A 72,089-nucleotide genomic window follows, 5' to 3' on the forward strand; every position below is an offset into this window, starting at 1 on the left:
TCATCTACTTGCCTAGCCTCCACTATAACCCATATGACTCTCCGTTTAAACTCAAAGTTCTTCTAGATAAAATCGAACCTGTAAGATTTTGGTCTCTTAAACTGACTTTTATCACTAAACTATTTTGGTGGGTGCGATCATGCTTTTAGTTACGGTTCGTAATACATGTGTGGTTAGAACCAAACAATTTTTACTTTAGTAAAAGGAGAACACGACTTTAACCCCCAAGAATCCTGCAGCAGCGCGTGTACGTTGACACGTGGCATGCGGGTCAGAATGGCTCAAGGTTTTTTTTTTTAAGAACGCTGGGTTCCGCTACTCCTATGGAGTGCGACTAATCCTCGCGGGTTAAGTACATAGCCCGCAAACATACTTAACCAATTAACCAGGCGCAGAACTTGTCGCTTGACGGACTTGAACCCAGGACCTCATGGAGGCCTGGGGGATATCCACGGGCTCAAGGTTAGATGGTTTCAACATTGGTTTGCGTGTCAGGCATCTTTTTAAAAATAAAATATTATTTTTAAAAGATTTTGATAGTACTTAACCATTTTTAAAATTAATTATGTAAAAATAATTAAATATTATTCAAATTTTAATAATATGGGGATTTTCTATAATAAAATAATGATTTGATTTTTTATGAAATCTGATTTAAATTAATTAAAAATAATTAATTTAAGAAAATATTATTTATTTAAAGACAGAGTCATCAATTGATTTTAGAAAAAATCAATAAAAATGTGTATGTGTACAAACGTATTTTGCACCAGAGTTTCGTTTAGTTCGAACTTTGATAATACTCGGGAAAGGGTTTTTGCGCTATGTCCTTTGTACTCGTTTTAAAAATGGTCTCTACTAATAAAATTGGTTTTTTGAAAAACGGTTATAGTTTGAGTTTTAATTGATTATTCTTCTAGTCCTAGTCATATTTCTAGATTTTAACGTTATTTAAAATATTGAAACAACAATATTTAAATGTTGGTACATGTTGTGAATGATACTTAGGGTGAAAATACCTAAAGAATATCAGTCATTTTTAAAGGCATCAGGGTTTAGAAATTTACACCAAACGAGCCTTCGTTGAAATATTTTGTGGAAATATCCCAAAAATATTTAAAATGCATTTTCTAATTTTTCGAGTTTTTTAGAAACTGATTTGGAGTTCCAAATTTACAAAAATAATTTTGGATTTTAAAAATGAAACTAAATAGGCCTTAGGATCAGAGTCCAAAGGTTGGGATTCGTTTTGTCGGTCGCGGTCCGGAGACCCTAGGTCTGGGCTCGAGAGCTCTCGGTCTGAGTATCGGAGTCTCTCAGTCGTGGTTCTAAGGATTCTCGGTCCTTAACAGATCTTACCGGTCTAGGTGTAAAACCTATCAGTCCTAGACTAGTCTAGATTTAAGTTCCTCGGACGAGGTGTATAAACATCTCGGTTTGGAGCTAGCTATGTGATAAGTCCCTCAATCTTGGGCTCGGGAGCTCTTGGTCCAAAGTATGGAATACTCGGTCCCGAGGTTAGACCTATCGGTCTTGGGTCTTTGATAGGATCGGCGGCACCAATAGAGACAGGGGTCTAGCTATTGATGACAACTTCGTACAAAAACAGTTTGATAGATATCCTGTTAGGGATTTAAATTACTTTTTATTCTTCACAAACCCTTGCAAACTCTTGAACGATTAAAGTGCGAAAACATTAGCTCAGGTTTGAAGTTAAGAATCAATGAAGGTGAAGATGGCAGAATGTAAATGACACAGCAGTTTGTTTATGGATGTTCGGAGCAAAACTCTCCTACGTCACCCCTTCTTCCAACCACCAGAAGGATTCACTATACTTTTCTTTTAATCAAATACAGTTGCAAGGCTATCTCACTATTGAACAGAACATACTCTGTTCAACTTACAGTATATTGAAGAATATCACCCAGCTAGACAATACTTTGATTATATCTCTCTCTTGATGTACACACAATAAAACAAGAAATCATTTCGTGAGATTGTAAGTTCATTAGCAAGTTTCTGTATCAAGTATCTGGTTGTTCTTCCGTTGTCCTTGAGGATCCTTAAATAAAGAGCAGGTACCAACAGTCGAATCTTCTGTAATGACATGTGGCGAATACCCATTTGAGAGCCTCCATAGTACACAGGTACAGCAGAAACTGAGTACCATGAACATGGCCGTACCAATCTGGTAGTGCGCAGAATATTCTTCTAGGATTTTCCTATAAGAAACAAGTAGTGGGAAGAATATTTGCTTATGTGGCATTAATTCATTGGATGTAACTAGTTGTCGTACTGATCCACACTGAATAGTGGAGAAGGAGTAGCGTACAGCTAGTTGATCGTGGGTAGACGGATGTTAGCTTCAAGCAACTAGTTAAGCATAGCATTAGACGTGCTCAAATTAAACTGACAAGTCTAATGAAGTTAGACGCCCTCGTCTAGTAGCAGGATCCATTTGACCACTAGGTCTAATAGAGTTAGACTACACGTCTAACTTCGAGTCCCTTTAGACTAATCTGAAGGAGTTAGACTGCACGTCTAACTTTCATCGGTTAGACTGCACGACTAACTACGCATGTTAGACTGCATGTCTAACTATGAGTCCCTTCAGACTAATTTGAAGGAGTTAGACTACACGTCTAATTTTCATCTATTAGACTGCACGTCTAACTACGCCTGTCAGACTGCACGTCTAACTACGCCTATTAGACTGCATGTCTAACTACGCCTGTTAGACTGCACGTCTAACTACGCATCTATTAGACTGCACGTCTAACTACGCCTGTTAGACTGCACGTCTAGCTACGCTTGTTAGACTATCCGTCTAACTACGCATCTATTAGATTGCACGTCTAACTACGTCTTTGTTAGACTGCCCGTCTAACTATGCATCTGTCGAATAAAGAGCAGGTACCGACAGTCGAATCTTCTGTAATGACATGTGGCGAATATCCATTTGAGATCCTCCATAGTACACAGGTACAGCAGAAACTGAGTACCATGAACATGGCCGTACCAATCTGGTAGTGCGCAGAATAATCTTCTAGTATTTTCCTACAAGAAACAAGTAGTGGGAAGAATATTTGCTTACGTGGCATTAAGTCATTGGATGTAATTGGCAGTCATATTAATCTGCACGGAATAGTGGAGCAGGAGTACCGTACAACTAGTTGATCGTGGGTAGACGGATGCTAGCTTCAAGCAACTACTTAAGCATAGCATTAGACGTGCTCCAATTAGACTGATAAGTCTAATGAAGTTAGACACCCCCGTCTAATAATAGGATCCATTAGACTACCAAGTCTAATGGAGTTAGACTACATGTCTAACTACGAGTCCCTTCAGACTAATCTGAAGGAGTTAGACTGCCCGTCTAACTTTCATATATTAGACTGCACGTCTAACTACGCTTGTTAAACTACACGTCTAACTACGAGTCCCTTCAGACTAATCTGAAGGAGTTAGATTGCACGTCTAACTTTCATCTGTTAGACTACACGTCTAACTACGCCTGTTAGACTGCACGTCTAACTACGCTTGTTAGACTGTACGTCTAACTACGTCTCTGTTAGACTGCACGTCTAACTACGCCTGTTAGACTACACGTCTAACTACGCCTGTTAGACTACACGTCTAGCTACGCTTGTTAGACTACACGTCTAACTACGCATCTATTAGACTGCACGTCTAACTATGTCTCTATTAGACTGCCCATCTAACTACGCATCTGTTAGACTGCACGTCTAACTACGCATCTGTTAGACTATACGTCTAACTACGTATCTATTAGATTGTCTGTCTAACTACGTATTTGTTAGATTGCACGTCTAACTACGTATCTGTTAGACTGCACGTCTAACTACGTATCTGTTAGACTACACGTCTAACTAAATGCATCTAATAGCCAGTATGTCTAATGAACCTCATTCAGACTAAGTCTAATTTAGCACGTTTTTGATACACATGCACAAAAACAATTAGACGGCTTAGTTTCCTTCTTATTCAAATTTTACACAATCTCATCATCAAAATTTAGTTAGTCAAAATAATTTGACCCTTAGTCAAAATAATTTGACCCAACAATTTCCCCCTTTTTGATGATGATGTTAAAACTTTGCGCAAGTAAATAGATTAATATCCATCCAATTTAAAGAAAGAGTAAAACTTGTTCACCAACTATAGAAATGAGTCCAAAAGCCAACATTTAGTTCCAAAAACTAACATTTAGAAACTAAGTTTAAAAACCAAGTTCACAAACCAACAAAATATAGTTTAGAAGAAGAGTTATTATTGATCTTCCCTTTTCACATCGATTGGATAGTTGAATCCTTCACTGCTGAATTCTTCACCATTCAGAAGGTTTCGAAAAGGAGGGAGAGAACGGCCACCACAATCACTTCCACCACTTCCACCACCACGATCACCGTTGCAACCTCCACCTCTTTTGGTTGGCCTGTAATTACCATCACCGGTTTGTTTTCTCTTTGATCTGGTGCCGGTTGAGGCAGCACTGCCTCCTCTGCTATTACTGCCACCTCTAGAACTTCCTTTCCCCATTTTTAACATTATCATCGCCTTGGAAAATGAGGTTCTTTTATTTATTAACAATTGCTTCAGCATCTTCAATTGCCTGAATTTGCCTTGCAAAAGAATCAGCTTGTTCCAATCGCTCAGCATCAACTCTGCTCATATGACCTTGTATCTCGACCATTTGATTTTAAATCAAACTCATTCCATCCATGACTTCTTGATGAAGTTCAATGGCGTTTTCCCTTTTGCAGTCGAGCAAATCGGTCTGCCGTTTGAAGAAGTTCTTTTCAAATTTAGAGTGTGTCTTGTTGAGGGTATTGATTTCGTATGTGTTCCTCTTCAAAGCTTGCTCCATTTCATTATGAGTTTTAAGACGAGAGGCAAATTCCTTCTATTTGATTTATGAGTCTTCATAATCTTCACCATGTTGGATTGCATTTCAGCCATATTCTTCTAAAGGGTGCCCATCATTGCTGTCATTGACTTCATAAGCTTTGCACCACCATCAGATGTTCCTTCATTTGATGAAATCTCTTGAGTTTGCTGGAGCGGTCCAAATGGGACTGAAATGAATGTGAACCTGCAGGCACTGCTCTAGTTCATCCTTCTCTAAATCACTTTTAAACTTTCCTTCCTCATCATCACCTAGAATATCTTCACATACCTTGTGAATCTTATTAGACGAACCGTCTGAATGATGAGGAAGGTAAGCAACATCATCATGAATATTCATAGTCGTAATCAACGGAGTTGATTGAGGAGAGTCTTCAGAACTTTCAGAAGACGTATCATTGTTATCTTGTTCCCCCTGAGATGAAGAACTCTTCTCTAATTCCTTGTCTTTTGAGGGTTCCCCTCAGATCGTGCTTCATTAGGCTGATTGGCTTCAGCCTCCTTCTCTGGAGATTCCTCTAATTCGAGAACAGGGGATTCCAGTACTTCTTCTTATTGGGTTACATGAGTTTGAATGAGTTTTATATAGGTTTCTTCTTCTTCAACAAAAGGATCGGGTTGGACTGGTTCTACAATCTTTTCAACTCTGGGTTGAGCCATTAGACGATTTTCTTCAACAGAAAAACTACCCAGTTCTATAAGAAGAGCAGCCACTTGCTCATCTTATAGAGGAGAAAAAACACAATCATCGGATAGTTGCATAGGTTCATCTTCATTTGACGAGCTTTCGAAAGGATTCACCCTGGAACAATCTACTTCATGGACGTACTTAAGAACGATAGAAATGTAGTCCTACATAATCTCATCGAGTCTTTTCAGAGCCTTCATCTCTGCATCAGCATTCTTTTCAAGGGGATTGAAGTTTTCTCTTCTGGCTTGGAGGATCGAAAAGAGAGCCCGACCTCTCAAATTTGCTTCAACAAACTCTTTTCTCTTTAGAGCTTCATAAACTTCCGACGTCTTAGCCTATTTCAGGACTCTCTTTTCAACGTTGACCAGCTTCAACCATTGATTGTTTATTCCATTTCCCTTGGTGTTCTCATCATACCTAATGGACATTCTATTCAAGACCCAAGTATCAAAGATATCGATCTTCTCAACGGCCCTTACTTTGGCTTGATCCATCATTAGGTTGACGATGCGTGTTGCTTCAGAGACCTCCTCATTTGAATTGGTTGCAATATCCTTGCCTTTTCCAATAACCTCAACAGGCTTTGGAGTGGGCCTTGGTTCCCCAAATGTTATTCCAGCAGCCTTTCTAGTTGCTCGCATGACCTCGTGAGCAGAAAGAGGTCTGTCAAAAAGCCCAGGCATGGCTTTAGACTGAACAATCTTCCTAGTCACTACGGACTCTATTTGAATTGGTTTGGAAACAGGGGCTCTTTAACTAGCAGAGAAAGAGCTTTTTCAGATGTAGTACCAGTAGCAAGGGTAAGAATGGCACCTTGCTCTAGTTCGAGATAAACTGTGGCTTCAGCAGCTACTAAATCGGGTCGACGGACAAGAGAAGGAATCATGTCAAGATTTTCAATGTTTGGACCAACTGGCTCAACAGTTGACCCGGCAGCAAGTTCCTCAACAGGAATAGAGACAGACAAATTTTATTCCAACACAGGAATATTAAACTTAGGCACTTCGGCCTAAGATTGAGTTGGGGTTACCTTAGACGATGCTTTCAAAGACGTAGATGCCCTAGGCGCCTTTGACTTTTCTTCTCTTGAAGCGAAGGACTTAGTGGGTTTTCTTAACTGGCTCGCGACTGGAGATATGGGAGACATTGGGATAGAAGCAAGTGCGGAGGTACCTTGCTTAACTTTCAAATCAACAATTCCAGATTCCTTCTTCGAAAAACTTTTCTAACTAGTAGAACTAGCCTCAAATTCATTCACTGTTCTTGTTTTTTGGCTCCTGTCGATAGAATAGAAGCCGCTGGTTGTTTAGAGCGAGTAACAGATCTTCCACCCGTCTGTTGGCTTGATGCTCCAGATATGGACTCCTTGGTTTTCTTCATTCGAACAAGAGTGTTGGAAACAATAAAGACGTTGAACACCCGGGAAGAGTTGATCGGCTCATAATCCCCCATAGGAACTCCTAAGTGTTCCAACATTCGGCTAAGTTGAGCAGCAAAGCTCACACTTTCTCTATTCTTCGGGTCAATCGTCGCGCATAGATTCAGGAACAACGTTGAGGCCCAGTTAACCTAAATCCCTTTGGAAATGGCCGTCATATAGTCAAAACGGTCTTGGCTATAAAGATGAAATGATCCCTCCTTCCCTTGAAAAGCTTTAGCAATCACATTATTCAACAAAATAAATGGGGTTTAAGAACCTTCTTACTCCCGTTTAACTTGATTTATGAACCATCGACTGAAGAAACAGTCTTCATTTCCGCCGTGATTTCTGATGGAAGATTTAGGTTGAACGTGTGGCCCTCTAATGGAAGTTCGAAGAACTCCGCATAGGACGCTTCGTTGAATGAGATTTCTGTATTGTTTACCGTTGTTGTGATAGAATCGCCAACCATGGTAGCCGATTTAATGAACTCTCGGACTTCCTTCTCGTAAAATATGAACGGCCCGTCGAGATACTTCTCGAGACCAGAGTATTCTAGAGATCTGAACATATCAACCACATCTTCCTGATCGAAAGTATAGACGGAGGGAAAATCCACCTACAAAGTACAATGTCCAAGGGTGATTCTCTTGTTGCCCATTTTATATAGAAGACGAACAGTCACAAGATGAACAAGGGTTTCTTAGAGAGAAAATCGAAGAAATCTAGGATTCTTAAGAGATTTGAGAGAGAAAAAGCTTTTTCAATCTCATGCAGAATGTCTTTATATAGATTTCTAAGAGTGAGATGGATTAACCGTCACTTTTCCTAGGAATAGGACCCATTAATTAATATTAGACGTCCTTTCCAAACAGTCATCATTAATTTTGGGAGTATATTAGTCATTTTCTCTTAACTTGAAAGACACGTGTCTTCATATTATTAAGAGATGCTATATTTATGTTTGAGCGGGAAAATTAGTATCACAGCACGTGGGACAACTGTCCTTGATCAGTCTAATACATACGTAGTTAGACGTTTTTCTTACTCCAATCTATGAGATCTAAGCATCTATTAGACGCATGGGTCTATTAGATGCAGGCATCTAATAACGTATCTTATAAACGTCTAAACGTCTATTAGACGTAGACGTCTAATTACGCATGAACAACACTGTTAGGATCTAGGTCGCGGCTGGGGAACCGGGGTCTGGCCGGTCAGCGCGTCTCACTCAAAGGTGGTGATTAATCCGGTTAGAGATTAACACCGGGGTTTCAATATTACACAAACTGTCACAAACCCTTGAACCGAGTTCAAGCGCGGAAGTGGTTTGTTTCAGGTTGAAGCAGCACACACACGAGATAGGCAGAACCAGATTTGAATAAGATAGGTTTGGAGTTTGCTGGGTCGGTTTTGCAACTCAGTAAGTCGGTTTAGATAGTGTTGAATCGGTTATAGCGGTATAAATAGGTTAGTATAGATCGGTTAGAATGTAGAACCGGCAAAAAGTAAATAACAAGACAGGTTTTATGGATGTTCGGAGATGAAACTCCTACGTCACCCCTTCCTCTCGAAACCGAGAGAAGGATATTCACTAAGGAATACACAAACACAATCCGATCGAGACTTATTTCCTGCTCGATAACACCCGTACAATTTTAACCGAAATTGTAAATACACTTCAAATAAGCGCTTAAGCTCTCTAGAGATGGAACACAATTTTGACTTAGGCTGTAGAAAACTCTTAGAACTTGTAACCGCATTTATTCCTCTTCAGCTCCTTCTTTTATAGGTGAAATGTGCCAACGGTCACATTTCATTTCCTTGAATCTGATTGGTTGAGCAGAGGTTCAGTGATTCAGACCTGGCAGTCTAGTCTTTCAGTGTGTAGGTCAAACCGGCTAGGTTTGTCTTTTGCTTAATATGGCAACTGTCGGTTGGACAGTTGCCTGTACCTGGAAGATTGCCTTTCTGATTTATCCTGGAGTGGAAAGATCTTGTAGGACTATCTTCTACAGCCTGCAGACTGTCCTCAGACTTGTATGAATATGGCAATACTAAGTCTGTTCCTTCGATATCATCCTCAACAGATACTCGAAGTATCTATTTCTACTGGTCGGTTGTTGTTTATGTTAACCGGATGACTTCCGGTTTTTCCATAGCTTCTAATTGACCGACTGTTCAATGATTCTGGCCTTCTGATTTGACCGATCTTGTCTTTCTTGTTCGGTCAGGTTTTTGGTCGGTTTGATTGCTTGACCGGTTGAGTTTCTTAACCGGTTGAGTTCTTTGACCGGTTGAGTTTCTTAACTTGTTGAGTTCTTTACCTGTTCCTGCACAAGGGATTTGTTTTTGTTAAGTTTTATTTAACCGATCTAATTTTATCTAACAAACACGTATTAAACGTGTGTTTGGTTAGACGTGAGCATCCAATTTCTCTTGTCTTATAAACGTCTAAACGTCTATTAGACGTCAGCGTCTAACCGCGCAGGTCATTAACCAAGACACGTAGACTTAGATGCATAGAGTGTAAGTAAAAATATGTTTAAGTACATGCTTTTTCTTTTAGACAACCTCGTTTAATAGACCGATTAAAACATTTTGTCTGTGTGTATCTTTATTTTCATAATAAATTTCCCTCTGATTTTGTGTATGTACAAAATGAATGACTAAATGTTTTGAGATCCTTAAGACCAAAAATATATTTTTTTTAAAAGCATAAAAGACTTAGTCCTCTGGAATGGAAAAGGCCATTTTTGATCTTCTAAAGTGTATACTCAGAAGAGTATACTCCATTCTTCCTTCCTACAGCTTTCTTGTATCACCTACACAAGAAAATATTTACAAACTTTGGTACCCACATTCAATTGGGTCCTCGATCAATCAGTCCCTTAGGAATCCATATTTGAGTAATTTTGATGGATTTCTCATTTTGTGTTGTAATTAATGCGTATGATTTTGACTTAGAAGACGTTTTCCTGCTATCCACTGATCCATTAGCTTTTGAAGATGATTTTCTTTTAAAACTCTTTGACTTTGAGTCAGGTTTTAGATTGTCAGACTTGTTGGCTGCATCTAACTTATTTTTCAGCCAGCTTACAATCGGCGGAATATAAGTTATTTTATTCTTCAAATCTACCTCTTCATGAGTTGGATAAGATTCAATGTCAGTTAAACTCCCTTTGACAAAACTTATTGGCTTAAGCTTGTCAGTTACTGAGTTTGACTTTTTGGGGGACTGGTTTGGGTCATTGTTATCAAATCCTAAACCGGATTTAGATCCAGCAAGCTTCAATAGACTGCTCTGATATTTGACATCTTCTCCAGATCTTGTCCACGCACTAACAATGTAGTTTAACCTTTTGTTTTCAAAAGAAAGAGTTTGAATCTGTTCTTTGAGCATCTCATTCTCAAATAAGATCTCTACTATTTTTCCAAAAGCATTTGATTCTTGAGTTTGAGACAAAACAAGTTGAGATAATTTAGATGAATATTTTATTTTATTTAGGGATTCTGCTAGCTTTCTGTACTCTATGACCATGTCATCTAGTGCAGCTATCAGTTGTTCCCTTGAAAAAATTTCAGAAGAGAAGTTAAATACCTCAGTTTCCTGAGTTTCTTCTTCGTCTTTTCTTTCCATGAAGCAAACAACCTCGTCTTCATCATTGTCGATGGATGAGAAGTAAGAGTCACTATAGTTTCGTCTGTTCTTCCCGTCCCCTGCCATAAGAGCCTTTAGCTCCTTTTCATCTTCCTTTTTCTTCTCATCACGCTTCGGCTTCCGACATTCCGATTGGTAATGACCTAGAATGCCACAGTTATAACATTTAACATTAGCTTTGGATTTCTTATTATCATTAGAATTTGAAGAGCTTGAGTTAGAGTTTCTCTTCTTTGTGAAGTCGCCAAACTTCTTCAAGAAGAGAGAAATAGCATCATTGCTGAGTTGTTGGGCGGCTGTCTGCACATCAGGAGCGGCAGGTGACTCTTCAGTAGTCATCAACGCTTTGGCAATGATAATAGATGTGGATTGATCTTCTTCAATCCTTGAGTTCAACTCGAACTCATATGCCTGAGATCAGCAAACAAATCAAAGAGCGATATCTTATTAAGGTCTTTGGATTCCCTCAGAGCCATTGTCTTTATGTCTCATTCCCTCGGAAGAGCATACATGACCATGATAGCAAGCTCCCTGTTGCTATAGGTCTTACCAAGAATAGATAGAGTGGAGACAATCTGGCTGAACCTTGTGTCGAACTCATTCATCGTTTCTCCGGGACGCATTTTGAAACTGTCGAACTGTTGAATGGCAACCATAATATTGTTCTCTTTTGTTTTCTCATTGCCCTCACGCAGTTGGGTAAGTCTGTCCCAGATCTCCTTGGCAGTATCACACTCGATGATGTAGTTGAACATACTGTCATCATGAGATCTGTACAAAACGTCTAATGCCATGTTGTTGAGGTTGTTCTTCCTTTTGTCTTCATTAGTCCATTCGGATTTCTCCTTATCAATCTTGATGGGACCATCTGTGATAACGCTCCACATGTCGTCATGAAGAGAAGAAAGATGAGCACGAACTCTCTTCTTCCACACGATATAGTTTTCTCTTGAGAATGTGGGGATTGCGGTAGCACTGGCATCTTTGGTTATGGTCAACATTCTTGCTGAAAGCTTGAGAATAGAAACAGAGCTCTCATACCAATTGATAGGATCGACGACACCAATAGAGACAGAGGTCTAGCTATTGATGACAACTTCGTACAAAAACAGTTTGATGGAAATTCTGTTAGGGATTTAAATCACTTTTTATTCTTCACAAACCCTTGCAAACTCTTGAACGATTAAAGTGCGGAAATATTTTCTCAGGTTTGAAGCTAAGAACCAATGAAGGAGAAGATGATAGAATGTAAATAACACAGTAGTTTGTTTATGGATGTTCAGAGCAAAACTCTCCTACGTCACCCCTTCTTCCAACCACCGGAAGGATTCACTATACTTTTCTTTGAATCAAATACAGTTGCAAAGCTAGCTCACTGTTGAACAGAACATACTCTATTCAACTTACAGTATATTAAAGAATATCACCCAGCTAGACAATACTTTGATTATATCTCTCTCTTGATGTACACACAGTAAAACAAGAAATCAATTCGTGAGATTGTAATTTCATTAGCAAGTTTCTGTATCAAGTATCTAGTTGTTCTTCCGTTGTCCTTGAGGATCCTTAAATAAAGAGCAGGTACCAACAGTCGAATCTTCTGTAATGACATGTGGAGAATACCCATTTGAGAGCCTCCATAGTACACAGGTACAGCAGAAACTGAGTACCATGAACATGGTCGTACCAATCTGGTAGTGCGCAGAATATTCTTCTAGGATTTTCCTACAAGAAACAAGTAGTGGGAAGAATATTTGCTTACGTGGCATTAATTCATTGGATGTAACTAGTTGTCGTACTGATCCACACGGAATAGTGGAGCAGGAGTACCGTACAGCTAGTTGATCGTGGGTAGACGGATGTTAGCTTCAAGCAACTACTTAAGCATAGCATTAGACGTGCTCCAATTAAACTGACAAGTCTAATGAAGTTAGACGCCCTCGTCTAGTAGCAGGATCCATTTAACCACCAGGTCTAATGGAGTTAGACTACACGTCTAACTTCGAGTCCCTTTAGACTAATCTGAAGGAGTTAGACTGCACGTCTAACTTTCATCAGTTAGACTGCACGTCTAACTACGCATGTTAGACTGCATGTCTAACTATGAGTCCCTTCAGACTAATCTGAAAGAGTTAGACTACACGTCTAATTTTCATCTATTAGACTACACGTCTAACTATGCATGTTAGACTGCACGTCTAACTACGCCTATTAGACTGCATGTCTAACTACGCCTGTTAGACTTTACGTCTAACTACGTCTCTGTTAGACTGCACGTCTAACTACGCATCTGTTAGACTACACGTCTAACTACGCTTGTTAAACTCCACGTCTAACTACGCCTGTTAGACTATCCATCTAACTACGCATCTGTTAGACTGCCCGTCTAACTACGCATCTGTTAGACTGCACGTCTAACTACGTCTCTATTAGACTACCCGTCTAACTACGCATCTATTAGACCACACGTCTAACTACGCATCTATTAAACTGCACGTCTAACTACCTATATGTTAGACTGCCCGTCTAACTACGTATCTATTAGACTGCACGTCTAACTACGTATCTGTTAGACTACACGTCTAACTACGTATCTGTTATACTGCACGTCTAACTAAATGCGTCTAATAGTCAGTAAGTATAATGAACCTCATTCAGACTAAGTCTAATTTAGCACGATTTTGATACACCTGCACAAAAACAATTAGACGGCTTAGTTTCCTTCTTATTCAAGTTTTACACAATCTCATCATCAAAATTTCGTTAGTCAAAATGATTTGACCCTTAGTCAAAATAATTTGACCCAACAGTCTTGGGATACTCGATCCCAGACTCAAGCCTCTCGGTCCTAAGTCTTGGGATTCTTGGTCCTAGGTTTAGATTTATCGATTGTGGGTCTTAAGAGTCTCGGTCCCAGGTCAGACCTATTGGTCCTAGGTCCAATCTTTATCGGTCCTAGGTCGGATTTTAAGGCTATTTTAAAGTGTGAGGAGCTATCCAATAGTTTCTTTATATACTACATATACTTGATTGGTACCAAAACAAGAGCACTGGTTGTTCATTTTGCCAAATCAAAAACTCAAAATTTTCATTTATTTTTTAAATTTTTTATTTTGATCAAACATGATCCGGATGGATCAAACCTGATTTAAATAGTTTCCCAACATTTTTACAATTGGGAAATTTTATGGGTTGTGATTTGATCGAATTAACCCAAGAATAGCAAACCCATTTTTTTATTTTTGAAATTGAAATTTGGGTTTTTGTTGTTATTTAGATCAATTTTTCAATTATATCATATTCAGATAATTTATAAAACGTGGATATTAACCCTAAGTTCTTGGGTTCGAGCCCGTTAGGCGGCAAGTTCTGCGCCTAGTTAAATGGTTAAGTGTGTTTGCGGGCTACATACTTAATCTGTTGTCCTATTTTTAATTTTCCCAAAAAAATCATCTAGGGATGAATTCTCAACCATAAAACATCATAAACAACAAGCTTATGCAATTTGAAATATAAATATTTCAAATTGTAAATATGATTTAGAGTTTGATTGGAACCATACCAAGGATTGGAAAACACTCCTTGATCCTTAGGGAAGCTTTCTAGATGCTCTCCAAGCTTTAAGGCCTTAAATAGAAAATTTAAAAAATCCGAAACTTTGAAGCTTTGAAGCTTTCATGGAGGATTTTGATTTTCTTCGATTTAAGGGTTGTGTGTAGGTTCTTTCACTTAAGAATGACTTGAGGGGGTATTTATACTCATCTTAAGCCGGTTTGGGAAGCCAAGTGGGATGAATCAGTCAAAAGTCATTAATGATTTTTTAGTGTTCTTGGTTTGTAGTCGCCGGAGTAGGCCGTGACGAGGCCTAAGGTTATAGGAAGAATGATCACCATTGTAGGGTGATCATTCTAGATTTTGAATCAGCTCATTTGGTAGACCAATGGCTGAGATGCAAAAAGCCAAAATCATCACGGGTTCTTCATGCTTATCTAGACGGCGTCGTGATGAAGAAGGTGATCGGAACCAAAAACGACGTTGTTTTGATGGCTTATTGGCATTCCGTCTACGTTCCATCTAGCGTCGTTGGCATTTGGGCGTTTTCAATGGGGTTGACGTCTCGTTAGTTGATTCAGTTCTCATCGGCGCACACTTCCTTCCGTTGCAACGGGCTACGCGGAGCGCTCTAGCGCGTTGGATGAAAACTGGGCGTTCATCCAATGGATTCAATTCCTACTTTAGCCATTTTATCTGTTTTCGGCTACACTCAATTACATATATTTATTTTTATTTAAAACCTTAAGGGTTTATTTGAAATTGGTTTTTCTTTCACTCTTTATGTTTTAATTTTGATATTTTGTAATACACAAAATATTAAAATAAATATGGCAAATATTTTAACAATTTATTTTATTTTTTATTTTTTGTATATTTTTAGGATTTAAATAAATAATTCTTTTAGATGAAATAGATACAACAATTCATCAAAATTATTTATTTGTGTCCTTTAATTTTTCTAAAATTATTTTAAGACATTATGGTATCGTTTGGTACATAGAACTAATTATATGTGTACAAGGTGTAAGTAGGTATAAGTTATATGAGGGTATTAAAATGTATAAATTATATAGGTTATATGTGTTTGGTTGAATGTATAAAAGAGGTATAAATTGTATATATATTTTATAATTTTGTGTTTGGTTTGTGATATAAGAAAAGTAATAGAAAGATAAAAGATTATTTTATCCTTATATTTATAAAAATTATTTTAATATTTATCTTATTTAGTTTTTATTTTTAATTATATTTAAATTAATAAAATAATATTTAACTTAGTAAAAGTAATATATATTTATTGTATAAATATTTAAAAAATAATAATGTTATTCATAATTTTTCAAAATTTCATGGGGATGTATATGTAATTTATGACCTCAATGACAAATCTAGCCCAGAATTTATAAATGGTATGACTAACCATTCTATAAAACTTTTAAAATTGAGATAAGTATATTGTTTATACGTAGAATGCAACTTAGTGGAAATTTCCATTAAAATGATAGGATGCAGTAGTCTCACCTAATGAAAGGTGAAACAAAAGACAATCTTTTGTTATTATACTTGAACTTGTTTTAATGTGCTTCGACTGCTCCAATTTATTACCAAAAAACATTTCTCTTTTGTAATACTAGATCTATCTTCTTCATATGCAATCAAGCAACAAGTTAACTATCACAAATTTTCCATCACCTTTAGTGTATGCAGCCATGAGTGATACGGTATTTCACTAGACTTCATTTCTATAAGAACGTTTCTTCAGAACCTCCTGAACCAATTCTTGTAACTTATCCTCCTTCTACTTCTACTTCCCTCTAAATTTCATTTTTATCAATCTCTCCATTCGGTTATGACCCTCTATCCACATATTCTCAAAAGACTTCAACTACCACAAATCCTCAAAGAACTGTCGCAACACTTTGGACATTAGTTTCACCGACACTGAAAGAGATGTTTTCATGTCCCAGTAATTCTTCAGAGACTGTTCTTCTATAATTTTTAACAAATATTTCAGCAATTTAAATATCACCATATCATAACACATTCACCATACCTTCCTTTAGACGAATCTCATCTGCTCCAATCAAACTCATCTGTAACATTAATATAACATTGTTTCTAACTTCTTCTCTTTGATCCAAACATATTTTCTTCATCCCTACACCATTCTCAGCCACATCTCCCATATTCTTAAACCTTCTTCATCATCAGAAGCACCGCATCATTTTGCTAGACAGAATATTAAGCCTCCCATAAGAACTAACGATCTAACCAGAATTGCATTTGTTTTCACCAGTTGCATAACTTTCTGGATTATTTGTTCATAATACGCATTTGTTACCCGAGCATCGAGCTTTAATACAAGTTGTAGTGACTTGAGAAGCTCGTCAGTTAGATCTTCATTATATGGAAGCAGTCAATGACATATTTTCAGTAGCCCAAAAATACCATTTTCCACCAAAGGACAGAACATTAAAGTTGAATGGACAATATTATCTATGAGTTCATAAACACACTTCCAAAGAAGCATAATTCTGTAGCGGTTATTCAATGTGATTGTGATTAATAATTCAAGGCAAAAAGACAACAGCTGCTTCGTCTTCTAGAAGATTATTATCTCCCTTACGACATCGTCCAACAACAAATATTAGATTAGAGTCTGAGTGAGTTGTAAGAGCGATTCAGATTGCAGAAATTGGCTTTTAGAAAGTAAGTATGCAATATATATGGCATTCTTGAATCATCTAAATAATAGATATAGTTACAAACTCTTCTTAGCTCGGTTGTGGCGATGGCTCCTCTTTATCAATATACAAGAGCACATTAAACTGTCTCATCAAACTAATAATAAGCTCATAGCCTTAGTATTTTCTTCTGCAAAAGCATTTGGTTCTAACTCCCATGAATTAGATAGTGCCATATGTCCCACCACACAGGGGCGAAGCCAGGATTTGAAACCTACCCGGGCTAATTTTTTTTTAAAAAATCTATCCGGGCTAGTTTTATAGTTGGATGTCACTAATGTCTTTTAGCGACGGAAACGACCAATAACGACGGTAATTTACCGTCGTTATTGATAAAAATACATAGAAGCCGTTTAAGGCTACCCGGGCTACAGCCCGGACCGGCTTGTACTTGGCTCCACCCCTGCCACCACAACGTCCAACGAAACGAAGGAGGTCAATGCCAAATTAGAAACTAGAGTAGAATTACTTAGTGATGTCAGCGCCAAACTCGAAGGTGGTTTAGTGCAGGCAAAATAGACTCTCTTGAGGGAGGAGATACTTCTGGTATTGAGATTAGCTTTTTCTGACGTTCTTCCTGTATTTTCACTTTAGGTCAATGAAGAAGAAATATGGATAATGATTGAAAGAGATAAAATAAAAAATAAAATAGTTTATTAAGAAAAGAAATTTATATATAAGGTTAAGTATAATTTACACCGTATAATTTATATGGCATATAATCACTGTATATATAAAATTGTGTAACCAAATAACCAATTAAATTTACTATACATATTATTTATCATATATCTACAATACTATACATATAACTAAACGAAGTATATGTGTATAACATTTATTCTAAATAATTTTATTTTTTATTTTGGTCTTAACTTTTAATTAATTTAATTAATTAGCACAATAATTAATTAATTGTTTTAAACATGTTTTTGGTCACGGGATTAACTATTTTAACCTTATTTATTTAAAAATAATTCAAAATAATTATTTTAATATTTAAATTAGAATGTAGATTTTTAGTGCTTACAATGACAATTGAATTATAATTAAAACGAGAAATATGTAATTTTAAGAATATGTAGATTGTTCAACAAACAAATTTAAAAGAAAAAGAATATTTAAAAGAAAAGTTAAAAAAAGACAAAGATGATCACTATGCATGCATATCGTGTAAGGATCTATTAAAAAATAATAATATAATCGAATTCGTGATATTTTGATTTCTTAAACCGACTATAATCATTGAACTACCGGTGGGTGCGATTATGCTTTTAGTTACAGTTCGTAATACATGTGTGATTAGAACCCAACAATTTTCACTTTAGTAAAAGGAGAACACGACAATTTAATTACAATTAAAGAGAAAAATATGTAATTTTAAGAATATGTAAATTTTCAAATGACAAATTTAAAAGAAAAAGAATACTTAAAAGAAAAGTTAAAAAAAAAAAGAAAAAGATGATCACAAAGGTCAATGACTCAATGTATTTATATTTTGTAGAATATTTTAACCCATGTCATTTATCCTTAAAATTAACTCTAAAACTTTAACAACCACTTAAATTATAATGAATGAGTAATTTCATAGAAAAAAAAGGATTTATTTTTCTTATAGTCATTCTAAGCAAAGGGTCAAACTTAAAAATAAAAATAGTTTGAATAATTAAGCATCTCAATTTTAGTGAAATAAACCTAACTTAAAATTTTGAAAATAATGAAGAGAAAGTCAAAACGCAATAGAAAAGAGCATGTGAATATATTCATATGCTTTATTCCTTTTGTTCACATAAATTTTGTTTTATTTTCTATAACAAGTATTATTTACTTAATATTTATTGATTTATTGTTTCTAGGACATTAACTTATATATATACTTTTAAATAACAATATTCCCTTGTGCATTTCACCTAATCTAATAAAAAAGTATGTATATAATTGTGATTTGAAATAAATCAAATAAAATATGAATATTTTATAAGTTGGTCTAATAGGCTATAAATATTACTTCGTTGACGTGGTGATGATTCGATGACTTGTTAGTTTATTTTTATTGGTATTCGAGACATTATGTAGTATTAGAGTCGATTAAATAATAAAAATTGTATCACTTCTACCTAAACAAATGTCACGTATTTTACTTTTAAAATAATATCTGATAGATTGAGAGTATAATGAGACCACTTTCTAAATTTTGTAAGAACAAATTACTAAGTGATTCATTTGTAGAGTTATAACTTAGACAAATCGAACTATGAAATATAAATAAATTCACGACAAAAAAAATCAGATTACTAAGTTGGAATGATAATGATATGTCATGTTGATAAATCGAAATAAAAAATAGACTCTTGTAAAGGGAAATTGGCTCAAATGGGTTTCATAACCCTCGAAATTCCTCAAATGGACAAAATCATAAAACATTGCCCAAATTGGTCTCCTGGACGAAAATACCCCTGATTTTCCTTCGCGTAACCGTTAGCCTTCCCGTAACCCTTCGCGTAATCAGTTCACTTCGCGTAATCATTTCTTCGCGTAACACGTTCTATAAAAAGATTTTTTATTTTTTATCTTCTTTCTCTCTCTCTTTCGCGTAAACCCCTTTTCTTCTTCTTCAATCCCTTTGTTGCTCGATCCAGTTTGTATTCCTCTCGATTTCGGTCAACTCCCCCGCCACCGCCGTTCCCTGCATGTTTGATAGTTTCCCGATTTACAGGTTTTGAAAATGGGTATGTCAATGTTCCTTTTTACGCATTATATGACAAGCATTACATAAAAAGGAACATTGACATACCCATTTTCAAAACCTGTAAATCGGGAAACTGTCAAACATGTAGGGAACGGCGGTGGCGACATCGGTGGCGACATCGGTGGAGAGGGAGTTGACAGGAATCGAGAGAAATACAAACTGGATCGAGCAACAAAGAGTTTGAAAAAGAAGAAAAGGGATTACGCGAAAGAGAGAGAAAGAAGATAAAAAAAATGAAAAAAATCATTTTATAGGACGTGTTACACGAAGCCTTGCGCGAAGCGTTACGCGGAGCAATGATTACGCGAAAGGCTAACTGTTACGCGAAGAAAAATCAGGGGTATTTTCGTCCGGGAGACCCGACAATATTTTATGGTTTTTACCATTTGAGGAATTTCAAAGGTTATGAAACCCATCTGAACCCATTTCCCCTTGTAAAAGAATTGAAGAGATTATGATTTTTGGTATCAATGAATCGAAGCAAAATATACTCTTTTAAGAAAATATTGAATCTAGATTATAAAAATTAGTTTTAAGGGTTTATCGGCTTAATCAATCTATGGCCAGCCAGTCTGCAGTTTTCCAATTCCAGGTCAGAATTCAGAACAATTCTCGCCGCCTTGTTGAATCGCCCCAATCCTTTCGCGATAATCGGGCGAGGCGGTCATTGCTTGTGAATTGATTCAGAATAGTTGGAGAACGCCAATCAAGGATAAGCTTATTCACCACTCGTCTGCTTCCGCCACCTGTAGAAGACGAATCGCCGGTGCCAGTCCGAGCTCTGAGTAGGTTCAAAGAAGAATGCCGCCTCCATCTTCTACAAAATTGCTTCTGCTAAGGAGACTCTCCATGGCTTTTAGGTCAAATCATCGTCATCCTTCCGCACTTATTTCCCTTCGTCGATCGGTTCTACATTCTTCCTTAGGGTTTCTAGAACATATGGACATTGTCTCCCGTCCTCCAAGTAGAAGCTTTTGCCATCTCAACGAGCCTCAGGGTCCGACCCCCATTGATTACCAGTAAGTTTATATCCTCACAACAATGGGTGGAAATTTTGTAACTTTAATTTGGAAAATCATGCTTATATCTTGTGATACTTGAGTTGATAAATTCTTTATGTGAATGCAGTTCTTTGTTACAGGAGGATGAATATCATAAACTGGCAGATTCTACAATACATAACTTTCTAGAGAAAATAGAGGTGATTTTTTTCCTCATTTTGTTTCATTAAAGCTCCAATGATCATACATTTAATAACCCTCTTCCATTAAGTAATAGAGAATTGACAATGAAATAGGAGATGAATAGATGATCAATACCAATTCAATTGTTATCTCCAACTATGGAGTTTTGTGTTGTTTTAATAATCGTTTCTGTTTCTTTGGCAGGAATATGGCGATTCGGTTGATATTGATGGATTTGACATCGATTATGGAGTAAGTTTTACAAATATTTCCATCTCCAAAATCTTTTTTTTCTCTTGAACATTGTTTCAATTGGTTTGTTTTTTCATGGATGGGTAGAACCAGGTTTTAACCCTGAGACTTGGGAGTTTAGGAACCTATGTCTTAAACAAGCAAACACCAAACAGACAATTATGGCTGTCTTCCCCTGTGAGGTATGATTTTGCCTTGTCCTGTTTTATGGAATTTGCATATATATATATGTCAAGTTGATGAATCTTTTTTTTTATTTAGAAAGAGTAAGATTGTTAAATCATTACTGTTAATATTATAAAGGTGCTATAGAAATCCAAAAATCAATGTCATTGTGTAGGTTCTAGAGAACATATCAAATAAAGAAGCAACTTAAAACTGAATTTACTAATTCTTTTGTTAAATATGTTAGAATCCAAGAATTCTAAACCAACATGCCTAACTCTAATAATGCTTAGAAAAATTGACCAAGTTAGTAAAAATTTGACAAAGTGGGTGATTTGTTACTATTTGCCAGTTCAGTTTTGTGCAAATTGAGTTTTTTTCAATGAAAGTTATATGATAAGAAAGCATATTATTATGTTAAAGAAGGATGAGGCTCAGTGTCTCTTATAAACATAAACATATATACTATGGATTTTGTTAATGCAGTGGCCCATCCAGATATGATTGGGATCGAAATGCACAAGCTTGGGTTTATAGGCGAACTAAAACAAATCTGTCTAGTATTCTCGAAAGCGAATTGGAGAAGCTATGTGGTTCATCTGTTTGTCTTTCCTGAAAAAGTTATCTTTGTGCTAAATTAAAGTTCAGGCAAGTTGTTTATTATTCAACAAATGACAATTATATTCTATCATAAACTTTGTTTATATCTTATGTATAGTCAAGGTTATTACATTTTTCTTTCCTTTAAGTTATGAATACCCCATATTGAAATGACGATGAGAGAGAAGAGGAAACAAAAAGAGCCACAAATATGGAGGAGAAAAAGAAGTAAAACAAAGCACAACCACAAATGGGTGATGTTTAGAACCACTTGATTCAATTCTCCATTCAATTTAATACTATTATATATATATATGGTCAAATTGGTTGGTTGTTTCATCAATTTTTATTTACACCATGGAACATGTTTGATTAAACATAAATGTTTCATAATCCAACCCTTTCATTTTTTTTTATATATGAAGTGGTGTCCACGTTATGGTCCCATTTATTTTCAGCCTTTTATTTCATGTACAACCTTTTATTTTTTTAAAATGGACAGTTTTATTAATACTTTATTTTAGATATTTGTTTGACATGGAATAGAAAATTGACTAATATATGTGAAGTTCAATGAATTTAGTAGTAGTGTGATAAGAAGGTTTGAGCCGCCTCTTTGGAAAACTTTCTAGAAATATTAAAGAAGGATCATCATCTTTAATGAAAATGAATTTGTTATTAATAATGAGTTTTTATTTTTTTCTTAATTACAAACTAAGGAGAAAAAATAAATAAATCTCTTTTTCTATTGCAAAAATAAAACCATTATCAAACTATCACGTAACCATTCCAATAAAAATGAAATTTTATGTGTTTTATCAAGTTAAATGCTTATCCATAATACTCTATTTATTTTAATTCAACAATTATTTAACTATATATAATAATAAAAAAATTTATTAAATGATGACACTTTCGTAATTATTATAATCCTTTTATATATGATTTTTTTTACTACCTATCATCATTCTGCTTAGTTTCGGAAAATCCATTTTCTTGACAATATGGACAGAGTTTATTACTATTTAAGATAAAATTAAATTAAAGAATATTTTTTATATTATCATAAAGAAAATAAACTTAATTTTTTTTAAAAAAGGGAGCCGAAAGTTCGAAACGAATTATAATTTGGAATCAGTTTTTAAAGTAAAATAATTTTATTCTTAATTGTTTTGAAAGATGGATTTTTTTTTTAACTGGAAGTAAAATAATAATAATAATAAAATGGTTATTTTTGATAAATTTTTAGGTAAAGTTATTAGAAATTAGGATTGATTTTTTTTTTTGAAAAAATAATAAAAACAATTGTAACAAATAACCTAAATTTGAAGATAATCTGAAACAAGATTAATTAATTAATTATTACGAATTCATATTTCAGATTTGGATCATCCAGATTAATCTATAATCTATTCTAATGATCATCAACCTTAGGGTTATGATTCATTCGATTCCAGTCTTTGAACTTTCAACGCTCTTGAACTTCCTCTCAAAGAAGATGAACAACATTCATCATCATCATCATCGTCCTGTCACAAAATTAACAGCAGATCTTCAGAACGAGAAAAAAAAAAGAAAAAAGAATGAAGAAATCGAAAATTATTATGAACTCAGATTACATACATCAGATGTGAGATCTACATTATTATGATTTCCTCTCATTCGCTTCAAGATCCTGTTGGACGAATCTAAACAGCTAGATGAACTCGCAGCAGCAGGAGGAGATTGAGATTGAGATTGATCTTGATCCGACGACAAAGGAACAACCTGAATTTCTTCTTCATACTGTTTTCCAGAACGGAGCACTTTCATTCGATCATAACCGTCAACGCATCTGATACACATGGACACAATCAGACCTAGGCTGGGACCAGAAGCTTTCCACGGCGTGGAAGACTGACAAACGCGACAGAGTAGATTCCTGATATGTTTAGCAACTAGAAAATTGGCGGAATGAACCCTAGAATCGCAGTCCAAACAAATAAATGCTTGATCGGAATCACAATACATCCTGGCAGGCGCATTGCAAAGCTCGCATATCTTCATGATCAAGAGAAAGCGATAGAGATAGAGAAGTTGATGTGTTTGGTGGATTTGCGGAATAGAAGAAGAAAGAAGAAGTAGAGAGAGAGAGAGAAAGGGAGAGGGGGGGGCAGATGTAAGGTTAAGAAAGAAGGAAAAGAAGGAAGGGAGAGTCTTTGTTTCTCTTTCTTGTGGCTCAAATGAGTCATAGGAGAAAAGTGGGACCCCGTATTTCTCTCTATTACATTTTCCACCATGAGAGATTTCTTGGAAGTAATTCTCTTAGGTATTGAAAGGACCAAATAAACGTGACGTGTCGTCCTCGTGGAAAGGAAAGGTGGATCATCACAAAATCGTGATACGCCTGCGTGGCTATATTTCCTTCTCCTTGGAGGGACCCAGCCCACTCTCAAATCTTTATTATTATTTATTTTACTTTTATAATTATCTTCATTTTTTTTAAATAATTATATAAAAGTTTATATAAGTGTGTAATAATTAAAATTATAATAAGAAAATTCTGATTACAAGGATGTAACTATTAGTTAGTGACAAAGAAAAAGAAAAAGAAAAAGAAAATCAAACAAATTAATTATTAAAAACATTTAAAAAATAAATAAATCTGTTTGAGTGATTTTTTTTTGTTCGAAAAAAAAACTATAGATCTAGTAACTTCATTTACATTATTGTTTTTAAAAAGTGAACAAACAACGACTCGAGAAATTGTCACCAAGACAATCGAATGACATTAGGGGTGTCAATTTGGGTGGGTTAAATTCGGCAAAAACAACCAACCCAAACAAAGACCAACCCGATCAACCAAAAATAATTTTATTACTATTAAAATTATTCTTCTAATATTTAAAAAAAATTTAAAAATTAAAAATATATAATAATAATAATATTTTAATTATAATTTAATTATAATTTTATTTTTTTTTAAAATAACAAAAATATATGATAATTATATTCATGTGTTTAATAAAGTCTAATTGTCTAAAATATTAATTACTCAAAAATAAAAATACAATTGTTTAAAAAGTTTAAAATTTTATGAGAATAAATATTAGGTAACAAAAATGGTGATATCAATATAGCAAAACAAAAGTAACTTTCAAATTTTAAACTCCATTGTTGTACACTTTTTATTAGTTTAATCAGTTGAATCATTTAATTCATACCCATCTATTAATAAACTCATAATATTAGTATTCATCTAATCGCACCAACCTAACTTTAGTATTTTCTACAAAAGGAAAATATTGATCAAAGTGTCAAACAAATAATTTAAAAAAAAAGACGAACCATTAACTTTTTTTCCAACTAACCAATCTCTACATGCCTCGACAACATCAGGCTTCATTGGACTACGATATTAGTCAAGTATCTTACTATCGATGCTAAAAGCTGATATTGAAGCAACAGTAGAAATTGGAACACTTAAGATATCTCTAGCCATTTGTGCAAGTTCAGGATACCTAAATTGGCGAGCTTTCCAGAATGCGAGAACATCAAATTTTGTAACTGTCAATTTTCGGTTCTTCCTAAATAGAGATCTAATTGATTCTTTTGAGCTTTGCCATTAAATTCCAAACTTTGAAATGTATCAAATTCCTATATCATTAATGAAAATGTATTGGTAATGAAAAAGTAAAAAATAATGAGAAAAAGATAACATTAGTACCTTAAAAACATTCATTGCATCCACTACTTGAATTTAGAGTAAATAAAGCATTATCATCAATGGAATTATGAGAACTTGATGAAGATGCACTGTTAGTACTTGGAAGCAATACCCATATATTTCTCAAACAAAGAATATAATTTAGACCTTACCAGACTTAATTCATTAATTACTACCATTTTCATATAACTTGGTGTAACAAAACTCAACAAACTACATCTTGAACATTGGATCAACTATCGCAAACAAAATGTTATAATCTTTCTAGTTCAAATTTTAGAAACATTCGAATGACCATTTGAAATCATCAGAGCTTTGTAAGGCTTGACTTAATGTCAACTAAACCGTAAAGACACAGGAAAGTAAAGGTTGACAGAAGGATATTTCACTCAAAAAAACAAAGTTGTTGTGTCATAAAAAAATCTCAAGGAATCTGTATACTTTTTTAACTTGTTCCCACTCATCAACCGATAGACAATGTGTGAAATTAGTGTCAGTCAATCTCAAATGATTAAAAACACGTCGATAATACAAGGCACTAGAAATCATTAAATACGTAGAATTGCATCTAGTAGGAACATCTTACCTAAGTGATTTCTTAGAATCAAGTGAAGTCTGGGTAACCGATTCTATAAACTTTTGCTTTCTCACTCGATTGACTTTTACATACTTTATACATTCACCAATCTTATCAACAACACTATCAATTCTTTTCAAACCTTCTTGCACAATTAAATTGAGAATGTGGGCACAACAACAAACATGCAAAAACTCATGACATTCACTAATGAAAATTTTAAATCAAGTTTTTATCTTAAAAGACCAACAAGCACATCATTTGCAACAACATTATTTAATGTAAATGTAAAACAATTTTCCTAAATTCTTCAAACATTGAATAAACTATTAATTTTATCACACAATGCAATACCAGAATGAGATGGAGGCATGTAAGAGAAATTAATAATCAATTTTTTGAAAAACCCAATTAAAATCAATAAAATGTATTGTTAAGCATATATAATGACAATATAAATCCACAAATCAGAAGTGAAACAAATCTTCCAAGACATGAACGCATTTCCTGAGCTAGCCTATTGCATTCATTTTTATGCATCTGGAGAATATTAATCCTTTCAGTATTTTTATGCATCTGGAGAATATTAATCCTTTCAGTGTTTCTAGTGAAAGGATTGACTTGAAGTTCTAAATAGGTAAAAATTGTTCTAATTGCCTCATATTCTACATACTGAAATGGTAAATCATGCCTCATAATTGTTAAAATTGACCACTCTCCAAATCTTTCATGGCTTAACTTTATTTGTGATATAATGTAAAGAATTTTATTACCTTGTTCTAGCAAAGCCTAAGTAATATCACGAGTTTTCTGTCTAGCACACTAATTAATTATATGGCGTTCAAGATTACCTTTCCCTATACTACTGTTAGCTTGGTATGTAATCCCACATGCTTTACATTTGCAAAGTATATCTTCTCCCGCTATTTTAGGAAGCATCTCAAAATATTGTCACTACTTTAATTTGAAGGGTCTCTTTCGTTTATCAATTCCACTTTTGGAGGCTTGACCTTGAGAATTAATATAGGTTTGTTCATTTGCATCTAAATTCATCATTCATCATAGGTACACATCATTCATCATAGGTACACCGTCCAATATAGGTTTGTTCATTTGCATCTAAATTCATCATAGGTACACCGTCCATAATATTTTGATTATGGTCAATACCAATAAGTTGTGAACTCAATCTATTATTGATGGAAATTGTTGGAGTTGAAGAGATAAGAGATTGAATGAGATAATAAATGGAAGAGAAATGGACGCGGAAGAAAGAAATATGGATACATATTAGTTATGGTTAATTTTTTTAGGTTAGGTGTTAAGGATGACAATTTGAAACCGTCCCGCGATAACCGAATCGAATTGCCCCGATTTGGGCGGTTTTCCCCCGAAACTGAACGGGGATGGGGAGAGGATGGTATTTGTGTCCCCCGTCCCGCCTCGATCTCACCCTGATTCTGTCTCGGACACTATAAACACATTTAAATATATATAATTACTAATATATTAATTTATTAATTATATTTTATAAGAGTGGTAAGTTTATTTCTTTATAATAATATATTTTTTTAAAATATATTAAAATATATATTATATTAAAAAAATCTGTTTATATAATTTTATTTTATAATTTTTAATTTATTTTTAAATATTTTATAAATGTTGCCCCACGGTGATTCTCTGAAACCGAATGGGGGTGAAGATGGTATTAAAAGAATCACCAAGTTAAAAACGGAGTGGGGATAATAAATTCATTCTCCGCCCCGAACTGTCCCATTGCCATCCCTAACATGCATGTTAAGATTTTGTTAATATGTCGGGTGATTTTAGTTGACGAATGACCTAATTTTTTAATTCAGATTAACCCGGATTGACCCAAACACAACCCATTTTTTTTTTCAGGTCAGATTTTGGGTTTAACATGATCTCACCTGAACCTGAAAACCCCCAACTCTAACCCAATATTTTCGGGTTGGCAGGTCAAGTTCATTTTAACACCCCTAAATGACATTAGCAATAAACGACCCACCAACAACTGAAAATATTATTTGGATTATAAAATTGGGGATGAAAATTTTAATCCAACTAAATAAGAAGTCGCACCAAATAAAATATAACACTACCTCAAATCTACGTGGTGGAAAGAAAAACGAGGCACTCTTCAATGTTAAAAAGTCATCGAAGGGATAAAAAAAATAAGTTTTTATTTTTTCTTTATAATTTTTTAAAAGATTAGAATTGTCTCATTTATCTGAAAGTATTGTCTATAAAAAATATTCATACATATTTATTATAATTAAAATTTTATTTACTTGGCTTTTACTTATTTACTTTATTAAAACTAGGGAGGATAATGAGAGAATAACACATCATCATTTTGTTCCATTCTATTTTGAATTTTTTTTAGTATTATCTCGTAATGTTTGATTTGGGAGAATCCTTATAGGCACTGTTTTAAAATATTTAAAAAAAAATAATTATGATGAAATTACTTAAAAGATATTTTTATATAATTTATATTAACAATTCATATAAATATAAAACTCTTATAAAATATAAATAATAAATATATTAATAATTTTATATGTTTAATAAGATATTTACCCAATAAAATTATATATATATATATATATAATAGATCAAATTTCAATATTTTTCATAAATGAAATTTGATGGAAGTTTGAATCCTAGAAAAGTGATAATTTGTGGTAACATTGGAAGTTTGAATCCTATAAAAGTGATAGTTTGTGGAAGATGTTGCATGTCTAACATAGTCATCATTAATATTTAATGTCAACTTATTTATTTTATTTTTTATTAAATATTTTGATTTAGAATATTTAATTTTAATTATATAAATATATATTTAATTTTAATTATTTAATTATTTTTTTTAATTATATATATAATATATTATAAAATTAAGTAAGTATTGTGGAAAGATTGAATGAAATTGGTATAATGAGAAAATGAATATGGAAGTAGGGTAGAACTGAAAAAAGTTCATGGTTTTATGTTCAAGTAATATTAAGCAACGTTTGTTTTTCTTTAATGGTTGTTCTTGGCTGTAGTACCGCGCGACCGTTGCCTGTTTTCGACTGAATAAACCAGTCATGACTTGATTTTCAACCGAGGGAAAATGGCCCTGGCTAGGTAATCAATATCTAATTGAAATTATAAAATCAAAAGAGATTTGATAAAAGATGAACAATAAATTATCATAACCCTATTAATAACCATCCTCCAAAGCTATACAATGTTCTTGCTAATGGAAATGCAATCCACTATGCCATAATTATTCCTCTAAGTTACCAAATGAAGTATCATCTAAATTACATAAAAGGGTTTGAATAAAAGAACAAGTACAACAAGGAAATATAAAAGTTGAATAATAAACAACTTGCCCAAACTTTAAGTTAGCACAAAGAGAACCTCTTTTCTTGGTCAAGCGATCAGTTCAGGAAAGACAAACAGATGAACCACAAAGCTTCTCCAATTCGCTTTCAAGAATATTAGACAGATTTGTTTTAGTTCGCCTATAAACCCAAGCTCGTGCACTTCGATCCCAATCATATCTGGATGGGCCACTGCATTAACAAAATCCATAGTGTTTATGTTTATAAGAGACATTGACTCTCATCTTTTATTTTTTTATATTTTTAAAAACTGGGTTCCGCTTCTCTTTTGGAATGCGACAAATCCCAGGACAGGTTCGAACCCAGGACATCAGAGAGGCTGGGGACCTGGGGGTTTTCACCTCCTTTTGCCGTTAGGCTAGAAGAGAGGATAGAGACATTGACTCTCACCCTTTTTAACATAATAATATGCTTTCAATTATATAATTTTCATTAGGGGAAAAGACCAGGAAATGCAATAGCATTGAAAAAAACTCAATTTGCACAAAACTGAACTTGCAAATAGTAACAAATCACTCACTTTGTCAAATTTTTACCAACTGGTCAATTTTTCTGTAAACAACCTTAACTATAACCTCTTACCCAACCCGAAACATTTTTGGGCTAGGTTTAGGGAAGCAGGTTTAGCAAGGCTTAATTGTTTAGGGTGTGTTTGTTTAAAATTCTTGCATTCTAAAATATCAGTTTTAAGTTGCTTCTTTATTTGATATGTTTTCCAGAACCTACACAATGACACTTATTTTTGAACTTCTATAGATAGAACCTTTATAATATTAACAGTACTGATTTAACAATCTTACCTTTAGATAAAAATAAAGATTCATCAGCTTGACATATATGCAAATTCCATAAAACAGGACAAGCTAAAATCATACCTCACAGGGGAAGACAGCCATAATTGTCTGTTTGGTGTTTGCTTGTTTAATACATAGGTTCCTAAACTCCCAAGTCTCAGGGTTAAAACCTGGTTCTGCCCATCAATGAAAATAAACCAATTGAAACTTGTTCAAGAGAAAAAAGTAAAGATTTTGGAGATGAAAATATTTGTAAAACTTACTCCATAATCAATGTCAAATCCATCAATATCAACTGAATCGCCATATTCCTGCCAAAGAAACACAAATGATTATTAAAACAACACAAAATTCCATAGTTGGAGATAACAATTGAATTGCTATTGATCATCTCCTATTTCGATGTCAATTCTCTGCTACTTAGTGGAAAAGGGTTATTAAATGTATGATCACTGAAGCTTCAATGAAAGTCACACATAGCATAAGCAAAATTAACAGATAAAAATGAGAAAAAAAAATCACCTCTAATTTCTCTAGAAGGTCATGTATTGTAGAGTCTGCCAGCTGATGATATTCATCCTCCTTTAACAAAGAACTGTATTCACATAAAGAATTTATCAACTCAAGCATCACAAGATATAAACATGATTTTCCAAATTAAAGTTACAAAATTTTCACCCATTGTTGTGAGGATATAACTTACTGGTAATCAATGGTGGTTGGGCCCTGAGGCTCGTTGAGATCGCAAAAGCTTCTTCTTGGAGGACGGGAGACAATGTCCATATGTTCTACAAACCCTAAGGAAGAATGTAGAACCGATCGACGAAGGGTCATAATTGAGGAAGGATGACGATGATTTGACCTAAAAGCCATGGAGAGTCTCCTCAGCAGAAGCAATTTTGTAGAAGATGGATGCGGCATTATTCTTTGAACCTTCTCAGCTTCTCCTTGAGATTTGCGTTCTCAAACTACTCTGAATCGATTCACAACACAAACCAAATAGTCATGGCACCATTTGAAAATCAATTGAGGAAGGGTTTAGAAACGTGACCTAGACAGAGAAAGAACACAAATGATTATACTAATTTATATCTAAACCCGCAACCCGCGAGCTGACCCATTTATAAAGTTTATGACTTTATTAGATGTTTAGATATAAATTCAGGAGCTATTTCGATATTCTTCATCTTACTAAATAATCTTACCCTTTCATTCTTCCTCGTCTCAACTCAACTCAACGGTACTCCACTCCCTCCTGGACAGAAATCCAAACAGAGACAGAAACCTATTTACAGTCGAAATCGAAGGTAAGTGAACATATACCCACAAAAACTTTCTTTCTTCTCTTCAATGATTGCTTCAATTGGGAAAGAAAATTTCTGTATTTTGTTTGTCTATACAACTGGTGAATAGAACTATTGCTTTAAGTGTCTTCGCATGTAATCCTTCTGAATTGTTTTTGATCTGATATGGGGTTTTTGTTGGGTTTTTATAACACTAGCTATAATAGGTCATTTTGTTTTTGATCTAGAATTGGATTTTAGAGGGAAGTAGTAACATTCCAAGAGAAAAAAACATTATTTTTAAGTAGTAACGAAATCTTGGTTTTAAGAACAACTTAGAGAAACCCACCATGGGTAGCTCAGATTTGGACTAAGGGGTGCACTAATCTTTAGGTCATTATGGCCTCCTCATGGATGTGCGAAAAGTTGCCTCAAACAACCTGGTTATAAACATGGATGAAAAGCTATTTCTAGGGTTTTAGGTGTTATTTTTTCCCCTTAATTTTAAACAACATTTCTTTCTCTCTTTTTTAAGAAGTTAAAAATATGTATTAATGAAATTGTCAATACAATGTAACATCGGGCATGATGGTTGTTGACAGTTATAATCAATTGTTCCGCTAAATTGCAGAAACCACAACAACTAGGGAGTAAAACCAAAACCATGTAAGCACAAGTTTTGACATTATTTGTCTGAAATTACAATACAAGATTAAAACAAGCTGAAAATCAGAAGAAACAACATCAATCATCGTATTCCTATCATTGTTCATTTTGAAGTTGAGTGTGATTTTCTATTATTTTCTTTCTATGAGTTTATAATCCAATCATCAAAGATTTGCTTTCTTTAAAGCAACACATTATCTCCTTTTCATGCATCCAATTTTGATCCTAAATATATAAGATTACAGGATTATCTTTAATTAGAGAAGATACGCTCTTCCTCCTGCAGCTGAGCTGTTAAAAAGAAGAGATATATGATGATGAAGACTGTATTAGGAGTTTTGAGTAGTACCTGTTTACACCCTCAAATGGTGGAAGAGGATCATCATCTATTTTCTATTCCTAGTAAGTATAATTTTTAGTGTTTTTTTTTGTTCCTTCTAGGATTAATGGTTTCTTTCTCTTATTGTAATTTGAAGGCTTCAGAACAAATAGATTTTCTTGGAGGTTGTCTCAAACAAGTACTTTCCGTTGTCGGAAATGTCATCGACGTACAATACCAGCTTGTTTGTCTGGATTATCGCAAGGCGAAAATGGACTTACCAACAGGTAAGTGCTATTTCTAGACTTGTATTGTTTTTTTTTATATATATATTAGAGCATATAAAAACCTACAAGAGTAACTCAAGTTGAAAGAGTGTGTAAGAAACCAAATGTCTTGGGTTCGATTCCCACTAGAACTCGGTTCTATAGCTCGAAGCTTGTTTTATGTGAATTTTTTAGGATTGTTTTCTAGTGACTCGCTATCTCATCAACCATCACTTATTTCCATCTCATCATCCAATTAACAAAATAAACCAATTTTTACATTTTTAAATAAAGTCAACAAAATTTCTTTAAAAAAACACATTATTTCCAAATAATCATACATCAAACAAGGTTTAACTTTTGACTGCCCACACGAATTAGACATCTTTATAGTCTTTTGAAACATTTGGCGATTGTGTCATTTTACTTTTGATTAGATCGGCCATAGTTATAAATATTATTTCTTTGGATCGGGATCTAGAAACAGACATATTTGGAAATTAAACTTAATTAGACATAGATTCATAAAATTAATTTGTTGGTTGTTTCTGGTCTGTATCTGGATTCCATAAGAAGTGTTTTCAAATCTTTCAAATGATTTGATTTCTTCATATATTTATAATCACAGGATCCAAACAGTTGGGAGACATATAGATTGGTCTGCTTCTTATAGGAGGAATGAACAGAAATTTCCCAATAACTCTTTCATTTGCCAGGCAAAGTCCAGTAGTAAGACAAGTTTTTGTTCTTTATTATGATTAAAATAGCATTTTGTGACCTCTCTAATTTTGTAATGGATATAATATAGATGAATCTGGGATTGATGGTACATTCAATGTAAGAGTGGTGCCTCATACACTTTTAGCTGCAGAAAAAGAAGAAGCCAAAGCTGTATTAACTTTGTTCCTTAAGAAACAAGGTTCCACTAATGCTTTAGCGGCTAGAATTATAAACAAATCTGACGCTTTCATTAAACATCTCATTTCACGACTCCATTCTGTTCATAAATCTCGCTACCTAGTAGGTAAGGACATGTCTAGAGGAAAATAAGATGTTTTTAGTGGGAAACGAACTCGATTTTGAATTTATAATAACATGTGCTGTTTTGTATTTGTAGGACGTGAACTAACTACTCTCGAGATAAGGGATGCCCTTAATCCCTATCTCGAGAGTCTCCTCGATGAATATGGTGACATTTTTGTGGATGTAGTTGAGAATTTTCCCGAACCACCTATTATTAAAGAGCGGTCAACAGAGAAAACAATTGCTATCATGAACACAACATCGTTGGAAGAAGGGGGAACAGTTAGTCCAATTCCTCCTCAGCCGAGTAATGCTCTCAACTCGAAGAAGCTACGAGCAATAGAAAGAGTAAGTGAGGTGGGACCGTCGGGAGATCTTCTTCCACACGTTTCGTACCTGATAGAGCTCGGAATGGATTTGGAAATGATCAAAGAAGTGACGAGAAAGTTTCCTTCGTTTGCTTACTATAGTTTGGAAGGAAAAGTTAAACCGATCGTCGAATTCCTACTTGGGCTCGGAGTACCCAAATCCGATATTCCTTATATACTCACCCGAAGGCCTCAACTTTGCGGGATAAGCTTATCGGATAACTTAATACCAACAATGGCATATTTAGAGGACTTTGGAGTTGACAAGAAACAATGGGCGAAGGTTATTTATCGTTTTCCCGCTCTTTTAACGTATAGCAGGCCGAAGCTGAAAGCAACCGTGGATTTCCTTTATGAAATGGGTTTACCCGCTGAATTCGTGGGTAAGATCCTGACCCGATGCCCGAACATTATTAGTTATAATGTGGACGATAAGCTGAGGCCCACTGCTGAATATTTCAAGTCTTTGGGTGTTAATGTCGCTGGAATTCTATATCGGGCCCCTCAAACGTTCGGTTTGAGTATTGAATCGAATTTGAAGCCTGTTACAGAATTTTTTTTGGAGAAAGGGTTTAGTGTGGATGATATTTGTACTATGATCACGAGATATGGGGCGTTGTACACGTTTAGTTTGGTTGAGAATTTGAAACCGAAGTGGGAGTTTTTTGAGACGATGGGTTATCCGAAATCGGAGCTGGTTAAATTTCCTCAGTATTTTGGGTATAGCTTGGAGGAGAGGATTAAACCTAGGTATGGAATTGTGAAGGAGAGTGGAGTGAATTTGTTATTGAATCAGGTATTGTCTCTTTCAGAAAGTGAGTTCAATAAGGCTTTGGCAAGGAAGATCAAGAAAATTAACAGCTGATCTGTTTGTTTATTATGTATGTATGTATGACATAGAATGAAGAATGTTTGTTTTAGTAAAATAATTTCACTAAATACTCAAGTTTCTTTTTTTGTCTCTTTTGTATCTGTTTATTTATTTAATCATCCAAAAAGTTTTGTCAAAAGAAATCTATGATTTTTGGGTCATGTTTTCATAAACATTGTCCATATTTTGTGGCACACATTCTGATTAATGTCTTGACTTGCCTCTTCTCTTTGCACTCATTTTGGGTACTATTATTTTTATGACTTTCTTTGATTTTTTTGGACATTTTTTTTTGTTATTGATGTTGATTTATTATTTTGTTTAAAGGATTTCTTTTGAGTTAAATGATTGATATAATAATTTATCAGGCAATTAGAGTTCTATTGAAATGGGGTTATATGTTTGTAATAATCTAAGTTTTTAAAATATATATATTTTTTATTTGATGAAAATTAATTGTTTTTATATTATTAAAGTTAAATAATTTAAATTATTATTTATATTTAATATTTAAAAAATATGTAATTTAATTCATGACATTGTAATTGTAATTGATGATGGTGAACCATCAAACAAAGGTATAATTTACATTTTGGATAAATGCAAAACTCTAGTTTTTATCAAATTTAACATTCTCTTAAATCAGGTCAATGCTTTTTATTTTTAGTTTTGAATTTTATGAAACTAAAGTTAATTTTTAATTTTTTTTATTACATTTTCTTTGTCCTCCATTTCCTTATTTATTTTATTCCTCTCTTGTTCGTTAATTCATTCTTCTCATTTTCTCATTTTTTTAATATGTGAATTTACTTCCACACAAAATATTAATTATAATAATTAATTATCTAATTTTATTTTATTTAAGATAAATGGGTAGAGTTAGAAAACATAATTTTCTCTCAAATTCTAGATTCTTAATTTATGGTCTTATTCTCCTTCTTTTCATATTTGTCAAACTTGTATAAATAGGAACTTATAATATATAAAATTAATTCTAAGCACTCTTTCTTACATGATATTAGAGTTAGAGCCGTCAATTTGAGTTAGGCCCGTTGGGTTGGCCCACCCCGTCAAATAATTTAGACGGGTTGGGTTGAAATATTAGCAACCCATTTGGAAGTGGGCCTACACTGGCCAGCTCGCTCGGGTCGTGGGCCTAGGCGGGTCGGGCTTCGGATGGCCCGCGGGTTGACAAAAAAAATCTAATCTGATTTATAGCTTTATAGGCATATGCCGTATAGCCTTAGTTTTTTTCTGTCTTAGACAACACTGCAACAGTCAATACTCAATATTTTCTAATAAAAATCAAGAAGACAACGTAATAGTTACATCAATATTGTCCAAGCAAGGATCAAATATTTTAGAGGATACTGATGCAGACATTGAAGAGAAAGGAAATAAAGGAAGAAGGATTTAACATAGATTATATCTCAATTGATGATATTTAAAGAATGCTGACTTTACTAAAATTTCTAATTTATGAATCTTTCAAATTTTAGTTACTTTGTTGAACTATTTGGTCAATTAATATGTAACGATAGATAAAACTCTTGTTTGGTGTGTATTATGACTATTTGATCATGTTCTTGAACTCTTATTTATTGAACTATTAATGATTTTTATTTGTAGTGAGACAACCCGCGGGCTAGCCGCCTAACCTGCAACCCACCTTGGGTTGGGTTAGGGATTTTCAGCCCGTTGGTATGGTGGGACAGCCCGCTGTCGACCCGTCAAATGATGGGTTTTGGTGGGTAGGCCCGCTCCACCATGGATTGGCCCGTCTGACCGCTCTAATCAGAGTAATACACGATCCACTTTTCCTTTTTTTTCCGTCAGCACAAGACACCGCTCTTTTTTTGCTTTGCCTCTCATGGCCACCGACAACTCTTCCTCTATTAGCAACCGTCATGAGCCATCAAAACCCTTCACTTGCATCACCCTCACTAGTGTCACCAAGCTTCTTCCCTCTCATTACCTCACATAGATACTTCAAGTTGAAGCTCTCCTCGATGGCTATGATCTTCTCAAATATCCAGATGGATCATTTCCTGTACCGGCGACAATGGTCTATAACACCCTTGAATCTCCGGTGACAACTCCAAATCTTGCTTATAAAACCTAGCGTTGATATGTCCGTCTTATATACGGTGCTATCCTCACCACACTCACCCTTGAAGTGACATCTCAAAAAAAGACATCACATGATCTCTAGACTCTTCTCTTGCGTACTTATGCCAAGGTATCCCGCAACCAACTCAAGTAGTTAAAGGAGCGTCTCCACACAACATCCAAATGTACCAAATCCATCACCACCTACATGCATTCTCTTAAGCAAGTTGCAGATCTCCCTTCCTCCCTTGGCTCTCTTATCTCTGTTGAAGACATGACTAATCATATCTTACGTGGCCTCGACGACAACTATAGAGCTGTCATTGATGGAGTCAATGCAAGAGACACTGTCATTCCATTTGATGACCTCCTCGATAAACTTCTCATTCAAGAACTCTTCCTTGTTCTACTCAACGATAGACTCATGCTCCTATGACAACCTTTAATGCACAAACTCGACCCAACCATTCTAATAAAAATCGGTCTTGGAAATTTTCTACATCATCCACTTTACGCCCTAACAATCGCAAACCATTTCTTGGTCGCTGTTAGTGGTGCAATGTCAAGTGTCATGTTCTATCTCAGTGTCACATCTTCAAGAAGCAGCATCTTGGTGTCCCGCCACCTCCTCGTAACTCTTCTTCTAACCCTGGACAATTTCAAGTCCATGCTAAAATTGTTGACACATCTCAAAATAATTTTCTGGTTGATAGTGGCGCGACGCATCACGTCACCAATAATCTTGCCAATCTAGCGCTTCATCATTCGTACATGGGTCACGATTCAATGTTTATGAGTAACAATTCATGTTTAAATTTCTCTCATTCTGGAACACTTTTACTTAATGACTTATCCCTCTCAAATACTTTGTGTGTTCCTTCCATGCAACAAAAAATCCTTTCTGTTTCTCAGCTTATCAAACAAACTAACTCTGATGTTATTTTCTTATCAAACTCTTTTCAAGTAAAGAACTTATAGACGGTCCAAACAACACATAAAGGCTCGTGCCATGATGGACTCTATATTTGGCCATCTAACTCCTCGTTTGTCCACTCTGTCCACACAAACTCCTCTACTTCATGACACCATACACTTGTGCATCCCTCCTCTTCAATCTTTACTTTTATTCAGCAACATTTTTCTTTAGGTTCAAATAAATTCCAATAATCATATTTTTACTCATATCAAATAAGAAAAAGTCATAAATGTTTTTTCTATGAATCCACTCTTAAATCATTTTATCATCTGGAAATAATTTTCTCTAATTTATAAACTTCTCCTTTTTTTTATCAATTGATGGTCTTCGCTACTATTGCATTTTGTTGATCATTTAACTTGTTATATTTGGCTATATCTAATAAAATGAAATTTTGATGTGCAAACTCTATTTCCCAAATTTAATTCGCTTGTTGAAAATTTCTTTCATCACAACATCAAAATTCTTTACACAGATAATGGTGCAGAATATATTGGTCTTTGTCCTTTATTAAGCACTCATGTCATGAGATATCACACCACCCCACCTCATACACCTTAACACAATGAAATTTCTAAACATTGGAATCAGCACATTACCGACACCGGTGTCTCTCTTCCCCATCACTCGAGTTTTCCCCTCACATATTGGCCTCATGCTATGGCAACTTCCGCTTATCTCATCAAATGGCTCCCAACATTAATTCTTGGGTACCAGTCACCCTATTCCAAATTACTCAAAATTTCCCCGGATTATCATAAGTTAAAGTGTTTTGGTTGTTTGTGTTTTCACTAAATTAAATCATATGGTAACCATAAACTTGCACCAAAGTTTACTATGTGTGATTTTATAGGTTATTCGGACGATCAACATGCATACTTGTGTCTCGATCTAACCACTTGAAGGATTTACAACTCTTTCCATGTCAAGTTTGTTGAATCTGAATTCTCGTACAACTCCTTAGTCCCTCATATTAGTCCGAGTACATAGTAAAATAAGGACCACTTCATCTCTCCATACTTTATCCCATAAACCAACCCATGGTTAGTACCACCCTAAAATCCCTAGATAACATCTTGACTTCCCCACCCTTCCCTGGCCTCTCTAAGTCCCCTCCTTCACCATCCCCATAATGTTCTGTGCCACCATCTCAACCCGCTATTAACCCTCATAGGAAACCCTAACCCGATGGGGTGGTATCATCACCTGATCTAAAAACAATATTGTCAAACCCCTCAAGAAGCTTAATCTTCATGTCCAACCCTCTCTTCCACTTAAACCCAGCACCGTTACCCAAACTCTTCGCGACCCTAATTGGCGCTCAGCTATGCAAGCTGAGTTTGACACCTTACACCGTAACAACACTTGGGAACTTGTTAGTCAGTTCTCTACTCAAAATTTGGTTGGCTATAAATGAGTTTTTCGAATCAAACAACACTCGGATGGCTTGATTGATTGATACAAGGTTCGACTAGTCACCAAAGGTTTTCACCAATTCCTTGGTTGGAATTATACAAAGACATTCAATCTGGTTGTTAAACTGGTCACCATTCGTATTGTCCTCACACTTGTAGTTCGTCAAAGATGGTCCATCCACCAACTTGATGTCAATAATGCCTTTCTTCAAGGGATGCTCAAAGAGGACGCATTCATGCTCCAACCCCTAGTTTTATCAACAAAATTTTATCTAATCATGTATGCCACCTCAAAAAGGAAATTTATGTCCCAAAGCAAGCTACTCATGCCTAGTATACAGAGCTTTGCACGTTTCTCCTTTCTCTTGGCTTTGTCAATTCAACTAAAGATGCATCTCTCTTCATCTACCAAAAAATAGGTTCCACACTCTATTTATTAGTATATATTGATGATATCATTGCCACTAGGAGTTCCTCTACAAAGTTGTCCAACCTTATTTCCACCATTGCTGCTCAATTTTTACTGAAGGATCTTGGATGTCTTACATATTTCTTGGGCGTCGAAGTAATTCCTTCCACCACATGACTCTTTATTTCTCAAAGTAAATACATCACTAATATACTCCATAAATCAGGCATGGCTAGCACCAAATAAAGATCAACTCCCTTGTCCGCTAGTGCTCAATTACTCAAAGATTTCAGTGATCTCCTACCTTCCTCAACTAAGTATCGTGCACTTGTGGGGAGTCTTTAATACTTAAGTGATCTCCTAAATTTATGGCCTTATTCTCCTTTCCATATTTGACAAACTTGTATAAATAAGAACTTGTAGATGCTATAACAAATATATAAAATTCATTCTAAATATTATTTCTTACAGAATATTCATTAACTTTCATAACTCCGTCTTTGCCATTTATCAATAGCTTCGTCGTTGTTAGTCTAACAGAGAAGGTAAGTCTTAGAGTTAATGAAGTAAAACTCCAATGAAAGAAACAACGAAAAACCGTAGAAAGAGAGAAAAAAGATCTAGAGATTTTTAAGGAAGCACGTCGGCACAAGCGGCACATCACGACACAATTGGAACGGCGACACGATAGTCATATACGACACGATCGTCATAGGTGATACGATATTCTCTTGTGTCGGAAGTCATCAAATCAGCACTGAAATCACCATTTATCAAAGGAAGCACGATCGGTACGGGCGACACGATTGGCACAAGAGGCACAGTCTGATCTACACGAACGACATGATATTGTCTTGCGTCATAAGTGAGCCATTAAGTTTCTCTAGTCTAGAGTTTCTTGTGCATTTATAAACATTGCTAGAATTTTCCCTCGATTGCGGTTTATCTGTGATCATTTCTTAGGTTTCTTACAATTACTCTGTTATTTTTTTTTGTTTCTGCCATGGGGAATGGAAAGAACAAAAGTAATAAATCTAAGGAAGTTAGGAATTTTGTGCTGGAAGGAATCAAGGAAGCATCCGTCAAAGAAATTGAAAGAATTGCTGAAGAAGTTATCAAAGAACAACAGGATATAAACACAACTAAGCAATCTTCTCCAACTGCTACTAGGAAAATTCGTGTTGAAAATGATGCAGGAAAATAGAGGGATAATGAAGGAGTTTGGAAGATACGCTATAATGAAAGAGCTAATCTGTTTGGGCTCAAGAATCAGATTACAAAGCTCCTTATGCATGCCAAAAGGGGAGAAATTGTCATCAATAAGGAGAAAGCACAACAGATTACAATTCAACTCAACATCCACTATCTTCAAGACTAGAATCTGCTAAAAAAGAAGAATATGAAGAAATTGATCAATGGTTAATTGCTACAATGAAGGAGCTGATGAAGGCTCCCAAATCCAAGTCATATACTATCAGGAGCAACTCGACATGGAAAACTAATGAAGTCTGAAAGAACAACAATGCAAAAAAGTCAGAAGATCATGCCTATAAAGGGAAAATCTACTTGGGCAATACACAGACAAAAGTGGAGGTATTGAATTCTCAATTTGAATTTAAATTACCTACTGAAGTAGAGTAAAACTGTATAAATGAATGAGAAAATATACTTGTAGGAAATTACATAGGAAAAAATAAAGTATCATTCCCAATTACTAAAGATGCACTATTGAAGCAATGAGAAGGAAAAGGGTTGGAGAAGATTTCAGCAAATGTCCATTATTTATATTTCCTTAAATTCAAGAAAGATCTAATCTGGAGGAAATTATAGAAAATGGGCATACATATATAGGATCCAACTATATGAAATTGGAAAAATGGTTTGAAGACTTGAACCTATTGAGTAAGCCAAAAGAAACTGCACAGATATGGTTCAAGCTCTGGAATATACATGTACATATGTACATTTCTGGAGCACTTAGTCATTTTGCAGGTTTATTGGGTAGACCATTATACATGGATTCAATTACTGAAGGAGGAGAGCACCTATCATTTACTAGAATTAGCATTGAGGTGCATCTTAGAAGCACACTGCCGAAAAGTATGACCGTAGTAGACAGAAAAGGAAAACCTATTATCATGGAAATCACTTATGAGTGGAGGCCAGACAGATGCTCTTTCTGCAATACCTTTTAACATGCAAGCCCAAAATGTAATTTGGCTAAGGAAGAAGATCAGAAAATTCATAAAAGCCAGAAAATAAAGATGCATGTAAATAAAATAGAGGTGCCTATTTTCAAAGAGAAAATGTGATTAAAGAGCAGGAAACAAAAGATAAAGAAATTTTGTATAAGAAGAAGCAGTACGAAGAAGGAGGTGGAACCTCAACCTAATCATGTTGAAGAGATAGTTGAGAATTCTCAATCAAATTAAGTTGAAGTGGTTGTTGATGACAATAGAGAGGAAGATACTCAAGTTAATCAAGAGGAAGAAGAGAATTTCAAGGTTGATACAGAGGAATCCAAAGTTGCCGAGAATTCTAAAGCTGAAGTTGAAAGAAATAAAGACAATGATCTCGAAATTTAAGTTGAGAACAACAAGGTGAAGAGCTTGGAAATCCTAAATAATAATTCTTTCTATTAAATCAGAACGGGTTCATATAAAGAAAGAAATCAAAATGAGAATAGGCAGTATTCATCAACGTCTTTAGTTCACCCCCCTTTCATTGTAAGAGAAAGGGGAAGGAGAAGAGGAAGGACAAGGGAAAGAGGAAGACAACATGTTGAAATATCATGTTGATATGGAAATAAAAATCCTGATTGGAATAATTAGGATTTGATACAGTTTGTAATCTTTGTTTGTAATCTCTGTTTCTCGTATGTTTGATTGTTACTAATCAGATTCTTTAGGATCATTTGATTGTCATCATTTAATCATAGCTAAAATTTGTCTAGCTTTGATTCTTGACTTTCTCACTTTTGGGATTTTAATGAAATAGTTTTAACCGTTTCCCCAAAAAAAAACCTCCAATGAAATCATGAAAATCAATGTATCTTTGTTGCGGAAAGTTATTTTTCTGTCCTTCTCGGATGTGGAAGAATGTTCACAAATCACAATTGGAGTAGAGGGAAAACGAGAAGAATAACGAAACAAAATTGGAAGAGGAAAATAATGAAAGTGAAAGTAAAGAAAAAATAATAAAACTAATAAGTCTATTATAATTTAATAAAAATTTATTTTTTTGAATAAAAATACAGTGATGCCTTACATGTTTAGACCAACTAAACAATTATAGATAAATCAAAAGATTAGAATATAAGAAACATGGTATTGAATGGGTTATTGAATTATTTAGATGATGTCTAATATATAGACATTATAATAAATTAATAAGGAAACTAGTATAATAATATAATACAATTCCGCTAAAACTCTATATGTCGATAGGTCGAGACATCATTTGTATATGATTCCGTTGGAAACCCTATATGTCGATACGTGCGAGAAATCGTTCGTACACGATTCTGTTTCAAGCCTTGTTTATTAACCAGCATATAGATCATTTGTAAGATGATCCATTAACAATATTGTCTGTCGACAAGGACCTGAGATCATTCGTACATAATATAGTAAAACCCATATTAGTTGATAGGTCGAGACATCGTTTATATACAATTCTACTAAAAACTCTATTTGTCAATAGGTTAAGACATCGTTCGTACACGATTCCGCTGAAACCCTATATGTTGATAGGTCGAGACATCATTTATATACGATTCTACTAAAAACCCTATTTTTCGATAGGTCAAGACATATTTTGTACACGATTCCACTAAAACCCTGTTTGTTGATAGGTCGAGAAATTGTTTAAATACTTCCTCCAAAACCCTATTTGTCGATAGGTCAAGACATCGTTTATATACGATTTTGCTAAAACCCTTTCACTTGATAGGTATCTCTTCTAAAAAAATCACTACGACCAAATATCTCAAAATAAAAACTCTATCTTTCGATAGGTACCAAGCCTTGTTTATCAACAAGCAAATCGATCATTCATACATGATCATAACCAAACCCTATCGCCCGAATAGGTATAAAATCCTACCACCCGAATAAGTATCAAAACCCTATCACCCAAATAGGTATCAAAACCCTATCACCCAAATAGGTATCTAACCCTATCGCTCGAATAGATATCCAAACCCTATTGCTCGAACATGTATCCAAACCCTATTGATCAAATAGGTATCAAAACCCTATTGCCCGAATAGGTATCCAAATCCTATTGTCCCAATATGTATCTAAACCCTATCGTCCAAATAGGTATCTAAACTCTATCATCCGAATAGTTATCCCAAACCCTATCGCTCGATAGGTATCCAAGCTTTATTTGTCAACAAGCATGGTGATCATTCCTACATGATTTTGTTCAAACTCTATCTCTTGATAGGTACTCCGATAAAATCCCGATCTTCAATAAATATTCTATTCCTAATCCACGAAAACACGAAATTCTATCTATTGATAGAACCACGATCGTTTATACATGATCGTTTTCAAACCTCGCCTATGAGTGACCTTCACAGAAAGTTTGTTAACTCATGCGATAAACATATACATTGACAGTACCACGATCATTTGTATATGATCATACGAAACATTACTTGTTATCAAAACACATAGGCAAGTTTGTTATCTTCCTCACCAAGACTCATCTATTGATAGTCTCGTGAACATGTGTTCATGATCACTATAAGTGTTACTTGTTAGTAATCTACATGAAACATTACTAAAACTTTCATGTTCCCTAGTATGTCTCATAACGTTAACCCTTAGTCATTTGTACATGACTATCTTGAATCATCTGTTTATATTCATGCTAGATAGGAATTGATATTTCAATACCTACGATTATCATTATCCCATGGATTTTACATTTAGTTTGTTAGGTTCTGTAAAACAGGATTTCCAAAGAATTATCCTTGTTAGATAACCATCAAAGAAAGATCTCTAAAGCAGCGTTTGGAAGCACCTCGACGAACTGATATACACAACATCACTAGGTCACTCTAATATCAGCACTCTATAGATTCTATCTTTCTAATCCCCCTCATTATAAATTGGACAAGATAACCTAATATTAGATGTCATACTCGAATCAACGTTTTCAAAACTAGTTTGTTGTATTCAAACTCGATTCGAGAAGGCACTTTATAAGCACTAAAAATCTACACACCAATTTATAAAATTAAAATAATTATTTTTTATTTATTTTTGAATAAATAATACCAAAAACCAATTAAAAAATTTAATTAGACCAATTATTAGGATAGCTAAAGCCTAATTAATTAAGAAAATGGTCAAAATAAACAAAATAATAAATAAAATTATTTGGGATAAATGTTGTACTCATTTTATCTTAAAATAATTTTAAAGAAAAATTAAGGGATTAAAACAAATAATTTATGATGAAATGATGTGCCCATTTCATCCCCATAATTATTTATTTAACCTTAACAATATACAAAATTAATAAAATAAATTGGTAAAATATTTGCCATATTTATTTTAATATTTTGTGTATTTAAAAAGATCAAAACTAAAACCAAAATGGTGAAAGAAAAATCATTTTTAAACAATCCCTTAAGCTTTAAAATAAAAAATAAATCAATAATCAGGTGTAGCCGATATCTGAGGATAAAGTTACAACCACGACTAAAGCCATCAGATGAGTATCGGCTCTCCATCTGAAGCTCAAAGTGCGCCCATATAGCCAGGTATTGCCAAAAGAGCGCTCGCGTCTTACCCGATCAACGAACTAAGCATTAGCTCCGGTAGTTAGAACGCTGATGGAATGCCCAATCGCCAACGGACCACTAGCGGAACTCTTTGACGCACATAAAACGACGTTATTTCGCGCCCCAATCATCTTCTTTGCCGCGATCGCTGGAAGGATACGAACATATCCACTTTTTATTTTTCAAAAGTGGAACATTCTCCATAGTCCACCTTTTCGGCTGATTTAGAAGGTGAAATGATCACCCTACCACAATGATCATTTCTCCTATCTAAATAGGGATGATTCATCCCTATTCCGGACAAGTTGAGGAAGAACAACGAAAATATCATAAATGGATTTTGGCTGATTCAATTCACTTGAAGCCCACAACCGACCTTGGGAGGGTATAAATAGCCCCTAAACCAATCTGAAGCCAAGAGATCCACTCTCTAACTTCAAATCGAAAATTTACAGAAACCTCCATTAAAGCTTCAAGTTTATGGAAATTTCGAATTTTCGTATAAGGCCTTAAACCTTGGATGTAAGAATTCCAAAAGTTTCCTTAAGGTATAAGGAGTTTTCTTCAATCCTTGGTAAGGTTTCAATCACCATTAAGTCATATTTACAATTTGAATTTGAAATTTTATATTTTAAATTGCACAAACTTGTATGTTTGTTGTTTATGATATTTTATGATTAGAAATCAATCTTATGATTATTTATAAACTCTCTAGATATGTTAGAATCAAACAATTAAATTTAAACAGAAAAATCTAAATTTGAATTTGAAAAATCAAAAAAACGTATTTGTTGTTCTTAGGCTAATTCTCTTGAATCACAGTCTGGAAAGCATCTCAACATGAATGTAATCATGTTGGGAAACTATTTGGATCATTTTTGATCATAATAAAAAAATTAAAATAATTAACAATTTTGAGTTCTTGATTTGGTCAAAACAAATGGGCAGTGTTTTTATTTTGGTACCAATCAAATATATGAGATATAAGGAAGCTATTGGATAGCTCTTTTCTCGTCAAAATAATTTTAAAACCAAAAAATCATTTTTTGTCACTGTTAGGATCTAGATCGCCGCTGGTGGACCGGGGGTTGGACCGGTTAGCGGTTCTTACTCGTAGGGTGGTAGTTAATCCGGTTAGAGATTAATACCGGGGTTTCAATACTACACAACCTGTCACAAACCCTTGAACTAGGTTCAAGCGCGGAAGAGGTTTGCTTTCAGGTTGAAGCGGCACGCTTATATGATAGGCACGGTCGGTTTCGGATGATGGAGATTTGGAAATGGTGGGTCGGTTTCGGTAATCTGGATATTCGGTATGGTTGAGTCAGTCGGTTATATAATGAAGCCGGCAGAAAGTAAATAACACAACAGATTTTATGGATGTTCGGAGATAAAACTCCTACGTCACCCCTTCCTCTCGAAACCGCGAGAAGGATATTCACTAAGGAATACAAGTACAATCCGATCGAGACTTATTTCCTGCTCGATAACACTCTTATAGTTCACACCGAAATTGTAACACACTTAGAATCTAGCACTTAGGCTTTCTTAGAATAACACAGCTTTATCACTTGTAGTAAATGCTCTCAACGCTTATCTTGCTTAATGTCTCTTAATGTCCCCTGATATCCCTTTTTTTTTGTCCCGCATTTACTCTTCTTCAACTGCCTCCTTTTATAGGTGAAATATGCCAACGGTCATATTTCACTGCCTTAAATCTGATTGGCTGATCAAAGGTGCAGTGATTCAGTGTTTCAGAGGTTCAGACCTGCGGTCGTTTCCTCAGACCTGACGGTCAATCTCAGACCTGGCGCTCTGTCTCAGACCTGGCAGTCTGTTCTTCCGGTGTGTAAGACAAACCTGCCAGGTTTGTCTTTTACTTGATGTAGGCACTGTCTGTTGGACAGTTGTCTGTACTTGGAAGATTTTCTTTCTGCTTCATCCCGAAGTGGAATGATCCGGTAGTACTGTCTTCTGCAGCCTACAGTCTTTCCTCAGACTTGCATGGATATGGAAGTATTCAGTCTGTTCCTTTGGTATCGTTCTCAACAGATACCCGAAGTGTCTTCTTGTACTGGCCGGTCATTTGTCTTGGCCGAATGTCTTTCTGTATGATGTAACCGGACTTCTTCCGGTTATTTCTCTCTTATGGATGATCGGCTGTTTGATAAATCTGGTTTTAAGCTTTGGCCGATCCTTTGTGCGGTCATGTTCAGAATGCTCTTGATCGGTATGGTGACTTGACCGGTTAGGTACCTTTAATTGGTTCTCTTGTTCATCCGGTCCGGTTCCTTGTTCCTGCATGGGAAGTTTATTTAAGTTAGGTTTATTTGAACCGGTATGAATTTATCTAACAATTTCTCCCTTTTTGATTATTTTATTTAAAATTATCAAAATCATGTAAGTTTGCAACCGTAGGCCGGTTGTTTTGTTTGTCCGGTTTTTGAAAAAGACTTAGATAATTTTTTTTTTTTTCGAAAAATTTGAGAGAAAAGTTTTGGAAGAGTCTTTATCTTTTATCTAACAATTTCTCCCTTTTTGATTATTTTATTTAAAATTATCAAAACTAAGTAGAAATGCAAAATAAGGCCGGTATTCAAAAATAACTTTATATATTTATATAGATAACCGGAAAAGACAAAATGTATAGAAGTACGAAGGCTAAAAAGAAAGATAGTCCCTATTCAGAGTCCGTGAAGTCATAGGCGCTCTTCTTTTTCTTCGGTTGCTGCTGACCGGTCGGTTCGGAATATCGTTGCCTTCTAGAACGGGACCGCAGATGTTCTTCGACTTCGTCCTCGACTTGGTCGGCTTGCTGCGATGTACCCGTGATGACCGGTTCAGAGACCCTGTTGAGCATCTATGCTATCCGAACTCTCTTAGGAGCCTCCCTCTTTCTCTTCTTCGGTGTTGAAACGGAGGCGGCCGCTTTCTTCTTCTTCTCGTTTTCCCTTGCATAGCCTGCCAGCCTTCGTTCTTCCCTTTCCAGTCGTGCGGCATCCTCCGCAGCCTGACTGGCCACTTTCTCAACATACCCTGGATAGAAGACCTCGGCTCTTCTTATTCTTTCGGCCTCCACTTCCGCTTCGGTCAGTTGAGACGATCGCGGTACCTCTTTATTTTTGCTAGCTTCGGCGTCCAGCGCATCCTGGACCCGTTTAGCCACTAGAGCATCAGCCTCTATAGCTGCGGCATCCGCGTTCTCCTTAGCTTTTAGAATTTCGGCCATCTGTTCGGTAAGTGCCTTTACTTCGGCCACGAGACTCTCGTTTGTCTTTTCCAGTACTGAGACCCGGTCGATTGTTGTGTCGACCCGTTCGAAATCCTTCTTTAAGTTGGAAGTCACATCCTCCAGAGTTGCGGTTCGCTGAACATATTTTTCGCGCTCACCGGCCTCTTCCCACAGTCCGGCGCCGAGTTCTGAGAGACGTGCTTGATGTTGATCCAGCAGCTGCTTTGTCACGTCGGTGAACTTCATGGCCGAATCAATTATGTTATTGCATCTGTCCTTGAACGGTTGAAGCTTGGACACGTCGTGTTCTTGTACGCGGTCATCAATCCGCTCCGATATAGACACTTCAAACTTCTGAAGTCGGTCTTCAATCCGCTCCGAAACTGATGCTTCAAGCTTTTGAAGTCGATCATCAATCCATTCTTTAGAAGGTACTGAAGCGGTGACTTCCGGTGGTGGAGGAGGCGTTGATTGCTCGGTGGGATCTGGATCGGCTCTCTCACTGGAGTCTATCGGTGCAGCATTCTCATTTGGAAGTTCTAATGTTGCCGCATCCTTCGAGGTCGTTACCGCATTTTCCAAAATCGGTACCTCGACATCTTCTAATATTGGTGCCTCAACATCCTCTAGTATCGGTGCCTCAACATCCTCTGGTGGTGTTGGACAGTTAACTGGAAATTCTTCGATTTCCGGAGCAGTATATACCGGTACTTGCCTTTGGTTGCATATTGCTTCCAGCCGCTCTATTTCTTGAAGTATTTCCAATTTGCCTTTTGCAAGCTTTGTTAGCACCCGCGGTGCTACGGTATCCACCGATCCCCCCTCGTTATACTCTTCCTTAATTTTCTGGATGCGCTTCCTTAGTTTCCAAAGTTGGCTTCTCGGTATCAGGAGACAGGTTCGGCATTGTACCTCCTGAATTGTGTTGGATTTTGTGAGGCACAACATCAGGTCCTCTACTTCCTCCAACATGTCGATACATTCCTTTTGCGTGAAGCTCGGTAGGATTTCTTTATATTTTGTACTGAACCGGTGCTCATGCCATTCCAAATATAGGTCTATAACGTTCTCGTCTCGCTTGTTAATGCCCTGAAAGATTTTCTGGACTAATCTATCGGCCTCTGCTTCCTCGGCCTCCTCCTTCTCCGTGTTGTAGCCTTCAACATCGGCTTCTTTATCAACCCCTTCTTCACCCTCGGTGGTCTCAGGATTGTTGATTGGTTCGGCATCCTCTGGCCCCCAAACCGACTAATCATCGTCATTGACCGTTCTATTATCGGTCCTCTCCGTTTCGGTATGCTCAGAGGCCCATTCCTCTTCTTCTGTTTGTTGCGGTGGGTCTGAGAATATTATCTTTTCTTTCCTTTTTCCTCCGGTCTTTGCTTTGGCCGGGGCTTCTTTCTTCGCTGCTTTCTTCTTTCGGCCACCTGTGGCACTGGAGGCCGACTGCGTTCTTTCAAGGAACTGCCTCGATCTAATGAGGCATCGATTTTCGAGAACGGTGCCGGGACCGAGATTGATTTTTAAGTGGAGGAATATCTTACCGAGCGGTACGGCGTATCCCCACGACCGGGTTGAGTCCGGTTTCACCATGTCCATGAGGTTGCCGAACACTGATCTTGCCCAGTTGACCTCTTTTCCTTCCAACAGATCGATCAATATCTTGATTTTGTCTTTGGTAAGGTTGCTGAAGTTTCCTCACCTTGCCAGTATCGCCCTGGCGAAAATGTCACATGCCGGGATATACTCCGGCCTCAGCATTTGTTTACTCCCAGATGTTGTGATCGGCTCAGTGGTTGCCGATAAAATGTGGCAAGCCGCCTCAAAGGTGTCATGGTCTATTTCTGCCGTTGCATCCTGGTCGGTTCTTGGAAGGCGCAGGCTTTCGGCCACCAATGCTTCGGTGATCTCGATTTGGGAACCGCAAACCGTCGCGATGATCCTGTCGTATGCGATGATTGCGGTGTTGAAGAATTCTTCGACCGCATCTTTATAAATTACGTGAGGACCGTCTAGGAAATATCCCAGACCGGTTTTAATCAGCCGGTCAATAACTTTCTTCGCCTCGGTTGTCCCATTCAGCCTGATTTCCTCGAAATCCACTTGAGAGTAGAGTTTGAACAATGCCGAATCACGACCCATGTTAAAGAGTTTGAGAAAGAGAGAAAACGGCTTCAGAGAGTTTAGGAAGCTTAGAGAGAGAAAGTGAATTCGCGTGAGAATGAAAGAAAATGACCAAGGGTCCCTTTTATAGACGCGGTTTGGAAGCCCAACCGTCCCATCATTAATGGGCGGGAATTTTCCCTCCAAAGTGAAAAGACGCCAAGCTATGGGCGGTTACGTATGAAACGGTTGGCGGCAACTTTGAGCGGGAGATTTCCCTCCAAAACCCTTTGCCTATGTCATGGATGACGCATTCTTTTCTTTGAGGCCGAATGATTGAGCGGTTTCTAAGTCTAATCAGACATTTTGATTGATCAGAGTGTTAACAGTTTTTAATCAGATTTTATGATACCGGATAAGAACGAGGTTATTTTAAGATGTGAACCGGTTACTTAGATAAATGTGCAAAGAATAAAGAGAAACGGTCATTGAAACTAAAACGATATTTTATTCGAGAGACAGTACAGAGAGAAAACCGATAGGATGATACGAAAGATAGGCACTTAAAAAGTAAACACCATTCCGGAAAACTTCTCTTCCATCGCATTTGCATCAAGAATGTTTGAGGGGGATGCCGGTGTACCCGGTCCAAACTCTGGCCGGTACTTGAGAATCAACTTGCTGATGTGAGGTGCATAACCGAGACATTTCTTGGTCAGCACCATGTTCTTCAAGTTTTGAAAGAGGACCGCTGACCAATTGATGGTCGTTTTGTGGAAGATGTGGGTCATGATGTTGTAGGTGTTCTTTGAATACCGCTGATTTGGGGATTGACACAGAATGGACCGAGTGACGATCTCAAGAAGGAGCTGAGCACTACGACCGAGGCGGGTTTTTAACCCATAGGTTTCCACCAGATCAAGGGTTGCAGAGCAGAGTAATCCATAGTAGAATGCATCAATTCCCTCCATAGTCGGGAAATCAGAGAACCCTTCTTTGGGCAGATTGAGAAGGATGGCAAATTCGGCTTCATTAAGCCAGAAGGTGTGGTCCCTTACCGTAGAGACAATGTAGTCGCCCCTGATGCAGGCACTTCTGAAGAATGCCTTGACATCCTCAATCAGTACAGGACCGGATTCTTCGAGGAAGGTTTGAAGTCCGGTATCAATAAGGCATTCAAACATGTTTTTCTTTGGATGGTCACCGTCCCATTCTGCCATACATGAGTTGAAATCGATGCTTAGAAAGTTTCCCAAAGTTCGGCTCGGCATGATTATGGTATTGAGAGAGAGATTCAAGAGGAATACAATTGATTTTGTACTTTTGGATGTGATAAAATGAGAAGAGGATGGCTCCTTATATAGGATCGGTTTTGGAGGGAAAATCTGAGCATTGATGGTCAGTTTTGTTTTATTAAGGAAAAGAATCTTTCCCTTTTCAAGGCACATGGGGAAGCGGCGGTTTACAAAGCCCGAGGTAAGTATTTGTTGGAAAGTAATCAAGTTAGTTGGGTTTTAAATGTGTGGGTGGTTGGGAGTTATTTCATTAATTATGGTTATTTCATTAAATGCATTTAACACATAACCGATATTGATTAGATAGAAACCGAAAATGGTAGAGACAATGCCGAAAATGACATATGGGAACGATGAAGTCAAGAAAAACATAAATAAAACTGAAGTAGACATGGATGAAGCCGATATGATCAAATTTGAGTTGGTTAAGACTTCATCCGGTACATGCTGCAAAACGACCGGATGCAAGAAGAAGTGACTTAGCGAGCGCGGGAGTTAACATCACGAGGGGGATTGAAGTTTCTCCTCCTCCATTCTCTTTCAAACCGATTATAGAAAGAATCGGTCGTCTCTCTGGTTAACACCTGGGCCTGGTTCAAGCCCTCGCCAGGACAGGTTGGAACACCAAGTTCCACCATAAGGGTGCTTATTTGGGGAATAAGACCGACCGACTGGATGTTAATCATCCAAACTAGGGTGTCGAATAGCACCCGGGACCAATTCACCGGCGTGCTGGTAATGATGGCCGCCATCATATTGAAATTCGCCGCGCAATAGGTGTTGGTGACATCTCTTCCAAAGATGCCCCTACCTATTACATCATTGAGGAGCTGATACTCAGCCCTCAAGAGAGACTTAGAGCCATGATCATTAACAGGCTCATCCGACCGGGCAAAGGAGAGGGAGACCTCGGCCTTAATGTCGGCCGGAGGGTTGAGGTCTGTGATCCCTTGCTTAGGCAGACCAAAGCACCGAGCAAAGTCCTGCTCGGTGAAATCGAAGATTATACCCCCAACCTTTGATTGGATGTGGGTGTCAAAGTGGGGTGTACCCCGGAATACCCTGGCATTATAGTAAAATTCCAAGACGGATTCAGGGTAGATAGTTTGCTTGTCATCCAGAAAATACTGGAGGCCAGTATCTTCCAGTTTCTTGATCATCCGATACACCTCATAGTGTTCGGTTCCAGAACAGGATTCAAAATCGACTTGGAGGATGTTTGGGAATTGAGACATGGTTAGATTGCCTTAGTGAGAGGATGTTCTTGTGACTTGTGAGTGTTGAGGGTAGCGTTTGTTTAACTTAAATACTAGTTTAGGGGCTAACCTATGGTCCAGGCATTTTATGGGATGATGTGTATTAACTGCAGGATAAGAGAGTTTGCATAAAAATAGGCATGTTTGCAGTCTAGATGTCGGTCATAGGCCTGGACTATGAAAGATATCAAAAGATCTTCACGTCTTTTTAGGCGCGACCAGTTTTCTTTGAAAAAGCAACATTTCAGAGCAGATATCTACAAACATTGGTAGTTGTTCCACATCTGTGAAATTCAAATAATCTAGGATGACCTGCTTCCGAACCGGTCAGTCATCAGTGGTTCATCCCGATGCGGTTAGTTGGTGTATCCACCAAATAGCCGGTCGGTTTACTCTATCTGATGAACTGGGCGGTTCTTCCACAGATACCCTGAGAATTCGAAATTCAACAGTTTAGGAAGAATTACCGGTTTTATCTGTCTAAGCCTGTTTCCCTTTTAAGCATCCTTAGGAAGGATCTGACTAATGTCGGTTAAACCGAGAGTAAGTCTGAATTGAGAGAACTTAGCTTCCTGTAGAGGCTTTGTGAAGATATCGGCTACTTGTTGATCAGTCGGTACATACTCCAGCCGGATATGCTTCAGCGTGACATGCTCCCGAATGAAGTGATGCCTTATGTCGATGTGCTTGGTTCTGGAGTGGAGAACCGGATTGTAGGTGATCGCTATGGCACTTGTGTTATCGCAAAAGATCGGGGATTCTTCGGCTATGATACCGAAATCCTTCAGTTGCTGTTGGATCCATAGGAGTTGAGAACAGCAACTTCCGGCCGCTAAGTATTCAGCTTCTGCAGTGGACGTGGCCACCGATGTCTGCTTCTTGCTATGCCATGAAACAAGCCGGTCACCAAGGAACTGACATGTTCCGCTGGTGCTCTTTCTGTCAATCTTACAGCCTGCATAATCTGCGTCTGAGTAACTCGTTAGATTGAAGGATGAGTCCTTTGGATACCACAGACCGACATCAGGTGTGCCCTTTAGATACTTCAGTATCCTCTTTGCGGCTGTGTAATGGGATTGTTTGGGATTTGCTTGAAATCTCCCACATACACCAACTGCAAACAGGATGTCCGGTCTACTTGCTGTCAGGTATAGTAGGGATCCGATCATGCCCCGGTATGCAATCTGGTCTACCGATTGGCCTTCATCATCCCTGTCCAATTTGATTGATGAGCTCATTGGAGTAGCCGCCGAGGAGCAAGTGTCCATCCCGAACTTCTTTAGTAGCTCCTTGGTGTACTTAGGTTGGCTTATGAAGGTTCCTTCCTTGAGTTGTTTAACCTGAAGACCTAGGAAGAAACTTAATTCTCCCATCATACTCATTTCAAACTTGTCAGTCATCATTTTTGAGAACTTATCACATAATTTAGGATCGGTTGAACCAAAAATGATATCATCTACATAGATTTGAACAAGTAGCATATGTTCCTTCTTTTCAAATTTGAACAAAGTCTTATCCACTGAACCGATGGTGAAATCATGTTCTAATAGAAATGCGGTTAGTGTATCATACCAGGCTCTAGGTGCTTGCTTTAGACCGTATAAAGCTTTGTTTAGCCGGTATACATGGTTTGGAAATGCAGCATTTTTAAAACCGGGTGGTTGTTCAACATACACTTCCTCACGTAGGTCACCGTTCAGAAATGCACTCTTAACATCCATTTGAAAAACCTTAAAGTTTTTGAAAGCCGCAAATGCAAGAAAGATCCTAATGGCTTCAATCCTAGCCACAGGGGCAAATGATTCTTCAAAATCAATGCCTTCTTCCTGTTTGTAGCCTTGAGCCACTAATCTGGCTTTGTTCCTCGTGACCAAACCGTCCTCATTGAGTTTGTTTCTGAATACCCATCTTGTTCCTATGACCGATTGATCCTTCGGTCTAGGGACTAGGTACCAGACCTTACTACTCTCAAACTGGTTTAGCTCTTCTTGCATTCCCAAGATCCAATCCGGATCTGACAATGCTTCATCTATTCTTTTCGGTTCAATCTGGGATATGAAAGCGGAGTTAAAATATCCTTCCAGAAGTTGACTCCTAGTTCGAACAGGTTTTGAAGGGTCACCTATAATTTGCTCAGGAGGATGTTTACTGTTTCTTCTGAGATTCAGCTCAGGGATGTCTACCAAATTACCGTTTATTTGATCAAGGCTAGGCATGTCGGTAGACTGACCGAGATTGTCAGACCGACCGGCTCCCTCGGATTGGACCGAAGTGTCAGCTTCCTGTTGTGGAACAGCTTGATCCGGCTGGGTTTCAATATTACCCATTTGGTCATGGACAAATCGCCTGAAGACCGGAGTCTCATCTTCACTGTCAGAATGAATATCGTTATTTACTAATCTGTTGTGTAGATCAAAGCATGAAGCAGTATTGCTTTCAACCGATTCATCGAAAACAACGTGAATTGTTTCCTCCATGGTTGCAGTTCTATTATTGTATACTCTATATGCTTTGCTTACAGCTGAGTATCCTAGCATGATTCCGGTATCGGTTTTTGCATCAAAAGCGGTGAGTTGGGTTTTACCGTTTATATGAATATAACATTTACAACCGAAAATCCTGAGGTATTTGAGTTTGGGAACTCTGTTAAAATAAACCTCATACGGTGTTTTGTTGTGAAATTTGTTTATTAATGACCGGTTTTGTGTATAGCATGCAGTGTTGATAGCCTCAGCCCAATATTTCTGAGCAATGCCGGAATCGGCTATCATAGACCGTGCGGCTTCCTTGAGAGTCCGGTTTCTTCTCTCGGCCAGGCCATTTTGTTGAGGAGTCCTAGCACTAGACAACTAGTGTCTAATGCCGGATTCATCAAGATATGCAGTTAATGTGCTATTAGTAAATTCGGTACCTCTATCGCTTCGAATGCAATTAATGCGAGTTGATTTTTCATTTTGCAAACGCTTAAGAAGAGTGATCAGGTTTGATACCGTTTCACGTTTAGATGGTAAGAATATTACCCATGTATATCTAGAGTAATCATCAATAACTACCATGGTGTAGAGCATACCTCCTAGGCTTATGACCTGAATCGGTCCAAATAGATCCATGTGAAGAAGATCTAGACATCGGCTAGATTGGATATTTCCTTTGCTTTTAAAGGATGACCTAGTTTGTTTACCCATTTGGCATGCTGAACAGACCTTATCCTGGTTAAATACTATATCCGGAATACCTTCAACTAATTTCTTACCACGAATGTAGTTTAAGGTTTTCATGTTTAGATGGTTTAGTCTCTTATGCCATAGCCAGGTTTGATCAGTCTTAGCTATCATGCATATAGGATATTCTATTCTAGTTTTCCAGTCTACCTTATAGATGTTACCTATCCTATTTCCGGTTAGTAGTACAATACCTTGAGAGTTCTTAACTAAACATGCATGTTTAAGAAATTCTACCGTGTATCCAGCATCACACATCTGACTAATGCTAAGTAGATTAAAACGTAGGTTTTCAACTGGAAGTACGTTATCAATAGTTAGGTTACCATGGACAATCTTACCCTTGCCCACGGTTTTACCTTTTGAGTTGTCACCAAAGGTGATTAGAGCACCGGTTACTGATCTAATGTCGGTTAGCAGATTGCTATTTCCGGTCATGTGTCTGGAGCAACCGCTGTCCAAGAACCATTCGGAGTTTCCTAGCCGCTTCTTTGGGTCCTGCAAGATGTACATATTTACAACTATTTGGTACCCACATTTACTTGGGTCCACATGCGATTAGTCCCTTAGGTACCCAGACCTTGATAAATCGAACGGTCTTCTTTGCTAAAGTTTTAACTGTCCTTTTGACACTTGGTCTGGTGTATTTCGGTTTCCCTACAGATGACCTAAATGGTGATGATCTTTGGTTTGATGATCTATAGTTTGACCTACGTGGTTCAGGAAAATCTTTCTTATATTTGAGAATTTCGGCTTTTCTTTTCTCAAGGTCAAGCCATGAATCGGTTGGACCAACATAGTCGTATTTTAGCTTTTCTTCCCTATAATATGCGGTCTCCTCTTCTTCAGCTGTACAGGTGCTCTTCAGAAATTTTATAAAGGGAAGGTTTCCTTTTGTGAGCTTTGCTTTCCATATGGGTTTTCGGTCTTTAGATCTATTCTCTGTGTATCCTAGGCCATTCTTACAACGAGGATGCCTGTATTGTTTATTCATGTTCTTTACTATATCGCTAGATCTCCTATAGGCGGCCATCGTATATTGAAATCGGGCATTCTCTTTCTCGGTTAGTTCTCTAGTCGGTTCACTAGGTTGTTCGATCTTAGAGTCTAACTCGGTTTCTAGAGTATGGGTATCATCAGGTTGTATGACTTTCGGTTCGGTTATGATAGGTACCTCTGGTTCTATTGGGATAGGTACTATAGGATCAGCTCTAAAGTTGAGTTGCTTGGGTAACATGGTCAATAAGTTCTTATATTCTTCTACCATGTCATTCAATGCATTGTATAACTCATCTTTAGTAAATTCTTCACAAGGAGAGTCAAATACCTGTTCCTCATTTGCCATGAGACATGTGAGGTCATCGTCACTGTCACTGTGAGCCCATAGACTTCCTCCATCGTCGGCTATCAGTGCTTTCGGTACCTCACTTCCTTCACCGATTTGTTGATAGTTGTTACGGTTATTACCATTTCCTTCACCATTTTGGTGATAGTTGTTCCGGTTATTTTGGTAATCTGGTTTCTGTGTATCTCTCCTTGGTTTCCTGCATTCCCACTTAAAGTGTCCCAAACAGTTACAGTTATAGCATCTTATATTGGATTTGTCACCATAGTAGTTGTTCGTAGGTTGGCTTCTTTTCATGAACCTCCCAAACTTCTGTGCAAGCATTGCCATTGCATCCTCAGTGAACTGTTCGGCGGTTCTGATCGGTGCAGGTGCAGGGATCGGTGCCGGTGTAGGTGTAGGTGTAGGTGCAGGAGCAGGTGCAGCCGGTTCCGTAGATGTGATCAATGCTCTGGTTGATGTTGAGGCCGAGACTTCCTCTTCAGTTCTGGATTTCATCTCGAACTCATATGCCTTAAGATCTTCGAATACGTCGTATAGTTTCATCTTACGTAGGCTCTTTGATTCTCTCATGACCATTGTCTTTATGTCCCAAGCACTTGGAAGAGATCTCAAAACCTTCATAATGACCTCTTTGTTGTCATACTTCTTGCCCAGATTTGCTAACTCATCTAACACACCAGTGAACCGATCACTGTATTCCTTCATAGTTTCTCCTGGTTTCATTTTGATGCTCTCAAACCTTTGTGTGACTACCATTATTTTGTTCTCCTTTGTTCTTTCATTTCCCTCAAAGATCTGGATGACCGTGTTCCATGTCTCCTTCGCGGTTTTGCAGTCTCTGATCTTGCAGTATGTGTTTCTGTCCACGCTGTTGGAGATCCGGTTTCTTGCATGGTTGTCCAGATTGTTCCTTCTCCTATCTTCAGCCGTCCATTCTTTTCTATCTTTATCAATGAATATCGGTCCTTCGGTCAGAATGGATTCCATTTCATCATCCAAGGTGACTAGATGTAGGTGCATGCGTGCCTTCCAGTTGGCAAAGTCATCACCTTCTAGCATTGGAGGCCTATCTTGATACATGCTTGCTTGAGTATTGAAACTAACTGCTCTGATACCAATTGTTAGGATCTAGGTCGCCGCTGGTGGACCGGGGGTTGGACCGGTTAGCGGTTCTCAGTCGTGAGGTGGTGGTTAATCTGGTTAGAGATTAACACCGGGGTTTCAATACTACACAACCTGTCACAAACCCTTGAACTAGGTTCAAGCGCGGAAGAGGTTTGCTTTCAGATTGAAGCGGCACGCTTGTATGATAGGCACGGTCGGTTTCGGATGATGGAGATTTGGAAATGGTGGGTCGGTTTCGGTAATCTGGATATTCGGTATGGTTGAGTCAGTCGGTTATATAATGAAGCCGGCAGAAAGTAAATAACACAAAAGATTTTATGGATGTTCGGAGATAAAAACTCCTACGTCACCCCTTCCTCTCGAAACCGCGAGAAGGATATTCACTAAGGAATACAAGTACAATCCGATCGAGACTTATTTTCTGCTCGATAACACTCTTACAGTTCACACCGAAATTATAACACACTTAGAATCTAGCACTTAGGCTTTCTTAGAATAACACAGCTTTATCACTTGTAGTAAATGCTCTCAACGCTTAATGTCTCTTAATGTCCCTTGATATGCCTTGATGTCCCACATTTACTCTTCTTCAACTGCCTCCTTTTATAGGTGAAATATGCCAACGGTCATATTTCACTGCCTTGAATCTGATTGGCTGATCAGAGGTGCAGTGATTCAGTGTTTCAGAGGTTCAGATCTGCGGTCGTTTCCTCAGACCTAACGGTCAATCTCAGACCTGGCGCTCTGTCTCAGACCTGGCGGTCTGTTCTTCCGGTGTGTAAGACAAACCTGCCAGGTTTGTCTTTTACTTGATGTAGGCACTGTCTGTTGGACAGTTGTCTGTACTTGGAAGATTTTCTTTCTGCTTCATCCCGAAGTGGAATGATCCGGTAGTACTGTCTTCTGCAGCCTACAGTCTTTCCTCAGACTTGCATGGATATGGAAGTATTCAGTCTGTTCCTTTGGTATCGTTCTCAACAGATACCCGAAGTGTCTTCTTGTACTGGCCGATCATTTGTCTTGGCCGAATGTCTTTCTGTATGATGTAACCGGACTTCTTCCGGTTATTTCTCTCTTATGGATGATCGGCTGTTTGATAAATCTGGTTTTAAGCTTTGGCCGATCCTTTGTGCGGTCACGTTCAGAATGCTCTTGATCGGTATGGTGACTTGACCGGTTAGGTACCTTTAATTGGTTCTCTTGTTCATCCGGTCCGGTTCCTTGTTCCTGCATGGGAAGTTTATTTAAGTTAGGTTTATTTGAACCGGTATGAATTTATCTAACAGTCACAAACTATTTTGAATGATTTGATCATCATTTAAGTTGATTGATAACTTGAGATGATGATCAACGTGTTTCTAGGAGCTTTGTGAAGCTACCCAGACCCTCGGATCAAAGAATTCAAACTTGAATAAAAAATAAAAAAACATGTACTTTTTTGTTCTTAAGGAATGATAGGACCAATAGATCCAACCGATGTTCTTGAGTTAGGAACGAAGATTTGTACATCCAGGACCAAGAACCTAGGACCGAGAGGTCTAAACTTAAGATCGTGGAATCTTGACCCTAACCAAGAATTCCTGAACCTAGGATTGATGAGGATAGCTATGGGCTAACCCAAGACCGGTGGGTTTATACACCCCGACCGAGGATCTTAGCCTAGGGCCGAGAGTCCTTAGCGCCTTGACCGAGGGACTTCGGCACCCTAACCGAAGGTCTTGAGCCTAGACCGAGGGTTTTTAGACACCGATTGATCAAAACAGACCCAAGGCTTAGGACTCCGATCCTAATGTTTATTTGGTCTACTCTTCAAAACCCAAAATTATTTTTTTAAATGTGGTACCCCAAACCATTTTCTAAAAATTCAGAAAATTTAGAAAATGCTTTTAAAATATTTTGGGATGTTTCCACTAAAAAATATTTTGACAAAGACATGTTTCTTATTTATTTCTAAACCTTAACACCCTTAAAATGATTGATGTTCTTCAATTATACTCCTCCCTAGTTATCATTAGAAATATGTACCAGCATTTAAATATTGATGTTCAATATTTTAAATAATGCTAAAACCTAGAAGCGTGACTAGGACCAGAAAAATAATCAGTGAAAATAAAATGTTATACAACCGATTTTTAAAAGTCAATTTTATAGGTAGAGAACATTTTTAAAACGGATACGGAGGATGAAACGCAAAAGCTCTTTCCCGAGTATTACTAAAGTACGAACTAAAAGAAACTCTAGCCAATACGTTTGTACACATGTCATTTTTATTGATTTTTAAAAATTAATTGACGGCTCTATTTCAAAACAAATAATTTTTTAAATAAATTATGTTTAATTAATTTAAACTTACAGATTTCTAAAAATCAAATTGTAATATGATTATGGTAAATTTCCAGATTATTTAAAATTGAACCCGAAATTAATTATTTTTAATTAATTTTAAAAGTTATCAGGAATCATTAAAAATCTTTTAAAATAGATATTTTATTTTAAAAGAAATTTTTTGATACGCAAACCGAGGTTGAAATTCTCGAACCTCGAATTTTTCACTTTAACCGAAATAAATGATTTTTTTCGGGGGTTACATAATCAAATAGGGTATTTAGCCTCATGTCCTCGAATAAATTACCATTCCCGACATTCCAAAGATAAACTACCTTTTACGAGAAAAGAGATGTTTAATATGCAACACTCTTCGTATAGATCAACAATAGAGAAGACATTCAAAATTTTAAAAAATAAGTGGCAAATTATCTCAAATAGAAGATCATTAAATGAATTTAATATTAAGAAACAACTTCAGATAATTCAAGCATATGAGTTTACATTATTTTATTCGAAAAAATAATATAGAAGCCACAATGAATGATAACCTTATCTATGTTAGTGCAGTACCTGTATGGTCGTATACAATTGATATTTTTACTTCGTAATGAAATGGATAATTTTCGAGATGATATTTCTAAAAAGATTGTATATTATATTAAACATAATAATTTTACTTTGGTTAAAGTTTATAAAATATGAAAAAAAAAATATAGAAATATAAAACTCATATATTCAACTCTATTTTCTAGTGTATTTATTTATTTATTTTAGATATTTAAATTTTAAAGTTATATTAAATAATATAATATTTTATAATTTAATTTATATTATGAATTTATTTTTATTTAATGTAATTAATACAATTTTTGTAATGAATAATTTAATTTATATTATGAATTTATTTTTATTTAGTGTAATTAATACAATTTTTGTAATGAAATAATTTAATTTATATTCAAATAAATTTTAAAATATAATAAAATAAATATATGTGTTAACATTAATTTTCATTAATAGAAAAATAATAAATTTACATGAATATTAATATTATTATTCAATAATTACTTAATATTAAGAAAAATAAGTAAACAATAATTTTAGTATTTTAATAAATAAAATTTTTGATTAGATTTAGGATATATTGTAAAAAAAATAAAAAATACCCACTCCTTTAAACAAGACCTTTGAGTAGTTCAAGATTCACATATTATTATGTTTTATTTAAGTTACTATTATGTGTACATGTGTCAAGTTGCATGCAAGTATAAGACAAGTTAACCATCTTTAAATACGCTACGAAGATTCTCGTGTGATGCAGATAAATAAAAATAATAATAAAAAATAATAATAATATATAAAAATATTTAAAATTCTTAATAAACCACGAATAATATATTTTAATAAAAAAAAAGAACACTTTCATTTCACATTTTATTCACTTTAGAAAAAATAACTTATCTTCTTACATATCTCATTACATACTTTTTTTGAATGAACCTCTAATCTCATAACCTTACACTTTCACTTTGGTCAATCAATATTTGATTCATTTTTTTAATATTTAACATCATGACCTCACATTTTGCTTAATCAAATATTTGATTCATATTTTTTTAATCACTTTCAATTGATACCGGCCTATTATCCATCGGCAAACCACATCCCAATCACACTTGGTTAAAGGGTTGTACTTGTTTTGTTATGTTGCAAATTCGAAACATACATATAATATTTTTAATTTTATTTTTAACCGTTTTAAGTTTATGGACGGGTCAACCCACAATCCGAATCAAGTATCCATTTACTATCACATATATATCCAAATTAACCACAATAATCGACCCGACAATCCGAATACTTTAAAAATTAAGCATCATTATATATATATATATATATATATATTAATTAGTTAAAAATTTGAACTTATATTGTTAAAATGTCTCACGTTCATCTAATTTTGTGATAAATTTAAAATGTAAAATGTTATTAGCCTAGTTGTTAAAGGGTTGTATTCGTTTTGTTAGGTTGCAAGTTCAAAATATACATCTAATATTTTTAATTTTATTTTTAACCGTTTTAAGTTTATGGACATGTCAACCCATAATTCGATCCAAGTATACATTTACTCTTATATATATTCAAATTAATCATCGCTCTCGACCCTACAATTCAAACATTTTAACCATTATAATATTTCCAATGACATTGGATTGAACTGATATATATAAATTACTTAACAATTATAATATGTACAATGACATTGGATTGAACTAAAGAGCGCCTCATTTTCAATTCAACTTTCCAAATTAGCTTATTGTGCAGTCTTTCAAAAATTAGCCTCTTTTACTATCAAAACTAGGTATATATATATATATTTATTTATTTATTTTTATTTTATTAATATAATAACTTATTATTAAATATATAAATTATATATTTAATTATTTAAATTATTATTTTTTATAATATTATAAATATTATCATCACATTTATAAATAATTAATATATGTTATTTCTTTACCAACTATTTGTTATGGTTTCTTTATAATATTTCCTATATTATCATTTTAAAAAATATTCATCCAAATTTTTATTTATTAAGTTTTCTCTTCTTATCATATATTTATTATAAATTATTTAGTTTCTTTTTTATTTTTTTTTTGTCTCTTCATACACTTTTTCAATGTAGAAATAAAAAAAAAAAAATCTTTGTATTGTATTCTATCATTTACAACTTTTTATTATATATTCAAAGTTTTTCATTTTATTGTATATTATCGATTGATAAAGATTATTAAACGAAAGTTATGAAATGACAACACAATGAAAATTTTTGAATATACAATAAAAAGTTGTGAATTGACAATATATTAATTATTTTATAAATGTGATGATATTATTTATTATATTATAAAAATAATAATTTAAATAATTAAATATATATTATATATTTAATAATATGTTATAATATTAATAATATATATACCGAGTTAACTCGAGTTTGAATAGTAAAAGAGGCTAGTTTAGGAAAAATTGAACAAATGAAATTAGTTTGGGAAGTTGAATTGAAAATGAGGCTATTTAGGAAAAGCTCTCCTTGAACTGAGCGTCCATACGAAGAATTCTGAATCATGGAAAAATTATAATTAGTCTTCGTTCGTATTTAGGTTTTTCAAATAACCTAACAAAATTAATTATCACATTACTCCCTCTCTCATCCATCAAATCAATCAATTTATTAATCAAAATACTAAAATATTATTTATTTTAAATTATTATTATTTATTTTATTTATATATATGAATACCTTTAAATCTTTTTATCAAAAAAAAAATATTATCATTTTTTTAAAATTATCACAATCATTTTCTCCTTTAGATTATTAAAATAACTGAAAGAACAAGTCCTAAGAGAAGCATGGTATACAGACTTTAGCATGGTTGGTAGACTTTTACAATAGTGGACTTGTCCACAACATATGCTTTATAAATAATAAATATAATTAAATATATATATAATAACATTAATATATTTATTTATTTTTATATTTTATAAGAATTTTAAATTTATATATTTATAATAATATAAATTTTTTATTAGAGGAGTGATAGAGTTATGAAATTTGGTGAGAGAATTTAGTAAGTAATGACTTTGCATCAATTCGTGAAAATGTAAAAGTGGGAGGAAAGAGAGAAAATAGAGAAATTATTTGATTTTTTTAGCGAATAAGATTATGACAAGTCATTCTCTCACCAAATTCTCTCACCTAATCATTTCTCTTTTTTTATTTATATAACCTTTTCATAAAAAAATATATTTTAAATTTTATTTTAATATAAATAGTTGATTCTTCTAAACCAAATAAGACTGGAATGGTGCCTAACTGTCCTCGCTCATCTAATTAATAATTAATATGTTATACTTTTCTTATCTAACTTTAAATTAATTTATATTTATATGTATTATTTAAAATAATAATAATACATGGTTCCAATTTCCTTTAGAAAAAAAAAAACAAACGAAGACTGGTTTTATTTTTATTTTTTTCTGTTAGCCACAAACACAAATAAGGCATGTATTATTTAATTTATATGCATTATTTTTTTTATAAAGAATATAGTATATACTGTATGGACAGATATCCGACATGAAAATGAAAGAAATGATAATAACAAAATCCTCAAAATAAAACAAACAATGGTGAAGGCAGTTGCACCAATCTGCCGCCCGTTGCGTCCTTAACATAAAATGAATATGTCATGGTGTTGGGTTGCTAGTCGATTCGGGTCTCTTTTGGCACAATCGGCACGAACGACACGAATGACATAGTAACTCTAATAACTAGGTCGTACATTCATCTTCAAAATTTGGTTGGAAGGTTAGGGTTTTTAGTTTACCCTATTCTGTAATAGCTAGGGTTTCTGGTGTACCATGTTCTATAATTACTCTGGTTTGTTGTTGTTTTCTGTTCTTCATTAAAATTTGAAGAAAGAAATATAATAAGAATAAGGAAGTCAAAGAATTTGTGATAGAATGTGCAAGGGAGAGAACTGAAAATGAAATTGATAGGATTGCTGAAGAAATTATCTATAAAAATCAGGAATACAACAAAAGTCATGAACCAATTGCTGATAAAAATTCTGAAGAAAATGCAGTAGGAAAACAGGGGAAGAAATAAGGAATTTAGAAAGTTGGTTACAATGAAAGAGAAAATTTATTTGGACTGAAAAAACAAATCACAAAGCTCTTGATGCACGCAAAGAAATGAGAGATTGTGCTCAACAAAGATAAAATGCAACAAACAATTGTCCAATTAAATGTACACTATCTTAAAGACTAGAATTTACTAAAGAAGAAAGAGTATGAAAAGATAGTAAACTAGTTAGTTGAAAAAATGAGGGAGCTGATGAAGTCCCCTAAATCTAAGACCTATACTATCCGGAGCAATTCCAGCTAAAGAATAAACGAAGTCTAGAAAAATAATGCAGGAAAGAAAGCAAAGGATCATGTTTATATAGGAAAAATCTATTTAGGCGATGTTAAAATAAAAGTGGAGGTACTTACTTCTCCTTTTGAATTTAAACTGTCAACTGAAGTGGAAAAAATGTGTTAAAGAATGGGAAAATGTAGTGGTTTGAAACTATATAGGGAATAATAAAATATCATTCTCAGTCACCAAGAAAGTCTTAATTAAACAATGAGAGCAGAAGAGACTAGAGAAGGTTTCTACAAATATACATAATCTCTATTTTCTGCAGTCACGAAGTAATCAAACTTGAATGATATTCTGAAACATGGACATACTTATATTGGATCCAACTATATGAAGCTGGAGAGATGGTCTGAAGAATTGAACCTGCTACGCAAACCAAAAGAAAACAGTCCAGATATGGTTTAAGTTTTGGAACATCCCAGCACACATTTACAATGTAGAAGCTCTAAGTCACTTTGCAAATTTATTAGGGAAACTATTATATATGGACTCAATTACAGAATGAGGAGAACAACTTACATTTGCTAGAATAAGCATTGAAGTGCATCCTCGAAGTACGCTGTCAAAGAACATGATAGTAGTTGACAGGAGAGTCTACAATAATGGAAATCTCATATGAATGAAGGCCAAACATGTGTGTTTTCTGTAATATTTTTCAACATGTTAGCACAAAATGTACAAAAACAATTAAGGAAGAGCATAAAATCCTAAAAGCCCAAGATGAAGAAAAACAGAAAAATGAAACGGAAGAATCAAGGATCAAATAATATATTGGAGAAGTTAAAGAAAAAAAAAATATAGAGAAAGAAATAAAAAAAAATCAGAAAAAGAAGAAAGTAAGATAGAATTAGATAATAAAGAAATCAATTAAGAATTAAAAAAAGAAATTATATAATAAAGAAATTAATTAAGAATTAAAAAAAGAAATTATATGTACGTGTTGAAAAAACAAATTATTTCTCCCTCCAACATTTTATCTTTTTTTAATGAATATGTCATTCCTTTCTATCATTTTCTTTTCTAAATTTTCAATCACTGTCTTCTTTTCCTAATACTATAATAGAGGACGAAGACTTGAGAGTCAACTCTATTATTAAAGTCTTTGCTTTATTATTAGAAATGATAATAAAAATAAATATATAATATATATTAATTAAAAAAAACAATAAGTGATATTTCAATAATAAATGAATCTCATCTAATAAAAACTTAGGCCTCATTTGATGAAATCAAAATTTTTTTAGATAAAATTCAGTTTTTATCTCAAAACCTAAACATTTTATTAAACATCAAATTAAATAATTTTTTCATTTAAATATTAAAATTACTCTATAATTTTTTCCCTCTCTCAACTATCATTCTCTCACATACACCATATTCTTTAAAATCAGAAGACTAATTAGTCTTCAAAATTTAAAAATCAGTTTTTTCATACTTTTTATTAAACAATTTTTTTTTTATAAAACCCAAATAAAACCAAAAAAACACTTTCCTTTCCTGAAGAAAAAAAAAAAAAAAAAAAAAAAAGGCCTATCTCCGTCCATTTTCAATGTAATAATATATGTGAATTATTTTGATATTATAAAATTGACATTCATTAGCCTTTATGTTCTGTTCTATTCTTTCTCCAGTCTAACTTTAATTCAGAATTATGAATCTTAGTATTAGTAATAGTCTTTTATCAGATTCAGGCCTCTACTTCTTCCTCCTGGCCACATGTTTGTTTAGTCTTCCGGCGGCGGCCGCCACTGATACCCTAAAAACAGGGGACTCCATTAACCTGTTGAGTAGCCGCCGTACCAATACGCTTGTATCCGGTAATGAAAGATTTGAGCTTGGATTCTTCAACCCAGACGGTAGACGACTCTGTTGGTTCCTCGGTATACGCTATATGATTATACAACCGTTAACATTTGTTTGGGTAGCTAACCCAGTTTCTCCAATTTTAACAAGAAGCGGAGGTGCATTAATCTTTCTAAGAAACGGCTCTCTAGTGTTACAGGACGGTAATGGTGGAACTCCTTTCATGGCCGGAAACTCGATTGTCGGAGTTTCGAGGACTCTGACGCTTAAAGATTCCGGCAACTTGGTTTTAACTGATGATTCCTCGGAGACTCTGCTCTGGCAGAGCTTTGAGCACCCATTGGACACTTTCCTTCCCGGGATGAAAATGGACGGAAATATGGAGCTGAATTCTTGGGCGCCAAAGTGTGAAGGTAATATTAATCGAACAGGAGAGTACACGTTTAGAGTGGATGATAGTAACGAGGGAAAACGCAATATTTCGGTGGTTATAAGAAACAAATCGAGCACGAATTGGAAAAGCCCGGAGTTATCCTACGGGTCCGATCAATTATTCGAGCCGGTACGCGACTTGTTGCTAAATAATAGTGCCGGTTATTACGAGTCAAGTCGATTGGTGATGAATTGGACCGGGAATATTCAATTATGGGACATGAGCACGAATCCGATGACACTGGTCTGGTCTGCGCCGGACCCGGGTAATCCGTGCAGTAAATACCAATATTGCGGCCAATTCGCCAGCTGTAATAGCGAAAACGTGCTATATCCCTGTCGATGTCTTCCGGGATTCAAACCATTGTCATCAACATCGGAGGATTGTTTGCCTTCCAAACCTGTCGGTTTGGAAGGGAGTAATGACGAGTTTGTAAAGATTAAGGTGAAGAAAGTGATTAAGAACAATACTAATTTAGACGAGGCAAGAAATGACAGTGATTGCAAAACCGAATGTCTGTTGAAACACCAATGTAAGGCTTATGCGTACCACCGAAATTCATTAAGTTTACGCTCAACGGAAGATGATGTCAAGAGTGGCGATTGTTTCATATGGGACAATGATCTTATTGACATAGAGGAGAGTTCTAAAATTACCGACAACAACGACTACGATATTTATGTACGAGTTGCGGCCGCGGACATAAGTATGCATCTCGATCCTCAATCCCTCTCTCTAGATCTCATCACCTATATCCACTTCATCGAGAAAATATCTAATGTAATTAAGATAAATGAAGGTTCAAGTTTTATTTTCCTCATTTAAAATACCAATACTTTATGTTATTCTTTCATGTATTAGGATTGACGAGTAGGCAATGCCAGAATTGCGGATATTATAACTTAATCCCGTATCCACTCAGCACCGGCAAAAATTGCGGCGACCCTAACTACTCCGGTTTCACCTGTAACAACTCAACTTCAAGTGGCGAGCTTTTGTTCACAATAGCGAATTTATCCTTACCAGTCATCAAAATTGATGAAGAAAATCGTAGTTTTTATCTCCAGCTACCCACTACGGACAACTGTAGCAACACGATGAATTACCTGCAGAAACCAAACCCATTCTCCTCCGTTAGTTGTGAATACCGCCCCAGCACTCTGAATTCTAGTTTACAGATTCCTATTTTTAAAATCATTTGGGATCCGCCGCCGGAACCAACCTGCAACTCCGGCCAAGATTGCCGAGATTGGCCCAATTCAAATTGTAAGAATCATAGATGCATTTGCAATCCAAACTATAAATGGAATGGAACGAGTTTGATCTGCACAAAAGGTGATGAATTAATTTCCCGGTTAATTATACTCTCTGATGTTCAGACATAATTCTTAAACTCATGAAAACTTTGTTTTCTTCTATTGCAGTGCAAGAATATGGCGGCGGCGATCCGAGTAAGCACATCAAGATTGCGGCAATTATAGTGGCAACGGTCGTTTTTGGTATTTTACTTTTATGTCTTCTCTCTTGCCTTGCTTATAGAAGAACCATTAGCAGAAGACGAAGAAGAGGTAATAGTCCTTTAGCTATTTCCAAATTTTCATGCATGTCCCTACACTATTATAAATAAATTTTAAAAAAGTTTGAAGGTGAATATCAAAATTTAGACCGTTACTAAACTTAAACTATTATATTTGAATTTTATCTTATTTATATATTAACCTTATTCTAATGAACATGAATGTTTATGATGATTATAGAGAGTGATGAACACTTAGGACGCCTATACAATACAGAAAAACGAGTAAAGGATTTGATGGATACTGGAGAATTCAATAAGGAAGACAAGAAATGCATTGATGTTCCCTTTTTTGATTTGAAAATGATTCTAGAAGCTACAAATTACTTCTCAGACCAGAATAAACTCGGACAAGGCAGTTTTGGCAATGTTTATAAGGTTGTATATAAATATCACAATTTAGTTCTTTTAACTTAATTACTACTTACAATTAATTGTTTGTTTCATAGGGTATATTTCACGGAGGCCAAGAGATTGCAGTGAAGAGATTGTCGAGTAAATCTATTCAAGGATTGGAAGAATTCAAAAACGAGGTTGTCTTGATTGCCAAGTTACAACATAGAAACCTAGTTAGGCTTTTGGGTTATTGCGTGAAGGGTGACGAGAAGATTTTGCTATATGAATACATGAAAAATAGAAGCTTGGACGCTTTCATATTCGGTTAGCTTAACCTAAATTTTAATACATGCAACAACTCAAAAGTTATATTAATTTATCTTTATAATATATTTTTTTGAAGATCGCACACTTTGCTTGACTATAGACTGGAAGAAACGTTTTGAAATCATTATGGGAATTGCTAGAGGACTTCTTTATCTTCACCAAGATTCTCGATTGAGGATCATTCATAGGGATTTAAAAACAAGCAACATTTTGTTGGACGACGAGATGAATCCTAAGATATCCGATTTTGGATTGGCTAGAATAATTGGGGGGTCCGAAACAGAAGTAAACACCTTGAGGATCGTTGGAACATAGTAAGTGCATGCAATGGAACAATGTCATAATGTGAATCAATCATGAACTATATTTTGATGTTTTCTTTTGTTATCCAGTGGTTATATGTCGCCAGAGTACGCACTAGATGGATTATTTTCAATGAAGTCTGACGTGTTCAGTTTTGGAGTTATAGTGCTTGAAATTATTAGCGGGAGAAGAAATACAGGATTTTACTATTCTCATCAAGCCGTGAATCTATTAGGCTATGTAAGTTTGTGATTCTTGTTTTCATACCATTTAAAAAATATATTACATACGTGTGAAATGACCCGAACTCTTGTGACATGTGATTTAGGCGTGGAACTTATGGAATGAGGAGAATATTTACGGCTTGTTGGAACAGTCATTGGTTGAATCATGTAATAGAGGGGAGGTACTGAGGTGCGTAAATATAGGTCTTCTTTGTGTGCAAGAAGATCCAGATGATCG

The 72,089-nt window shown here is 35.5% G+C and overlaps 5 protein-coding genes across 8 annotated transcripts in view; 3 read left to right on the forward strand and 2 right to left on the reverse strand.

The window, feature by feature from the left end:
• Positions 1-20,547: 20,547 nt before the first annotated feature.
• On the forward strand, positions 20,548-22,381 carry LOC124909595 (frataxin, mitochondrial-like). Its single transcript, XM_047450261.1, has 5 exons — positions 20,548-20,765; positions 20,875-20,947; positions 21,129-21,182; positions 21,270-21,364; positions 21,834-22,381. Exons 1-5 carry the CDS (start codon positions 20,548-20,550, stop codon positions 21,961-21,963), a joined length of 570 nt encoding a protein of 189 aa, XP_047306217.1. The 3' UTR covers positions 21,964-22,381.
• A 978-nt stretch (positions 22,382-23,359) lies between these two features.
• Positions 23,360-24,074, reverse strand: LOC124910652 (zinc finger protein CONSTANS-LIKE 3-like). Its single transcript, XM_047451325.1, has 2 exons — positions 23,571-24,074; positions 23,360-23,476 (listed from the first exon to the last, which is right to left on the reverse strand). Exons 1-2 carry the CDS (start codon positions 23,991-23,993, stop codon positions 23,384-23,386), a joined length of 516 nt encoding a protein of 171 aa, XP_047307281.1. The 5' UTR covers positions 23,994-24,074; the 3' UTR covers positions 23,360-23,383.
• A 5,356-nt stretch (positions 24,075-29,430) lies between these two features.
• LOC124944819 (frataxin, mitochondrial-like) lies at positions 29,431-31,505 on the reverse strand. Of its 2 annotated transcripts, XM_047485167.1 has the most exons (6): positions 31,453-31,462; positions 31,147-31,355; positions 30,966-31,038; positions 30,707-30,754; positions 30,525-30,619; positions 29,431-29,820 (listed from the first exon to the last, which is right to left on the reverse strand). In XM_047485167.1, exons 1-6 carry the CDS (start codon positions 31,456-31,458, stop codon positions 29,691-29,693), a joined length of 561 nt encoding a protein of 186 aa, XP_047341123.1. In that variant the 5' UTR covers positions 31,459-31,462; the 3' UTR covers positions 29,431-29,690. The 2 variants fall into 2 exon arrangements, with proteins under 2 accessions (XP_047341123.1, XP_047341122.1); XM_047485166.1 differs by having other exon boundaries at positions 31,147-31,505.
• Positions 31,506-31,626: 121 nt separating this feature from the next.
• Positions 31,627-35,325, forward strand: LOC124944818 (transcription termination factor MTERF5, chloroplastic). Of its 3 annotated transcripts, none has more exons than XM_047485163.1 (6): positions 31,627-31,750; positions 32,638-32,794; positions 32,869-32,998; positions 33,606-33,706; positions 33,786-34,001; positions 34,095-35,325. In XM_047485163.1, the coding sequence occupies exons 2-6, from the start codon at positions 32,704-32,706 to the stop codon at positions 35,231-35,233; spliced, it is 1,677 nt and encodes a 558-aa protein (XP_047341119.1). In that variant the 5' UTR covers positions 31,627-31,750; positions 32,638-32,703; the 3' UTR covers positions 35,234-35,325. The 3 variants fall into 3 exon arrangements, with proteins under 3 accessions (XP_047341119.1, XP_047341121.1, XP_047341120.1); XM_047485165.1 differs by having other exon boundaries at positions 33,606-33,703; XM_047485164.1 differs by having other exon boundaries at positions 31,645-31,750; positions 32,679-32,794.
• Positions 35,326-68,480: 33,155 nt separating this feature from the next.
• The window catches only part of LOC124910413 (G-type lectin S-receptor-like serine/threonine-protein kinase At4g03230), a 3,989-nt gene continuing 380 nt past the window's right edge, over positions 68,481-72,089 (forward strand). Inside the window, exons 1-8 of the mRNA XM_047451049.1 lie at positions 68,481-69,791; positions 69,947-70,420; positions 70,510-70,653; positions 70,843-71,039; positions 71,111-71,321; positions 71,401-71,638; positions 71,717-71,867; positions 71,956-72,089. The exon at positions 71,956-72,089 is cut by the window's right edge and continues 380 nt beyond it. Coding sequence (XP_047307005.1) covers positions 68,501-69,791; positions 69,947-70,420; positions 70,510-70,653; positions 70,843-71,039; positions 71,111-71,321; positions 71,401-71,638; positions 71,717-71,867; positions 71,956-72,089 — 2,840 coding nt within the window. The 5' untranslated portion in view covers positions 68,481-68,500. The remainder of the gene's footprint in view (positions 69,792-69,946; positions 70,421-70,509; positions 70,654-70,842; positions 71,040-71,110; positions 71,322-71,400; positions 71,639-71,716; positions 71,868-71,955) is intronic.

The sequence above is a fragment of the Impatiens glandulifera genome, chromosome 7, assembly GCF_907164915.1.
Source record: "Impatiens glandulifera chromosome 7, dImpGla2.1, whole genome shotgun sequence".
NCBI lineage: Eukaryota > Viridiplantae > Streptophyta > Magnoliopsida > Ericales > Balsaminaceae > Impatiens > Impatiens glandulifera.

Bases quoted from the DNA above. Each gene is read 5' to 3' on its own strand.
- LOC124944819 (XM_047485166.1), bottom strand. From the start codon at position 31,364: ATGCCGCATCCATCTTCTACAAAATTGCTTCTGCTGAGGAGACTCTCC. The intron at 31,039-31,146 runs GTAAGTTATATC...ATGTGAATACAG, and splicing joins CCAACCACCATTGATTACCA to TTCTTTGTTAAAGGAGGATG. The intron at 30,620-30,706 runs GTAAGTTTTACA...ATTGATGGGCAG, and splicing joins GATTTGACATTGATTATGGA to AACCAGGTTTTAACCCTGAG.
- LOC124909595 (XM_047450261.1), top strand. From the start codon at position 20,548: ATGCCGCCTCCATCTTCTACAAAATTGCTTCTGCTAAGGAGACTCTCC. The intron at 21,183-21,269 runs GTAAGTTTTACA...ATGGATGGGTAG, and splicing joins GATTTGACATCGATTATGGA to AACCAGGTTTTAACCCTGAG. The intron at 21,365-21,833 runs GTATGATTTTGC...TTGTTAATGCAG, and splicing joins TGGCTGTCTTCCCCTGTGAG to TGGCCCATCCAGATATGATT.
- LOC124910652 (XM_047451325.1), bottom strand. From the start codon at position 23,993: ATGAAGATATGCGAGCTTTGCAATGCGCCTGCCAGGATGTATTGTGAT. The intron at 23,477-23,570 runs GTATGTAATCTG...ATTTTGTGACAG, and splicing joins ATGTAGATCTCACATCTGAT to GACGATGATGATGATGATGA.
- LOC124944818 (XM_047485163.1), top strand. From the start codon at position 32,704: ATGATGATGAAGACTGTATTAGGAGTTTTGAGTAGTACCTGTTTACAC. The intron at 32,999-33,605 runs GTAAGTGCTATT...TTATAATCACAG, and splicing joins GAAAATGGACTTACCAACAG to GATCCAAACAGTTGGGAGAC. The intron at 34,002-34,094 runs GTAAGGACATGT...TTGTATTTGTAG, and splicing joins TAAATCTCGCTACCTAGTAG to GACGTGAACTAACTACTCTC.